The following is a 60981-nucleotide window of genomic DNA, read 5'->3' on the forward strand; positions in this document are numbered from 1 at the left end:
TGTGGTGTCACATCAGTGGGCTCCTTTCTCCCTACTACAGCTGTTTTCTGACCAGTTCTGGTGGCTTCCTCCACATTTTGTCTCTTCTGCACAGATTCTGGAACATATTGCTCCTTATTCTTTGGCACTGGGGCTACTTTCTTAGCTTGATCTTGAGGCTCTGCATGGGAAGGCATTGATGCTCGCTGCACCTGACATGTCAAGCAAAGCCACTCCTTTGCCTGCCAACAAATAAGAGAGTTTGAGAAACCCCAGACAAAATGGTTTCCACAAAGCTCTTAAACTCTAGGTTAAAATGAGATTATTGATGCAGGTTTGATCATACAAAAACTTACACAGCAATATTGCTGAATTAGCTGTGGAATTATAATACTGTCAAAAATATTTTATATTAAAGGTAAATACTGTAGAGCAGGGCTAGTCAACTCCGGTCCTGGAAGGCCAGTGATCTGCATAGTTTACTTCCAACCCTTATCCAACACACCTGTTCATCATTTTTAAATTAGTCCTAAATACTTTGATTAGCTTGATCACCTGTGTTTGATTAGGATTGGAACTAAACTCTGCATGACACCGGTCCTCCAGGAGCCGAGTTGAAGAGCCCTGCTGTAGAGCCCACAGCTCATTTTCCAAATACTGTATTATCTTACCTCGGTTTGATGAGGCATGGGATTAAACCCACAGAGGTTACATACAATGCTCTTGCATTTAGTGCAGGTGTTGAAGTTAGAAGGATCTTTCTTGAGCTCTACTTTGCAAAGTGGGCATTCTTTAGGCAGAGACTGAGAGGACATATCAGCTGCTTGAGGCTTTGATGGAGGTGTACTTATCCAACACACCTGTTCATAATTTTTTAGATAGTCCTAAATACTTTGATTAGCTTGATCACCTGTGTTTGATTAGGATTGGAACTAAACTCTGCATGACACCGGTCCTCCAGGAGCCGAGTTGAAGAGCCCTGCTGTAGAGCCCACAGCTCATTTTCCAAATACTGTATTATCTTACCTCGGTTTGATGAGGCATGGGATTAAACCCACAGAGGTTACATACAATGCTCTTGCATTTAGTGCAGGTGTTGAAGTTAGAAGGATCTTTCTTGAGCTCTACTTTGCAAAGTGGGCATTCTTTAGGCAGAGACTGAGAGGACATATCAGCTGCTTGAGGCTTTGATGGAGGTGTAGATGGTGCTTTGAAAGGTTGAGATTGCATGGACTTCTTGTCTGCCAACTGCTTTTGAGAAAGAGGCTTATTTTCCACAGCCTGCATTTTTGTTGAGTGTTGGGATGCTGTAGATCCCTTGCGGGATGTTGCTGCTGCTGCCACAGCAGATGTGGTTTTGAGAGATGTCTGTGAAACCGATGAACCCTTACGAGAGGCGGGCGGCGTTGTAGACTTCACAGAGGTCTGAGAAACTGTTGTTCCTTTACGAGGTTGTTGCGGTGTTGTGGAGGACTCATCTTGAACTACTGAAGATATGAGATTAGATGCTGAGCTGAGGAATGAGGAACCAAACCCTAGAACCTTCTCCGAGACAACAGGTTGAGGAGAAGGTGATCGAGATCGAGCACCACCAAAACCAAAGCCAAAGAAACCTGTATCTTCTTTGGAGGAATCTGATTGTGTTGTGGTTTCGGATTTGGCTGGGGCACTACTATCTTTTGGCTGTTGAGGTTTTATAGTTTCTTTCTGTGCAGGTTTTTTATTTGGGAGATTTTGTACTGTAGACGTAGTAGTGGGTTTTCCAAGTGCTGTTTTTGACTGGTCCTCAGTTCTACTGGCTCCTGGAGGAGGCTGATGTGGAGCTGTTTTGTCTTGTTGTGAGCCAGCATTAGTCTGTAGCTGGGGATTTAGACTTGAAGGTTCAGGTGCTCTCTTTATCTGGCAATTTAAACAGAGCCATTCCTTCACCTGCATGACCAAAATCACAACCACAAAACCACAAATCAACATTATTGTCCTTCAATACATCAATTATGACCAGTAGAGTAAAATAAACTTTCTCTTACCTCTTTTTGATGAGGCATGGGGTTAAATCCACAACGGGTACACACAATGTTTTTGCAATCGGTGCAGGTGCTAAAATTAGGAGGATCACTGGTAATATCTGCCTTGCAAAATGGACAGATTTTGGGAAGAGGGAGGGGAGTTTTGTCAACTTTTGCAGACAATGTTTGGTCTGTTTTTGCTTTCACAGAAGATTTACTGGATAGCTGAGGTGACTCAGAATTTTTTTTTTCTTGTTTTTGTGCGGTAGGTTGTTTATTATCCCCTGTGTTTGTGGTCTGTGGAACAGCAGAGCTCTTCCGAGACGTGGGTGGTGTTGAGCTCTGGGAAACTGTGGAAGCTTTGCGGGAGGCTGGTGGTGTTGTAGATGTCTCATCTTGCACAGCTGAGGATATTAAATTGGATGCTGAGCTGAGAAAGGAGGAACCAAAGCCAAGAACCTTTCCAGATACAGCAGACATAGCAGGCTGAGGAGATGGAGACCTTGACCTAGCACCACCAAAACCCAAAAATCCAGTTCCTTCCTTGGCTGTCTTGGCAGGAACTTCAGATTTGGCTTCATTTTCTTGCTGCTGGGCTTTTTGGATGGGCAGAGTACCATTTATAGCCTTGGTTTGTTGTTCTTGTAATTTCTGAGGAGGGTCAATTTCCTTGCCTAATTCAGAAACACCTTTCTTTTGAATTGAGTGTGAAGCTATTGGTTGAGTGGTAGGGGTTTTGTTGGGCTGCGCTGCTCCTGGTGGCTCCATTCCTCTTAGAGCTCTTTGAGTCTGACAGTTCAGACAAAGCCATTCTTTCAACTGAAAAGTAAGACAAAGTAGTTAACACGTTCACATATATCATTCAAAACTTGTAAAATGTATTAAAAGTCAACATAACACTACCTCTGTTTGATGTGGCGTTGGGTTGAACCCACAGAGATTGCACACAGTGTTTTTGCACTCAGTACAAGTGTTGTAGTTGGCAAGGTCCTTTTTTATTTCTACCTTACAGAGTGGGCAGGATTTGGGCAAGGTTTGAGGGCCTTTGTCTGCTTTTGGCATCTGTGAAGACGGTTCGCCTTTTTTAATTTGAGATATTGGTGCTTTGTTCTTTTGGTCTGCAGTTAGCGCTGTCGTTTTCTCTTCTTTCTGACCATCTGATTGATTAGCCTTTCCTGTAGACGCTGATAATGCAGCCCCTTGCGATGATGCGGACCCTTTGCGAGACATCGGTGGAGTAGAAGTCTTGAGGGAAGTTTGAGAGACTGAATGTGCTTGAGGGTTATTTGGAGGTGTCGTAGAAGGTTCATCTTGAACCGCTGATGAAATGAGATTAGATGCTGAGCTCAGGAAGGACGACTTAAATCCTAGGACCTTACCAGACATGGCCGAAACAGCAGGCTGAGGGGATGGGGATCGTGACCGGGCTCCACCGAAGCCCGAGAAGCCGAAAAATCTTGACTGTTCTTGCTCAGTCTCAGCCTGTGGTGCTGCTTTAGACACAGAAGGAGAGGGGGCATTTTTTACTGTTGGTTGCTGTAAAGGCTTAGGAGAGGGAGCTTGCTTTGCTCCTGCTGCACTAGTCTGTTCATGCATTTCCTTTTTCTGAGAAGCAGGTTGGTTGGCAGGATTAGTCTTTGTTGGCTGAGCTGTGGGCTGTTTCTCTAAAGGACCATGTGTAGATTCCATCTTTTGAGATTTGCTGGGCTGTGTTTGGTACTTTATCGTGGGTTGTCCCGGAGGCTCTATTCCTTTCAGCGCTCTCTGTGTCTGGCAGTTTAAGCAAAGCCACTCTTTTGCCTGCAAAAACATTACAAAAAATAAGTTGTTAGAAAAAGTTAATAAAAAAGTTAATAAAAAGTTAGTTCTCCACATTTATTTTACAACATGAATAACAAATGATAAAAAATATATATTTTGCAGGACGTATGTAAATTGACCTCACAAGCAGATATCACATAACATTACTACTTGTAGCTTTAAAGAAATATTTAGAAAACCCTCAGTGACCCAAGCATTGGTGATTCATTCTTTTTTTTGGTTATTAAAGATTTTGTGTGTGTGAAATATTTATCAATGGGTTAATGGGCTCTTTTGTGTTACAAACAACAACACAACCATAAAATGTGGATTACTAAGGCTAACTGTAGTATTTGTGCAACATTCAGAAAAATTGTCTTATTTACATAAGCTTATATATACACACATACTGTGCACATAAAAAAATTCACAACTGACATTACAAAAAGACTGCTTCTAAAATCAGATCAAAAACAGCTTACATTGGTGTCAGAAGGTAGTGACAGCACTGTTACTTTGGCATGCTGGGGGGGGAGGGATCTGTAAATGTTCCTGCCAATGTTTTTATGATACATTTCAGAGTTTGAGCTGGTGTTAAATATGTTTTAACTCTTTAAACATCTTTTGTTCACTTTTTGGTACAATGGATCTCTGAGGGTTAAATTAAATCCCCTCTGTATCTCAAAAGTTTTATTTATATTTGTGCTGCCTGCACAATTCTCAAGCACACGGCTCATCCTAAAGCCCAAATTTAATCTCTGGAGAAAGCCAGCAGCACTCTTTTTTTAGGCCTAAGGAAACAGACTAAATCATTTAGATAATTTTAGCATGGGAAAAAAATATACACAGATGTGTTGCATTTGCAAATTCTCTAGACATAAGGCAATTCTCAGGTTTGAATAGTTCATGATTAAACACCAACCACACAGTTGTGGCCATAAATGAAGGTGACCTTCATTTGGAGACATATTTTCCCACTATTATCTAATTTCAACAACACTGAGCACTTGACACTGAGCACAACCGAGTAGCAGATGCCACTGTAATCTACACCTCATCTCTGTGCTTTTGAATTATCTTGGAAAAGTCTTAGATGTTATCTCTGAGGACTACCCACTGATCCCCTGTCTGCTGAGTTTTCGTCACACAGCCGGCCCATGTGCCCCAATAGTCTTGGAGTCACCTTGCCCCAGGCTGCACATAAACTCTGAATGGTTAATTACAGAGTCAAGTGTCTTTTGTGCTCAACACATCTTAAAAGATGAAATGGCCATTTAGGGGCCAAAGTGGTATGCTCAGGACTTCCATATGATGACAATAGAGGTGGTAAGGGCTCTCTGGGGGACATACATTATTACAGAAACTTCACTGCTAAGACTAAGCACATGACACATTGCTTGCCTTGACTATACTAATCCCTAAATATCCCTAAAGTCCCTAAAACCTGATTGCCAAGATACACAAGTTAGTCTGTGTTTTGAAAAATATATAGTTGCAAACACAAACATTATTCACTTGCCCTCAAAAGATATATTGGCTAAATTTGTAATGGCATTGTAGCATATTATTCTAACTACAGAGAGTGTTTTGTAGTTTTATGATTGGTTTTACAAAAAATAAAACATAAAACAAATAAAGCACATTGTATCTTGATGGCTTTGGTGGGTCTGGAAAGTGGGTAAAGCCAACACACTGCATGGAAAGCTGGCAGGTAAAATAGACAAGCCACTAACTGCAATGTTTGACCCAGATAGATCATTAAACTTCATAACACAAGTCACTAAGCACAGAATGTCTATTCATTCATGACATCTATGTATCACCCAAAGCCCTAATGGATCTGTGAATCACTCTAATGCATGACTAAAAAAAGGAAGAAACAGTGTGAAACTGCACATTGATGTTTTCTTTTTTGCCTTGAGAGTCAAGCACTTTATTTTTGTAAGTTTAGGCAGGGAGTAGTCCGAGGTAATTGAGAATCAAGGCACATTTTGTCTCTCTCACAGCCATTTTCGGTCTGCCTTCCACAAGACTGCCTCCACACAAACCAAAGAGACTAGAAAATACATCCATCTTTTACAACAGAATCACTGGAATCACTGAGAACATGTTCTCTGAAATTGCTCTTGACATTTTCTGCCCACAGTTCATTGCACAAACCATAATGTGAACCTACTGCAAGAAAATGCATTCATCTGTTTCTTACCTCTGTTTGATGAGGCACAGGATTAAATCCGCACTGATTACACACGGTGGCCTTGCATTCAGTGCAGGTACTGTAGTTGGGAGGATCTCTTCTCAGGCTTGCCTTGCAGAGTGGACAGGCTTTGGGAGGAAGTTTTGGGCTTTGATCTAATTTAGTGGCCTGAGCAGATGTGGTTTCTTTTGTTGTCGTTGTTTTTTGAGTGTCTTGGGGTTTACTTTGTTGCTGTTGCATTTTTCCCTCCTGTGTCTGTGATTTAGGAACACTGGTGGAGCCCTTAGTGGCCTCTGAGCCTTTTCTTGAGGAAGGGGGTGTGGAAGTCTTGGCAGAGGTTTGGGAAATGGTGGAACCTTTTCGAGAGGGTGGTGGGGTTGTGGACGGCTCGTCCTGGACAGCTGAAATCAAATTGGACGCTGAGCTAGGAAATGAAGAACCAAAGCCTAGAACCTTTCCAGAAACAGAAGAGGCACCGGGATGTGGAGAAGGAGAGCGTGATCGAGCGCCACCAAAACCGAAACCAAAGAAACTGGACTCTTCTTCTTTTTTAGGGGGCTCAATCTTTGATGGTGTCTCAGTTTTGGCAGGAGGAGCACCTTTTGTCGTCTGTTGTGGAGGAGGTTTTTGTTGTGACGTTTGCTGCGATGGATGAGCTGACCTTGTGCTGGACTGGCTTGACAGTTTCTGACCCTCTGTTGGTTTGGTTGGCTGGCTGGCAGATGGGGGCATCTGCTTACTATTAGGAGTGTTTTTCTTTGCAGGGTACTGTGATGGTACGGAGTCCTTGGGCTGTGGCTGGGCTTTTAGCGTAGGAGGTCCGCTGTTCTCTGCCCCTCCCAGAGCCCTCTGCATCTGGCAATTCAGGCAAAGCCACTCCTTAGCCTGCGTACATGGAGGATACACATTTGTTATACAATTGCTAGTTTTTAACGTAAGAAGTTCAAATTAATCAGTTGTTTTGCATTGTTCCGCACAAAAAGACAATTTATACAGTGAAAAATGTCTTCTGAGGAATTAGGATTACTTATTCATGGTTGCATTGATGAAAAACTCTATTTACTTCTTTAGTGAACGGTGATAAATAATTGTGAAAAATATGAGCTTTTGGGGAAAAAACATTAAACATTTGTCAAGGAATTAAAACCATCACAGTCCAATAAAACGTGCTTCAGAGACTGTGGACTCTGGATTGAAACACATAATGGCGAACTTTCACCAGAGAGTAAAAAGTGACATATAAATCTAGAGCAGTCTATTCGGCAATGGATATAAAACAAGATCTAGTTTCTTTTCCTTTGAATCCCAAAAAAGAACAAAAAATACTTCAAATGAGACATGCATATTGTATACCACTGCTTTATGTATCACGCCAATACAGATTAAAAACTAAATGAGTTGTTAAATTAATTTTTACTCACAGTTGCATCCGGAGGACTGAACCCACACATGTTGCAGACCACTGATTTACATTGTGTGCAGGTGTTATGGTTGGGCGAATCCTTAGACTTAAGATTGAGTTCTGTATTTTTACAGACTGGACAGAGGGATTCCACCCCAGCTCCAGGTCCACCTTTCACTTGAGGCTCTGATGAAGGAGGCCTTGAGCCAACTGCACCTCCTGGATGAGTCGCAGGTCCACTTGGGCCTTGTTGTTGAGGTCCACCCTTCCCAACACCCTGCTTAGGAGATCTACCCCCACCTGCTCCTTGTTGCAATCCTCCCCTGCCTGCTCCCTGTTGTGGAGGACCTCCTCTCCCAGCTCTTTGCTGTATAGGACTTCCCCGTCCAGCTCCTTGTGGTTGAGATCCACCCCGTCCAGCTCCTTGTGGTTGAGATCCACCCCGTCCAGCTCCTTGGCCACCCCTTCCCACACCCTGTGTCTGCTGTCCACTTTGCCTCTGAGGCCCCTGTGAGGCTGGTTGGCCATTCCCCTGCTGTTGAGGATCCTTCTGCTTTGAGGGTCCTGGAGGCTGCTGTTGTTGCTTTTCCTCCTCATCCCCAAAAAGATTGAACTTGTTTACAGCAGAGGACATTGCATTTAGAGGATTCCCCCCACTCAGAAAGTTGGAGGAGAACATGTTGGCTGTTGGGAATGGGGCTCTGAAGACTGGTGTAGGAGAGGGCTGGGATGGGGGGAGCCCATAGGAGGGAGTCTCTCACCAGTTGAAGTTATCCCTCACATTTACCTCCAGTGTCCCTTAGGAAATAGAAAATGGACAATGAAAAGAGAGAGTTCATGCATCACTTGTGTTTTTATTGCACGCATATATATATGTGCATGCATTAAACATCAAGTAACACCATATACATAATAATATAAAAATATTTGTAGTTCCAGACTCCATAAACAAAAGGATTTAATACCATGTTACATTTTAAATATACGTCAGTTCTGCCTAAGACAAAATGGGGTGAAATGAGAATAGTATTTTTTGACTGACAGTGTTGTTATTTTCAGGCATAGTTTAGCCAAGTCATCTTCTTCAAAGCAAGTAAAAACCTCATTTAAGAAAGAGTGGTACATAAAATAAGCAAAACATTTTAAACAAACAGTCATCAACTTCATAAGTCATAATTGTTAACTGACATGTAGAGGTTGTAGATGGTAGATGATCAATCTCACCTAGTCACGATCTGCAGTACTCACACTGACATATAACATCCAGTCATATAGTAAATAAATTAGCTAACATTGAGGGATAGAGGCTCCCTTACTGCCCTGATCATCATGCATTCCCCCTTTACATAATCTAAAACTATTTTAATCAGCACTTTTTCATTATGTAGTTTGCATGATCTTATATTACCTGGTGTTCTGAATGACATTGCATTGGAATGCATACATTATAGACAACATGTCTGTTATAGACCATACTATGAAAATAATACGTTGATTAAAAAAAGTTCATGCCCATGGTATTTGACAACTACAATCCAAATTGTGAGTTAAGATTTTGCATTTACAGTGACAAAACAAATGACAGTTTGGCAAAGATAATTTTACTACGCATATTGTTTATCAACATGTGTAAAACACTTAAAAATTCAGCATGAATATGTAACAACGATGAAACACTTAAAATCTCGTGTAAAGCATGACTGCATTCGCCCTGTAATTGACTGAGCGTTTGGACGTTTCCCTTCAGCACCCTGGACAGCGCTCTACGATCAGCTCATGCATCACGTCTCACTGCCTTTCAGCGTGAAATACAACACGCCACACCATTCACAGCAGTAACTTTACACGGGCACATTTATGATGAGGAACTTTAAAGGGTCAGTGGGTTTTCTGCGTGTATTTATTCGCAAATGTAGAAATGTTTTTTAGTATACCGCGCGCTATAAAAATTAAAACCACATTGGCGATCATTAACCTGATATCAACTTTACACATTTATGATGAGGAACTTTAAAGGGTCAGTGGGTTTTCTGCGTGTATTTATTCGCAAATGTAGAAATGTTTTTTAGTATACCGCAGCGCTATAAAAATTAAAACCACATTGGCGATCATTAACCTGATATCAACTTTAACAGCCCACAAACATATATTGACGGATTGTTAAGTTTTTTTTCTGCTTCTGCTCCTTCAAAAGCAACATCTATAGTCCGTCGGCATATCCGGGTTGTAAAACCTCCGCTGCATGTGTAAAACACAAATGGGTTTACAACCTTATGTTAAAGAAAACGTAATGTTTCGTTATTTAAATGATTGGCAGTTTTAGTTACACGAAATCAGGATATGTTTTTGCTCCAATTTACCCCAAAACACTGTAATATTATATGTTGGTTATTTGATATGAGGTTGTAGATCGTAGATGATCAATCTCTGACAGTCACGATCTGCAGTAATCACACTGATCTCGCCACATAACATTCAAACGGGAAATAAAAGAGCAAACGGTGAGAAATGGAGGTTCCCTCACTGTCCAGATCATGATGCATTTGCCCTTGATCATACCGGTAGATGATCAATCTCTGACAGTCACGATCTGCAGTAATCACACTGATCTCGCCACATAACGGTGAGAAATGGAGGTTCCCTCACTGTCCAGATCATGATGCATTTGCCCTTGATCATACCCTGTCGGAGGATTTCCCAGCCTCATCACTAAAACCGCATCCGTCCGAAAGCATTTCCAGATTAGAAGTATTCCTCTACTACAACACACCATCGCAATCATCCTTCCTTAAAACTACCACTGCGATCAGATGGAAAAACATGCTTATTTTCATCAGAACGGCCAGCTGAAGTGGTAAAAACAGCATCCTACCTTACAGCGTGCGAGCATCCCTATTTATTCTCCCATTTCTGTATCACTAGTGCTGTTTGGTGATCGGCTGCTCGGCGTCTAGGATGGAGGTTACGAGGATCTGAGGGCATACCCACTTTCACAATCGCCTCCTCTGCGCATGCGTCGCACATGACAGGTGATCAGCATACATCACCTCGCGAAAATTGAATTTAAAGCGACATAATCATTCGTCTCTGACAAACTGTCCGCTAATAATCGGCTTCCGTTTGTTTGGGCATCTGTTAGGGGTTTGAGATCGTTTGGGGGGGGGGCGTTATTGTTTGCACATAAGAATGTTGACAGTGTATTAGTATAAATAAATAAACTAAATCTCCGAAATTACTGTTTTTATAAAATGTTGATAAAATGTTTAAACATTATTTTAATATTATTATGATAATAATGATTAATATTGTTGTCACCTAGTTAACCTTTTATATGTAAAAACATATAAAGATAAGGTGGATAAATTAACAATGGATAAAACAACAAAACAAAAAAATCTAAATAAAAAAATGGCAACTGCAATATTATCCACCCCTCTGTCAATACACAATGATACTACTAACCAATAAACAAGCAATTCTTCAGAAAAAATAAATAATTTATATGATTTCAAATGTTGAAGTCATATAAAAAATTTTTTATTTTTTTTTAAACAAAGTTCAATCACTAACAAATCGCCACCTTGGAATTATAAGGTTCTATCTGCATTCTGAGCAGTTTTGAGATATTGAGCTTCAAAGTTTTTGCATCCCATAGACTTCTGTAGATAGAGCCATTTTTGTTTTCTTAAAAAAGGCCCAAAATGTGCACAGCTTACAAAAGAAACATCACATAATGTAAATAAGTTGACACATAAGAATAAGTGAATAACTCCATTTTGACAAAAAATGTCAGATATAACCTTATAATTCCAAGGCGACTAAATTTCAATGATACTTTAGATACATGCTTTTTCTAAAGGAAACTATACAAAGCAAAAATATGTAACCTATATGTAAAATGTAAAAATATGTAAATTTTTGTGCCAGAAAACATAACCATGTCATTTACATCTTTTGTGCTTGAATGAAAATACATACATACATACATACATACAACCCTGAGGCGATAGTGTGCAACAGAAGGTTAAACAGCGACAATAATAACAACAACAACACAACAACACATATATATATATATATATAATTATTATTATTATAGCAGCTTCTAAGAACTGTGTCCACTGGATGCAAGCTGCTATGACATGCAATCTGGTTTATGTTTATTAATTTCAGGTCAGCTGTAGTCAGTATAAAAGAGAGAGCCTGTGGCAATGGCCTAAATCAGTTCACCTTCAAATTCATAGTAAAAATTGATGGGGTATGACAATTCATGTTCTCACTTGTCTCTTCTACTTTTTCTCTATTCCTGCTTGTCATTTGTCTGTGCATACTCACTCACATGCAGCATCATTCAATTCTAAGGCAGTGAGAGAAGCATGCTTTTCTCTGTCTGCATTATAGTTTTTTTTTTTTTGCCTGGCAGGATCAGATATGGTCCTGGGAGAATCTAATGTGCTCCACTCTACTGCTAATGGTCGATCCATAAAAGACCATCAGTGCCGCCATGCCAGCACCATTACCTGAGTCTTGCTGCCCCATCCTTCTTCCTGAATGGAGCTCTCAACAGTCATCAGACTTCAAATATTTCCATAACTGGCCAATATAAGATCTCCTCTTTCCTACTGTCTCTAAAGCAGTGGTTCCTATCTGGTGGGAATGCAACTGGTTGCATTGTAATTGTGCATAGTTAGCAAGTTTATTTTTGTGTAATATATAGTTATGGTTCTGCATTGGATCACCAATCTGCGACAGTATTTCTAAACTAAAAAGTTTTCAAACCACAAAGGAACCAAAGCACTATAAACATCTAATGAAGTGTTAATTTCTTCTTTACTGAACATAGATTTTTTTCCCATAATATCCACTGATTTTTTTTAAATCATTACATTTAAAAAGGCCTGTTAACTGCTTTCACTGAATTCAATGTTTGCAGATCACGAGTGGCCACTTATCACATCCACACTGTCAACGGCCAGACATTCCTTATACAGTAAGTGCTCATCTTTTATTTTTATTCAAGCTTTGAACTGAGCCAAACTTGTACCTGTTCAAATCAAATGATTTTATTGAATCCATATTCTCTCTCTATTTTTCCCCTTTTCTCTAAAATGTCTAGTTGCTAGTGGAACCCAATTGCTCACTCAAAAGCCAGACTGAAAACCATGTTTGGATCGAGGTCACATAAATCAGGAGCGCCTGGCTTACAGCCCAGGTGAGTTTTCTACAAGAAACATTTGATTCAAGACAGCAGACCAAGCCTGTCACCCTGCAATGCGCTGAACAAGAGCAGTCTAAACAATCTGCCAAGAAGCTACACCACAGATTGCATCTCTTCAGCATCTCTCTGGGGATTAAGTCCAAACCCATAATACTGCCATTTACTCCTTCCAATGCAAATTAATTCTCATCACTTTAGAAGAAGCCCTCAATCATTCTGAGCTATAGTCTAGCAATGGCTTATGGAATAATCATATATCACCTCACTATAATGTGCAGAGTAAGATGATATTGGGAAGAATGTCTCTTCCAGCAAAGTCAGCATGTCTCGAAACCATATCATTAAAGGATCTCACCTGCTTGCCCAAGTTTGAAGATACAAAATTAAAGATTTGTTCCCCCATAAACCAGAGTTCAAAACTGAACCGAGAATGCATTTTAAATTGTGATCCGATTAATGAATTTGATTTGAACTTGAATTGCAGTAGAAAACAGGATGCAGATTTGCAATTCAAATGTAAATATGGAAGTAGAATAACATTTGTTTTCATATTATATAAAAGTAATTGTTTAACTTCAAGTCTTTTTGACCTTTAACTTCGAATAAGGCTTTTTCAAGAGTTTTTGAAGTATGAAGGTACAGCAGATGGCTAGAACAAGAACAGTAGAACAATATGAGTAAACAATAAATAGCACAATAAAACAATACAATGACAGACAAAACAGATAGAATTACCGATAGAACGATTGACAGAATGATGTAATGATAGAATGATAGACATACAAATAGAGGGTTTTACACTTTATTGTAAGGTGTCCTTGTTACAATGTAATTATACATTAATTATACATTTAATAACATGTTATTATACATTAACTTCGTGTACTTACAATATGGGTAGGGTTAGGATTAGGGTTTGGCTTAGGGTTACTTGCATGTAATTATTCATAATTTATTGTTATTATAATAGTAGTAAGTACATGAAATGTGTAACAACGACACCTTAAAATAAAGTGTTACCAAATAGAATGATAGATGCAACAATAGAATGACAGATATAACAATAAATAGATAGAACCATAAATATGACAACACAATAGATTTAAGACAGATTTATAGACTTGGACAGAACGATAGTTAAAACAATAGAACGATAGAACGAACAATAGAATGGTAGAACAAACGATAGAACAATAGAATGAATGATTAAACGAACAAACGATAGATTGATTGATGTTTCGCTGAAGAAATAAAAATCATTGCAACAACATAGTGGTGAGTAAATGATGAATACGTTTTCTTACTTTCTATTTTTTTTTGTCTGAATTATTTCAGTTACTAATTATCGTAATTAATATGTAATTATCTCTGCATTAGCAGAAGGTTAGTGGTTTGTGTTGAAATAATGTCTTTTTATAAATTCTACCATCATACTGGAAAATGTTATAAAATTTAATGAGGAATGTAGTGAAATCCAGAATTCATCTGGAAACATATGCGTTGCCAAAAAAAAAAAATTAGGGCTCTGATGCAGTAATGTAAACATAAACATAAGAAGAACATAAGAAATTCACCCCATATCTCTATCCGTCACCGAAAAAAATTCTGCCATTAAAACACACAGTGTACGGTGAGGACGTGAGCGAGTCGTGCTTGGCTTCAACCTCCCACGCTTCACTCTCCCACTCGGCCTGCGCGTCATGTGTTGGGGGAGGGCCGCGTGTACGCGTGTGTGCTGCTGATTATGTGTTGCGTCATGCGTGGGGAAGTGTAAAGGAAGCTGGAATCATTTTTCCCCTCCCACCATTTTTCCGTGTGTGGGTGGGTGGGAGTGTGTTTGTAGACATGGCCAGATTGGATTAAATATTTCTCTAGACATTTACGGCTCTGATGCAGTAATGTAAACATAAACATAAGAAGAACATAAGAAATTCACCCCATATCTCTATCCGTCACCGAAAAAAATTCTGCCATTAAAACACACAGATCAAGACAGCCAGAGAGAGTCACATTTCCCCAGAGCCTGCTCCTTTGAGTGAGTGTGTGTACGGTGAGGACGTGAGCGAGTCGTGCTTGGCTTCAACCTCCCACGCTTCACTCTCCCACTCGGCCTGCGCGTCATGTGTTGGGGGAGGGCCGCGTGTACGCGTGTGTGCTGCTGATTATGTGTTGCGTCATGCGTGGGGAAGTGTAAAGGAAGCTGGAATCATTTTTCCTCTCCCACCATTTTTCCGTGTGTGGGTGGGTGGGAGTGTGTTTGTAGACATGGCCACTATAGTTGAGTTCTCACCTGAAACTCTAAAATTATAATGCCAATACCATGGTACTGAATAAAGACCATATTCACATTTTATATTTTTTACTGAACTCCAAGAAACTTCAAAATTTACCATAACTATACTTCTTCATAATATTATAAATTCATAATATTAATTTTCAAATGTTTGGGGTCGGTAAGATTATTTAAAGTCTTGCATATTCAGTAAAGTTGCGTTTATTTAAAAATACAGTAAAAACAGTAATTGTGAAATATTATTTTTAACATTTTAAAGAACTGTTTTCTATTTTATTTTTTTGTGATGCAAAGCTAAATTTTCAGCAGCAATTACTCCAGTGCTCAATGTCACATGATCTATCTATCTATCTATCTATCTATCTATCTATCTATCTATCTATCTATCTATCTATCTATCTATCTATCTATCTATCTATCTATCTATCTATCTATCTACGTATCTTAAAAGAAAAAAATCTAACTGACCCAAACTTTTGAATGGTAGTATATACATGCATACAGTATATACACACATCTATATATCTGCCTATCTATCTATCTATCTATCTATCTATCTATCTATCCATCCATCCATCCATCCATATTTCGTTTAATGAAAACATAAAAGCCAGTCACAGCCATTAATTTAGAACACGTCTTTATAATATCCAACTTAATATTTTTCTCATGTTTTAGATGATCATTAGAAAGTCCTTGCCATAGAAAGTTTGAAAACCCAGCTATAGTCATTTTATTGCTTTACTGTAGCTTGCCATAGGCCCATGAATAGATTAGCTGTTTGTTTGTTTGTTTGCATGTCTATGTGTGTGTGCATGTGTTTGAGTGATGTCTGGGGATGTAGGAGCATGTCTTCGCTTTCGGTAAGCTCTGCTGCTCCGCTGGCCCTGACATGTTATTCCATCAAGCATGCCTAAACCTTTTGACATTTGTCCTGAAACAAACTTTCTCTTTTTCTGTCTCTTCAAGTGTCTCAGCTTTTCATGCATAAACAAACGTAGACAGAAATCGATGCAAGCATGCATAAACACTGCTAAAAATATACACGTACCAAAGCATGAGGACACGAACAGATGGACAAGCCCAGATAAACAGAAGCGACATTGACAAATACACATTCACACGTGCACTCATCATGTTAGTCCTTGAATATTCTTGCTTTGACTCAGCAGTATTCATTCACGTAATAAGAGTATATTTGAAGCACACATGCTGATGTTATTAACTGGATGTTGTAATATACTTATACATACACACAAAGGCATGTGGAGTACAGCAGAGGGTCAGGCTGTAATTAATACTGTAACTTGATCACACACTGTTTGCCAGTTTCATTAAATTTAAATATCTGCCCTGGAGAGGAAAGAATGGACCGGGTTGTCCAGCAAGAAAAAAATAGCTTGACAGCTAGTTCACAGCAAACCTCCATCCCTCCATCATAAATTAATTTCATATCTGCAAGCCAAGCGTGATGTAAAGCTTGCATGTATGATAGTACGGTTACATTGTTGAATACAAAATCTTGGAGCCGATAACCTATCCAAATACTGTTTATTAAAAAAAAAAAATTAAATACACAATTGCAACCACTTACCTAATTTTAGCCCCAACAAATTAAGGTTGAACGCATGCAAATAACCCAAGTCCAGTGTGTTTAATGGCGTTAGGCTGAGTGAATTCCCTTAAAAAGCTGTTAAATCCACAGTACATCAGTGTTTCTCGTTGTCATCCATGTTCACAGGCTACCACTGCACTGCCGCCACTAACTCTGATTTTCCCCACCACTGACCATCATCAACTATCAGCCTAAAATATTCTTAAAGAGACAGCATCACTCTCGCTCCCCTCGTGCTCTTTGGACACCCTTCCAGCTGACTAGGGACTGCCCTAATCTCCTCCTGCTTGTACGAACCAATCAGAAGCAGGCAGGAAATCAGTAGTGATGTGTAGTGAGAGAGGAGGAAAGAGTGAGAAATAGACAGCTGCGGATAACAGATATGGAGTGAGCGTAGACAAGAATCAGCAGGAGATTATGTGCTTAAAAGATCCTGCCCGGTATATTATGGCTTGCAGGATGCTGTGGATGGGATTGTACCATTACCGGTTCAGTTTATGTTACAGAAATCACTATAAACTATATAGACCACAATAACTGGGGGGGGGGGACAGAGTTACAACTCTGCAAAACAGACAGAACACTAGCACGCTAAACAGATAGATGGATAGATAGAATGCTAGAGCAATAGAATGCTGCAAATTAGAATGCTAATTAGACAGACAGACCGACAGAAGGACATCTAAATGAAAAAGACAGATACATAGTTAGACCGATAGACAAGGCTAGAGAGACAGAACTCTACAACAACAATAGATAGAATACTTGAACACTAAATAGACCGACAGATATAAAGGACGACAGATGGATAGAAAGATAAATTATCTGGAAAAATATATATTTTTAATCATCTGGAAAGAAATCATGTGGAAACTTAATTGCAATTGTACCATAAGTAAGTAAGTAAATAATTTAAAGGGGTTATCGGATGCCCATTTTCCACAAGTTGTTATGATTCTTTAGGGTCTTAATGAAAAGTCTGAATGAATGAGTAATGAAAACATACTTTGGTTAAAATTTCTCAATGGTAGTGTAAAAACACCCTTTTTACCTTGTTAAAATCAGCTTTTTTCACAGCAACCCATTTTGTTGCATTTCCCTTTAAATGCAAATGAGCTCTGCTCACCCCGTCCCTCTCTTCTGTGGTGTGACCAGCCATCCTGTTTACGTTTGCCGAATTTAGCTGCATTTAGCCACGAAACTTGCTAACTAGCACATTATTAGGAAAGACAATTAGCAAAGATTCATAAAAAACCCTTATACTCCATGTAGGTGAAACTGGATCACGAATGATTCGTGCAAACATAGATGAATTTAGGTAGATCAGAGGGCGCATTCCCTTCAAAAACGAAAGTAACGTTAATCCTCTGCGTCTTCAGCGGCTCAAATGTCGGGAGTAAATGACAACTGCTATGTTCATTATTACATCCAACAACAACGTCACATTCAACATTCATTATTACATGTGTGACGTCACACAGCCAAGAAGCTGAGAATGGCTTGATTTGAAAAAGGGGATATTATTTATAGAGATTAAAAAAGACCACTGGATGGATTTTTATCATTATAGGGTGGTTGTGTACATACACTGCCAACACACATTTATGTTCAAACAACATGTAAAAGTGAGTTTTGCATCCGATGACCCCTTTAAAGATACATGCAGTAGATTATTAGAATGGACTCAAATGTTTTTATTATTGTTATTATTATTATTCATACATGCACCATCGACATATTCTCGTAGAATAAATGCATAGGATGAATCACAGAGAGAGCAAGAGGATGTTTAAACTGTAAAGGCTTAACTGACGTGGTTTGTTGATGAGATTTGAGGTGAGGTTCTTAGCCAAGCCGCATCCTCCTGCCACATGCCATCCTTGATGGAGTAACGCAATATCAAGGTCTAGACACTAAGCACTGTATAATTGACAAAGTGTAAAACAAGATGGGCATAAAACCTACCTCAGAAGTCTTGCCCTCGACTCTCAATGTTGTTTTAATGAGTCACACTCTCTCCAGACCTCAGGCATATCATTTTGTAAATGTTTGCTTTTGGGAACGAGGTGAATATAGAGCCCAGCATGTCTTCAAGCTGAAAGCAAACATTCAGAGACCATCTGTTGCATTGTGCACTTAACATCTGAATGATCCATTTTATGGTTACAAATTAAAAGTGATTGGGATTGCATTATTGCTATATAAAAAAAACTTTTTTACAATGATATGAGCAATTACAATGGTAGTCAAGTGAGTTACAGACATAGTGAGTTTTTTTTTTGCAACAAAATACATTTCCATAACCATCTACCCTCTCGCTGATCATTAGAATTAAATTTTGTAATTATTTTTTATATATATTTTTTGCGCTACTGTGTCCTTAAGACTATGTGAACACTCTCTTTGCATGTAAAATAAGTCATAATGCTTACTTGTCACAGAGTCCAGTGTAGCTGGTGCAATAGCAGTCTTTTTGAGTTGAAATGTGCCACAAAACTGTTAAAGCCAGACTGAAAGGATCAAGCAAGTTTATATAAGTTATAAACTTTAAATAATAAGGATAAACTTCATCCAAACCTACCTAATATTGATACTCGTATATATTACAAATTATAGACACTCTGAAATAATATCTACTACTTATAGTGTTTAGACATTTGCGAAACACTGGAATATGCTTTGTTGGAGTTAATGTGTATATGTGTTGATATGATATTCATTTAGCAGGTTTACTATAGCTAAACTATATTTCTGCACTGTAAAAAAATTCCATAAAATGTACAGTAAAAAAACGGCAGCTGTGGTTGCCGAAATTTTACCGTAAAACATATGGTAGCAACGTTTTAGGTTTTACGGTTTTAACTTAAATTTACAGTTAAATACTGTAATTTCATTAGCTGATTTAATGTTAATATGCCAACCTACTGAAGTACTGAAATCTGTTTTGTACCTTTGTAATACACTGATAACCACCAAATGCAGGTGGTGGTGAGAAAGTCACATGATTAACCAAAGCCCATCACAAGCAGCTTTTAAATAATAACATATATAGAAGGTGTACAGTGTTATTCACACAAACGCTAAACACCATCATAGTAACACACATGAAACTGAAATAATGCAATAAACATTCATTTAACAACATTAGGTGTAACACACAACCCTAACATACAAAACTGATAAGAAAAAACTAAGAAGAAACATAGTTATTTCAACAAAAAAACATCAAATTTGAAATGTAACGCAGGGATTTCTGGGAATGTCAATTTACGGTTATTCACTGTAAATTATATGGTCTTTTTCACTTCCAAAAATGGTATACTATCGTAAAGTTTATGTCCAGTACATGAAATGTCCAATACAGTTTTTCACCATATATAGTAGGGGAATTTACCGTTAACCATTTAACAGGTTTTTACTGTAGCATTTTTACAGTCTTTTACCGTTAAATTCACGGTCATTTTTTGCAGGAGGTAATTTCGTCAACTACTAAAATATTGCACATTGAACTTGTTTTTCCAGATGCAGCCCAATTAAAACACCGAAGGTGCAATTTAGCACATTTTAAGAGACTTCAAACTGCACATTTGATGTTCAGATAAAATCTCAAAGCATTTTCTGGTGGTGCAGTACTGAGACGTTGCTTAGAAGTTCATGATTGTTCCCTCTCTATGATTTGGACTAACAAAGCCAGGTGCATAATGACACTATTTCATATGGAGCACCAGGTTAACATCTGCACTGCTGAACGCTTTTATGTGACAGGACTAACAACTGCAGCCATCAATAAGAACAAACGGGTGAACTTATCGCCTTTACTAATGCTGGATTTAGAGTTAGAGTTATTTAACTTCAAAACTGTTAGACACACATATGGCTTTTTTAATGAGCAGCATTGCCAAAATGAATAGAAATTGCTTTGTTCACCAGAGTAAATACTTGCTTTTCCTTTTAATTAACCATAAAGTGGCATTTACAGTAGTGGTTAACACAGTAAGCTCTCACACATTTTAGCTGCGATGCAAACATGGCTTAAGTAATTCTCTATAATTTGAGAATTCTTTATAATATTAATAAAAAATGGTTTTTGGAACTTTTCTACCAATATTAAACCCCATACGAAAATTAACCATGGTTTTACAGCAGTAAAAGTGTAACTAACCATGTTTTTTTGCAATATTGATTACCATTTGTAAGCTGTAACCACAATTTCACTATAAATACCATGGTTAAGCAATTTGTAGGTACCAAGTTTTAACTATAGGAACCATGTTTTTTGGTTTTATTTGTAGTAAAACCATGGTTATTTTCGTAAGGGACAAGCGGTTTTAGCCCCCCAAAAAATATTTTTATTGACAAAAACAACATACCATCAGCCAGTTTCATTGAAAATGGGTGCCTGTAGTGACATTTCTGCTAAACGGTATTACTGTGGTAATGTCCAGTCAGGTGGCGATAAAAGGGGGTTTAGTTTTAACCAAAACAGACTGACTTGAATCTATTTACGCTGGCTGTTATGTCGCGGCAGTTCGTCCGTAAGTGGTGCTAAAGTGTTAATGTTCTATCGCGTTTGAAAATTACGTACCAACTACACTAAACCTTAGCTACCAATAATGTTAACAAACGCAAACGAGAGATAAAAACACGTTTGCTTAAGCAACATTCCCGAGCTTTCTGAGCTCTTTTACCATGACTCGTATACCGAGAAAGTCAGAACAGCCGGGCTATTTAGGCTATGTGATGCAAATGTCAAATGTGAGTTTTCAAGCGTTTTGTGGTCAGGATATAATATTGTGCAAAGAACCATGTGAAAATAAGTCTCTTTCTTAACTGATAATCTGCCCCTATAAACATAATTTGTGTGAACAGAAATAAAATAGTTAGCGTTTTGCTGCCTGGCTGGTTAGTGTTCATTTCAGCTGGAAACTGCTGTGAATTGTACTTGTGAAGGTACGTTTTTGAAGTTTTACAAAAATGTAGGTAAAGCATACTTTTCCAGTGTCGCCAATTAAAGTCCTTGGCCTTCTGGTAACATCTCAAACCAACTTAACTCGATGACCTTGAACTTCATGTCCAGGTTGTTGTGGAAGGGAACACGGAAGAAAAATAGCATCACTTTTCAGGTGTACCTTTCATGACCAGGGGAGAAGTTATACTTCAATATCACCTTCACTGGCTCTGCATGCCCACAGGGGTGTAAAGTTAGGGAGGTTACTGTACTCCAGTGCCACACTGGGAGATCGAGTCTCTTCTCAAATATTTATAGGCCGTCACTGCCACACAGCTGTTGCTGCTGCTACTGCTCAAACACACGCTAACTGGCCCGTGGTCAATGTGAGCATGCCTGTGAATCACCACACTGATGCTATCACATAATACAGCAATAAAAATACACATTACGTTCGTCACTTCAGCGAGTTTTTGTGGGATGAAGTCTGTATGAATAATGTTGGTTGGGTTAGCTGAAATTATAAGGGCTCGCCTGTTTGAAAGGAAGTGAATACAATGAGAATACTGCGAGTTCTACAGTATGATTCGACTGTCAGAAGACTTGATGTAAGACTGCAATGAACCATATTTTCTTACACAACACAGCCTCTCATGTTAGATGACTGAAGCAGAAGTAATGAGACACTCTGTCCCTGCGCAAACTCATTTTCCTCAGGCTGCACACATCTTGGCCAAACGCTTTTCATCACTTGTATCACTTGATATCCGACACTCACGGATTAAAGCTTTAGCGTTTGAGCTGACCAACTGGTGGGTTTGTAAGAGATGACGTAAAAACTGGGTCTCATCCACTAACTGTGAACACAAACATATTCATGCATAAAACTTGTGTGCAAACATTTCAATGCAGATCACATAAGTTTTTCTAAATTTAAGACCAATTTCAGAACAAATTTAAGTCACTCTTAGAAGCCTTCTGAAACATTGATAATAATTTAATATCATATACAACATTTTTGTATATTTTATATTTTCAATATATATATTTTTTACAGGCGTGTATGCAGTACTTTCTGGTTTCATATCTATATATACACCTATTTTTCACCTGTAAAATTTTGCATCAAAACCTTTCTGTACACCTAAGGACACTTGTCAACATTATTAAAGAATGAGATTCAATATCTTGGTGACAAAGTCCAATTTCAGCTGTAATTGTGATTTACGACATGATGTGTCGAGGTGTACATGCCATGCAAATCTACAAGTCAATGCTATTGATTTAAAAATAAATATTTCCTGCATTGTGTGTCTCCCTGTATATTTTTAAGCTGCAAACATGTGTTTGCAGTCCCAGTAACAGATGTTATATTTTTACAGAGCAAAGGTCATGAATATGTAATGTGCGTACATGAGTATGTGAGATTACAGAGCAGAACTGAAGACATGAATATTCACACGGCAGGTTATTACTCTTAGATTAAACACATTCCAGCCTGACAGCGGTTTGGTTAAGCTTCTCCTATTGTACAGAGCGTAACAGAACAGGGGTCATGTATAAAAACGAGGCATACAATGTGATATTCTAGAGGACGCCACTTAATCCTACAAGGGCAAAAGAGCTTGTCCTTCTGTTGAAGACCACTGGTTTTGTCCCATCATATTTTAAGATCTATATTTTAGACCACTGTTTCATAATTTCATTTTTGAGCCCTCTAATGTCAGAAATAACCTACAAATCTTCTTCAACCCTTTCAAATTAAAGGCCTGAAATGCTCTGGACTCATCACTTAATGTCTCTCACCAATCTAATGGCATCTGGGTTGCCAGATCTCCAGGACAAAGATCTTAAAATCAAATCAAACCTAGTCTAAAACCAAAACTCAAAACATACCACTTCCAAGCCAAATACAAAATATCCTACATTATGCATTTTCAGATTTCCTTTCATTTGTAGGCATGCTAAATAAGGTAGCAGTCTCAGAAAGTAGAAGGCATCAGTTAAAAGCTGAGCTGAAAAACCAACATCATCATTGCCAAATGTCAAATGCTCAAGCTTTGAGAAGAAAAATTAGGCCACAGAATAGTATAAAAGTAACCTAATTCTCCAGGAAAACCGCAGACATGGCAACACTGCGCTGCATGACCCACTAATCACATTGCATTACTCTTTCTTCAAGGATGTCCCACAGGACTCTGTTTTCGGCCATTTAATATTCTCCATTTCCACCAAATTACTCAGTTCTCACAGCTGCATGGCTTCATTTTTCTTTTATACGCTGACAAATCATCCAGTTTTTTTTCTCTGTGTTCTCTGTGATGTCAGTCTCTTTCTCAAAACATCTTGACCTGAATGAGAAAAATCCATGTCACCCCTAATCACAACCTCCTCAGATTAAACTCTCTTCACCTCACCTGAAGGTCACACAGGTCCCCTGGATATAGAAAAAAACATTGCATGACCACCTCACATTACAATCCTGCCGTTTCATGCTTCACAATTTAAAGAAAATGAGTCCCAGCTCCTCGGTCAGGCTTGAGGTATTTCATGACCACATAACTTGTTGGTTTACCTAAAATTGCAACCACCATCCATGTTAAAACTACAGAATACATTATACCTTTGCTCAGGTTCTCTCACTGACTAAATGAAGTGTCTTAAAATGAAATTTAAGGCAATTCCTCTATTCTAAAGCGCAGTCAACAATGTTGCTATATCCTTTCTGAAATCATACTGCAGACTCCAGCAGGACTGCTGCAATCAGTAACATATAGTCATCGAAAATATAAAAGACAATTTATAATATCATTTTTTTGGCTATATATATATATATATATATATATATATATATATATATAGTTATATAGTAAATGTATGAATATTTGCATTTATTATTGTATTATTATTATTTTAAAAATACAAACAATTTTTTTGGTAAATTCTAAGTTCATTGAAGGTCTGACAAATGTCTGAAACAAAAACACACAAACTTGCATGTAAATATATTTTGTAATATAAATTGAAAAATAAAGGTTTAAACAAATTCACAAAGTATATGTAACTGTGTTAAGTAACTGTGATTTTACAACATATATTTTGCTGCGTGGAGCACTTCTAATGTTGTGCAATTACATTAGCATTATTTTGATACTCTGAGGTTTGGTGGTACCGTACATGATTTGTATCCATAATAAACGCTCATGTGAATTTATAAGTCCTCTCTTTTCTTCTCTGCTGATGAATTCTCTACTGGTCCTCTGCTTTTCTTTTCTATCTCTTCTGTCTCGTTCGCTGCCAGTAGCTCTCCTCTCTATCTCTCTGAGTCAGTGTCTGCGTGCTCACGCTGAGTTGTAGTGGGTGAAGTGTCACACAGGCTGATGAATTGTGGGTATTACTTCCACTCCCTCGCTGTCCTCCTCCATAACTGTGCTCTAGGCAGTGTGAGTAAAGCGAAGCCTTGAGTGTGTGAGCGTGGAGTGTGTTTGCGTGTGTGTGCGTGATGTATTGTGCTCTGCAGCACAGGGACTGATGGCTATCCTATGTGACCTCTATTCTTAGCAACGACAACAGCGGCCACATTCTTAAAAATAAAGGTTCCAAAGGGGGATTTTTGCATTAGTAACCATTCGTAAAAGAACCATTGTTTTTTTTCTTAGTGTGAAGAACATTTTAATATTCTGAAGAAACTTTTTCCATTATAAAGAACCTTTTTGTGCAATGAAAAGGTTATATGGATGTTGTTCATGGGACCATATATGGCAATAAATAACCTTATTTGGGATTTATCCTGAACTGAACTGTAGTATTTGGAAAATCTGCTTCTTAAGGGACGCTGGGAAAATCAGGCTGGGGTTTTTGATAAACACATTTGCTCAGCCTCCTCTTGAGGAGAGACAAGCGTTTATTTGAGAGCTGATGAACTTTGATAAAGAACAGTGGGACTAAGCCTGCTCTGTGAGGATATCTGCAGCGCAGCATCACATGAATGCCTTTCAAAGGATTTAACATGTCTGAGAGCGCCAGGAAAGCTAAAAGCGAATGTCAGCAAAGATTACAAATAATTATTGGTACTTACATTGTGTTTGATGGATTATTAAAATGGTAGACAAACTCACCAGGTATAGTAATTGGATTTAGTTAAACTGCAGTCTGCTACCTTTATGAATGATGCATAGATTAATAATATTTACTATAAGCAGTGTTTGAAATTAACTTTTTCACTCACCAGCCAATCATAATTTCTACTAGCCAAAAAAATTTAATAAATAAACAATGAAAAAAAGGCCGGAGGTAATCCAACAGCTTGAGGCTGTCCACGGATGTGACAAAGGGACCATTGCAAATCATTTGTACTTTGTCAAACAGTAGGCCTTACGTCATAAATAGAACGAGGCATCAGTTTACTGTCGGGGATTTGTGTGGCCGCATCCAGTGTAGGCCGCATCACCGATTATAATGGGTTCTATAGTATTTTGTCGCATCTGGTGTAGACACGGATGTTCGTTATTGCTTCAATGCAAAGGAAACCAGTGCGCGCGCCACGCCATTATTTGTTGCGTAGTGACGGGTACAGGGCTGGACTGGGGTTAAAATTCGGCCCTGGACAAATCCAGCCTATCCGGCCCTCAAGTTCCCCTGTGAATGTTTTGCTGTGTTATAGGGCCTTCAATTGGAGTAAGTAAATAAATAAATAAATGAGGACAAAAACAAATAATGATATATTTCTGAATTCACAGCAAATGCAACAAACTAATAGCCTACTGCATTTTTGTCACATAGAAATGCACTTGACAGTATAAGCATTGATTTTGTGCTCGAACATAGGAAATTTACTGCTAATAAATGCTGTCATCCTTTCCTCACCCTCATGTCTTTCCAAACCTGTATGACTTACTTTCTTCTGTAAAACACAAAAGATATTTTATAGAATGTTACAAAACCATTTTGGTTACCCTTGATTTCTACTGTATGGACAAACATTTCTTGAATTTCTCAAAATATCTTCTTTTATGTTCCACAGAAGAAAGAAATTAGTACAGGTTTGGAATGACATGATGCTGAGTAGCCTAAATGAAGACAGTTTAAATTTTTGGGTGAACTACCCCTTTAAGAACTTTATAATATTTGTAAATGGAACACACCTCATTTATAAGTGTCTCTAAATTACAGAGACACTGATTTTTATCTTTAACCAGGCTCTTACTGAATTAACATTTTACTTAAATTAAAATGAATTAGAATGAAACATTTAAAGTTTGTTTACATTGCAGTTTGTTTGCATGCATTTACCTTGTCGTGGCTGTTTTCAGGCAGAACCTTTAATGTTGTCATATCACACAACTGTATAACACAATTCTGTGTAATTTCTGAATGGATCGAGCGATTTGTGCTGTTTATGTCTTATAGTTATAAATCGTGGTGGAAGTGCAGCGCTGTGCGGGAGACTCATCCCCCTCTGCTTTAACGCGTGGCTGGCGGATGCACCGGGTAGCGCTGCTTCACACTTTTGGAGTAGGCCTACTTGCTTTTTGCAGTTTCGCGTGGGCTGTAATTTAAAAACAGCGCCTAATATAAGGTCTCCCTCGCTTCGGCGATCGACCCACCGGGAATTTCCCGGTGCTCCCGATGGCCAGTACATCGCTGGGTATGTTCAAGTAAGCTAGATGCCCAGATGTTGCGCAATTAGGCTTATTTAATATATCATGATGAGTCTCGAGTTCACACTAAATCTGCGCAGATTTGGCTTACATGAACTTCCTCAAGAAATAAATTAGTAAACATAATTTACGAAAAGTAACCTGCCAAATTGACTAGTGATTTGACAGCGTTACCCGCCACAGCTGATTTTTACCCGCATTTGGCAGGTTAGCGGGTGTTAATTTCAAACCCTGACTATAAGGAATTCCTTATTAAGGATTAGTTCATCCAAAAACTCAATCATTATTTACTGACTTTTAAAATATGTGTAACAACCATTTGCGTGAGTAACCATATATATTATGGTTCATATGACCTCAAAAGGCTAAGAAGCCTGTTTACATGATGGAATTAAAAAGTAATTTTAATTGCAACTTTTTATCTCAGAGAAAAAAAAATTAAATATAAACTTAGGCTCATGAGATCCTAAACTTGCAATTTTGAGAAGAAAAGTCCTCACTGAAAGTCAAAATTTATACAAAGTTGCATATTAGACGAATAAAAAACTTAAAGGGGTCATATGATGCGATTTCAATTTTTCCTTTCTCTCCTTCGTCGAATCTGCCAGCCGCGCCGTTCTCAAGCCCGCCAGCCGTTCCTCACTCTAGCCCCCGGCCTCTGGTCACTCTAGGCCGCCGCCGCCGCTCACTCTCTAGGCCACCATGTGTGACGCTGTGTTTCGTTGTGAAAGCAAAGCTACTTTGTTTGGCCTTCCAAAAATGGACATGACTAGAAATCAGTGGTTTTTTGGGCAGTGTAGAGTAGCGCTTGTTGTTTGTCATTTCTCCGATCACAAATGCAGACATGGTTTTATGTTTACGCGGCACGATGCAAAGCACCGCATAAAAAGACAGAATAAGTCATTATAATCCATAATTATGTCCCCACTGGATGCAACGAATGCCTCGTTTATAATGGGTTTTCATGTTTTTGAATCATCACTCCGGCCTGACAGGGCATAATCACAATATGGTAAGGGGCGTAACATTTCCGTCACACGCTTGAGGTATTCGGCCAATCATAACGCACTGGATAGCTGGCCAATCACAGCACACCTTGCTTTTTAGACCGATGAGCTTTGCAAAAATCGACACATTTCAGAAAGGCTGAAGGGCATAGAGGAGAAACAATAATGTACAGTATGTGGAAAATAATGTGTTTTTTTTTACTTTAAACCGCATAAACACATTTCATTACACCAAATACACAAAATAAAGTTCTTTTTAGCAACATCATATGACCCCTTTAAATAAAAATTAACTTTGAATTTTAAGTTGAAGTACTAATATAACGAAATAAAATGGAAATGTAAAGCTATACAATAAAATGCAATAGAAAAAAAATCAAAACTATTAAAAATCCATTACTTTATGACGCCTTTTTTTCATCTGTTCAAAAACACATTCATGGAAAACAACAATGTGAACAATCTGCTAAACATCTCCTTTTGGGTTCCATTGAATAAGCAAAATCACGTTTAGTACAGCTTGACGGCGAGTAAACGATGACAGAGTTTTCATTTTTCAGGGTGAATTATTCCTTTAACTTCAACACAAAATGAAAACTGACCCTATTTACTTTCTTAATGCAAGTTGCTGCAGATTCATCTGGGCTAAATGGCTATTTAGGCATTGCTTTAGCGAACTCACACTCTATTACAGTATGCCAGGCCTACCTTTTACAATCCAATCAATTCCTGATGGATAAAAATCAAGTTTCACTATCATGAACATTGTAAAAAATATGTCAAATTGCAAAAGCAAAATAGGTTGAAAACAGCTATTCACATTGCCTTTAAAAGGCTTCATCACTCGTTACTGTCACAGGTGAAGAGTAAAAGGTCACAAGCTGAAATGAAAAGCGTTTGGTGACGATGCCGAATATTAGGAGGATATCTGTGTTAAGACGAGATAAGACACCTCCACAAAATGCTTTTGCACTGTCAACAGAAGCCTTTCATCCACAAGCATACCACGATCACACACTTTTTCAGGAATCCTTTATAAAAAGAAGTCTGTGGGCGAGGTGAGTAAAGCTAAAGACAGGAAGCTGGCTGTGAGAGGAATGAGTTCAATAAAACCGAGCAAACATCCCTGCTTATGAGAGTGTGACTCGTTTCCTTTCAAGAGGCTAAAATTAGCCTAAATCTACACCAACAGAATGAAAAGAAGTGCTCGGCAAGAAAAGAAGAAATTCTATGTATCTTCAGGAAATGATTCATAGATAACTTTCAGCTTCGGCGCCTCCTTTATATTTCCAATTTCCAGTGCCGTTTAAAGACTCAGTTTGCCAACTCACTAGGAACATTTTTAATGTAAAATAACTAATTTCAATAGTTTGACCACTTTTTTTTTCATGCTTTCCATGAACAAATCATTTAGACTGGCATAAATGTTTATGCCAGCTTCTGTGTCTATTTTAATGGCAAGAATGTTTTTAACAATCAATTTTACTAAAACCTCTAAAACGATATTTTTAAACTATATATCTAAACATTTCTTCAAAAGTGTTAACTGAGTAAAAAGGTTTCTCACAGAGTTAAAACCAGAACAATATAGTAAAACATAAGTTTATATATATATATATATATATATATATATATATAAAACCGAAATACTGGTTTTGTAAACTGGGTAAAATAATCATTAAATAGATTAAACTCAACACTCAACTATTAATGGATCAACTATCAACTATTATAGATCAGTGGGTGGGAATTATGATTTCTAGTGAATAATGATTTACATTTATTCTGTTGCTCAAAAAGCTTTCAAAAGATGAGTAAAATATTGTAAATGTCTACATTTATATTGCCTTTGTGTCCCTTTTAAAGCTTGAAAAAAAAATTGTTGCTATTGGTAACTAAAACGAATTAAAACAATTTATAGAAATATTAGATGAAAAACTTGAAAATGGAAATGGAAATGAAAATCAGAAATGTTGCCTTGGCAACTAATTCAATTATTTTTTTTAAGTTAAAGTACTAAAATGACTAAAACTAAACTAAAATTAAAACTATACAGATTCAAAACAAATAATAAAAATGACAAAAACACATAAATTACTTTAAAAAAACTAAAAATAAAATATTACATTAAAACCTAATAATCAAATTAATAAACTTAACAATATAAAAATAATACTAAAACAACAAACCCTCACACATCTGCCTGGAAAAGAAAGCATAGCAATAAAGTCCTATTTAAGAGGGTGAGAAAAATAATTAGAGAAATTTCATGCTGGGTGAACTACTGCTTAAAATGGATGGTACATTTTCTCCATTCATATCTAGCTAATACTTAGGATCTTGGCTAGATCTAGAAGAACTGACAGAAAACATAATAAAGTAGTTTAGCACAGACTGATACACACCAATCACAGTCATTTCAATGCAATAAAACATTAAGTGGAGAATTTGAACACGAGCAAAAGGTTCTTGAACACAGTGCTATGTTGAAATGTTTTAAATGTGAGAAAAATAAAAGACAGTGAAAGCAATCTCCATTATAATGAATCATCAGCACAGGGTCTGCTCCGCATGTTTATGGTGAGGCGTTATCAGCGACACACTCGGGCGACTGTCTCGCTCATAAATGAAATACATTATTTCCATTGCAGACCGGTGTACATATTGCTAATTAAGAGGCCCATCTACAATCAGCAGAGAGAAGAAGAAAGAGCAGGAGAACTGCTGTGGTGGAAAGTCACAAAGCTGAAGACAGACAGCAAGGACTGGAGGACCAGACTCTGAATATTAATACGCCATGTTACGGACCTCCATGAATACAAACTGCTTCCATCCATCATGTCAAAAACAGTATGGTTCTTCCCGTCATGCTCACCCTGAACTCCAAAGCTGGGTTTCAGCAAGACATTAGATATATTTCATATCAAACTAAAACAATATAATACACAGAAGTTGAATTAGTATAATAATTCAGAAGTTTGGGGTCAATAATATTTTTTTTTTGTTTTGGAAAGTAACTAATCATTTTATTCAGGAAGGACGCAAAAGCGACAGTAAAATGATCAAAAGTGACAATAAAGGCATTAATAATGGTACAAAAGATTTGTATTTCAAATACATTTTCTATTAATCAAAGAATCAAACAAAAATATTAAGCAGCATAACTGCTTTCAATAATAAGACACGTTTCTTGATCAGCAAATCAGCATATTTAAAATGATTTCTGAAGGATCATTTGACACTGAAGGCTTGAATAACGGTTGCTGAAAATTCAGCGTTGCCATCATAAGAATAAATTACTTTTTAAAAATGCATTCAAACAGAAAACACCTTTAAATTGTAATAATATTTTACAATACTACTGCTTTATTGTATATTTGATCAAATAAAGGCAGCTTTGGACATCTTTCAACATTACAGAAAAAAACATCTTTTCAATCCCAAACTTTTGAACAGCATGAGATCACGTTGGTATATTATAAGGAGGTCAATGACCTCAAAGAGAAAGTTGTCCGTTAGTATTCCTGTTCATCTCAACAGCAGCTGGTCAATGGTGTAGTTACAGCATCTACTAGCAGAGGTTAACAGGGCCACATTAACCAGCTAAACCTAGACCCTGTGTGGATTTATGGCATTTATTATACAACACAGCAATGAAAAGATTTAACACACTTTTGGACACCATGATAACGGGACTGTTGATCTCACTGAAATATCATAACAATTTGGTTTTAATTTTGCAGTTCACAGCAAAAAATATTGTTGCATGTCTTAAACACTAACAAAGGAAGTTGATGTTTTTTGAAATGCTAGAAATGCATTACGATCCACCTATATACACAGCTGAAATGCATTATCACATGTCCAGTCAAAACTACGAGAACAGGTAAAACCACTACAAAAACAATAACAAATCTTACACCAACTAGAATAATTTATAAAATAATGAAAATGCAGATATAGTCAGTATGTGCGTAAGTTCTGTCAGGAGGGTTTTTGAAGCCAAGTAACCGTTCACAGAAATGTTTTCTTCAGTTGAATGGAACTCTTGAATTGTGTGAACAGTGGAAAAGTCATTCTGTGAAATCTTCATAGGAAATCTCACATCGTTGTCAAGAGGACAGCTGGCCTCCGCCATGTGCCATTGTTCAGAGCAGTTTAAGAGAAAACGTTTCCTTTCACATCCTGAGAGGGTCTTTTAATGGCCCAGTGAGTCAGGTAGCACTGCATGTTTCCGTACAAATATTCAAATCGATGACACATATTCTTCCTTTTTTTCTATTTTAAAGGTACACCGAGTAATTCCATGCATTTGTAGTATGCATGCTGTATGTATATTCTTCTAATTTCCCATAAGATTGGAATAGCTGAATGACCCATTATATTTTCTAAAATGTGCTATATATGCCACTTTAAAGACTTATGCAATAATAATGCAATACTCAACCCAAAGTTCTATTTCCAGGGCTACACATTTTTACTTTTTAAATTATTTTTAAATCTCCTTATTAATTATTTGACCAAAGTACTAACAGTTAAAGTGTCCTAATACCAAATTGTACTAAACATGTAAAATAAACATTTTTATTTCCAATAACAGGATGTGACTCACTGAATTTAAACACAGAAATTCACTGCCATTCAAAATTTTGGAATTAGGAAGATGTAATGCTCATCAAGGCTAGATTTACTAGATCAGAAAAATCTGTAATATTGTCAACAGTAAAACTGTAATATTGTGAAATATTACCATTTAAAATAAGCATTTTCTATTTTAATATATTTTAAAATGTAATTTATTCCTGTGATGCAAAGCTGGATTTTCAGCATCATTACTCCAGTCTTCAGTGTCACATGGTCCTTCAGAAATCATTCTGATATACTGATTTGGTGCTCACGAAACAATTTTCTTATTATCAATGTAAAAACAAACAAAAAAAAAAACAGTTGAGCGGTTCAATATTTATGTGGAAACTGTGATTTAAAAAAATTCTGAATTACAGGATGCATAAAAAGTTCAAAATAACAGCATTTATTTGAATCAGATTTTTTTTTTGTAACACCGAAAAGTCTTTATTGTCAATTTTTTAATAATTTTAATGTGTCCTTGCTGAATAAAAGTATTTATTTATTCTTTTTTTTTATTTTAATGACCCCAAATTTTTGAATGGTAGTGTAAATCATCAAAAATGTCATTATTATTGCACAATGCATAATGTAAACGGTTTTATTTTGCTTTCACACATCTATGAAAAATGACCCAAAAATAAAGTGTACCTTTTCAAATCTGGCATATTGACTACAGATTAATGTTTTCAGGTAAAATGATGCAACTCTAAAGACTCTAAAAGAAATGCTTTAATGACTTACCAATCATTACTTTTTTAATAATAACAATAATAAAACTGTCTGTATGTAATCATCTGCACTGAGCATGAGTTTGAATGTTCTAACAGTCTTTACTGTCCCTGTGTGTGTCGAGGTGCCCGTGCTCTCGCCCGCTGCTCTGCCCCGGGTGTGTACCGCCATTTGGGTGCCATTCCCTTGAGTTTCTTCCTCTTCCTGTCAGACACGCACCACACCTTCTCACAGTACTGCTCCACCTGCTGGAAGTTGCTGTAGCCAATCAGCTGCATGAAATCCTTGTACCAGAGCTTTGAGGAGGATGGAGCGGAGGGCAGGCTGGGGAAGGGGCAGGGTGGAGGTCTGTGTGGAGAATCGCCTTCATCTTCCTCGCCTTTATGCAACAAACCCTCCACTTTCCCCTCATCCAACACCTCCAAATTGACATGCACCACCGTCTGGACAAAGCCGTGCTCTGTGGACTGGCACACGTAGACCCCTGCGTCTCCCTTCGCTATTTTAAGGAGCAACAGGCCGTGGGGGGTTTGAATCACACGATCATCGCCTTTTACCTGAAGGAGAGAAACAGCATGCAAAGGACACTATCAAATTTGTGTACTTCGCTTGATAGGCTGTTCTGGCTGGTTTCTAGACTGGTCCAAGTCAAATGAGTCCACTTCCAAGTCTTAGTTACATAATCAGATAACTTTTTTTCAAGTAACTAGTAAAGTAATGCATTACTTTCAAATTTACAACAAAATTTACAAGAGTTACTTTTTCAAATAAGTAATGCCAGTTACTTTGTTTTCCCATTTATTCACTAACATCTCTCCTGTCCCAGGTTGAGAGAAATTGAGAGTAAGTGCAGAGGCACTTCTTTCAGCCTGAGGCTTAGTAAATTAACTTTACAGTGTCAAAAACTTTTTTGTTACCAAAAACAAATAAGCAAGCCCAGCCCAGGTGACAAAAATTACTGCAAAAGTAATGTAATGGATTACTTACCGTAAAAAGTAACTAAATACCGCAAATAGTTAGATTTTATGGAGTAACCCAATATTGTAATGCATTACTTTTAAAAGTAACTTTCCACAACATTGTTAACCCACATGATTTAAGGTATAATTATGCACTATATATATGAAAAAAAAAATGCTTTTGGGGAATCGGTTCTAATCCCTAAACTCAAGTTAAAGCAATTGTAATAGTGATGCTCGGCTTAACTAATATTCCTGATACATGTGCCATTATTTAAAGTCTAATTTACCATGATTCTGCTGAGAGATGTCTTGGAGCACAGAGATGGTCAGAGTGACATTATTCTTTTCTATTTAAGACAAACTGAATCACTAGGGGCTATATTAATCCAGACTCCCTGTGGACAGAATAGTAAAATGAATCTTTCATCTATATTTAACAGCCCTCTACTTTCCACAACATTGTTAACCCACATGATTTAAGGTATAATTATGCACTATATATATGAAAAAAAAAATGCTTTTGGGGAATCGGTTCTAATCCCTAAACTCAAGTTAAAGCAATTGTAATAGTGATGCTCGGCTTAACTAATATTCCTGATACATGTGCCATTATTTAAAGTCTAATTTACCATGATTCTGCTGAGAGATGTCTTGGAGCACAGAGATGGTCAGAGTGACATTATTCTTTTCTATTTAAGACAAACTGAATCACTAGGGGCTATATTAATCCAGACTCCCTGTGGACAGAATAGTAAAATGAATCTTTCATCTATATTTAACAGCCCTCTCTCAGCAGGGGTTCAGACCATAGCTTGTGATGAAATAATTTCTGAGCCTGACCATATGAGCCATATGACCATATGTTATCCAAGTAAACTCTGCGCGCACACATACACACACGTGTGAATGTGTGTGTGTGTGTATATATATATATATATATATATATATATATATATATATATATGTATAAATGTATGTATGTATATATCGTAATAACAATTTTAAAAGTTATCAGGGTTAGGGAATAGGAAAGTATTATTTAATTTTAATATAATATAATATAATAAAAACACATTTTATTTAAAATGATAAAAGTCTGTTTTACAATTATATATTACTATGGATGGAAAATCATTTATTTTATATCAATTATTTATCCTTTTTTCCTTCTATAATTATAAAAATAAAAAGTTAGAGTTAGGTTAGTTATATAATATAGTAAATATAATATAATATAATTAATATAATATAATATATAATATAATATTAAACACATTTTATTTAAAATGATAAAAGTCTGTATATTCTGGATGCATGTGTTTGTACCTCCTCCATATCCACGCCATGTTGAATGTACCATGTTACAGACGCCTGCAGTGACCGTGGTCTGCACTCCAGCAGGGTACTATTGTTCTCCACACCATATACCAGCTTTTCTGAGATGATTTGTTCCTCTGTAACACAAAAATAGCCACATACTGAACAGCCTAGTCTAATATATTCATTTTAAGGTGATATTTTCAACACCAAACACAATCAACATCTTGCAACAGAATTCAAACTTGTGTCAACTGTTGACATTGTGTTTTCATTTGTATGTTCGCAGTAAACATTCTCAGTCTTACATTCAAGAAATCCATATACGGCGCTCATGGCGGAGACTCCTGCAGGTATCTAAGCCCACAATCTGAATGCATCTTGAGAACAGATACTGTCAGTATTCAAGGATTTTATTTATATTGCTTTGAAAGGAGCTCAGGGGTACAATTCTTCTACAGTTTTTTTTCTTTCTCTTCTGCTTCATTTTTAACTGTGTTTTCACTTTTGTCTGCCTTAGTTATTTTCAAATTTGACCCTGGACTACAAAACCAGTCTTAAGTCGCTGGGGTATATTTTGTAGCGTCTGCGTAGGATCATGCTGGAGTGTTGGACTGTTTATGGCTTAAAAGACCCTTTTAGCCTTTTGACATTTGCATATAAATTACAGTTCTGGTCAGAGATGTTACTTGTATAAAAAACATACATCAATGGAAGGCTTATTTATTCAGCTTTCAGATGGTGTATAAATCTCAATTTCAAAAAAGTGACCCTTATGACTGGTTTTGTGGTCCAGAGTCTCAAATGTGCTGTAAAAAAAAAAGATTGACAGATTAAAACGCACACTGACCCAAAACATTTGAATATTTTGTCACTAAATATACAACATCTATATCTATAGATATTATAGTTACATAATGCCTTAAAGTTTTTTCCACCATAATCAATCATTTAAAAAGTTTAGAATTTTTACTTTTTTCACATTATTAATATCTTTTAACTTCAAAATGAACGTTGTAATGAATAATGATATCAGAGCTTATATTTGAAGTAGATTTGATTTGAGATGAAATGGAGAAAAATAATTTCTGGAATAAAGTAACTGGGCAGTCACTGTCACATGATGTCTGTCTGCTAACGTAAAAGCACCATCTGTGCATAAAGTGCCAGAAACTCTCATTAACTGTACTCTGACCTCTTCAACTTTCACAGATCTCATCCGCCTCATTTTTCCCTATAAAGCTTCTAAGACTCTAATATCCTCCATTGATCAAGCTCTGGCCAGAACATACCGCTAAGCTGAAGCCCGTTGCACTGCTGAACCGCGTTGCCATGGCGGACGTCTTGCCGTCTGAAGCGCCTGTAGAATAAAAGAGAAAAATGAGACATTGATATAACCCAGACAGCCCGCATGTCTGCCTGCAATTGTCATAATATCATCCTGCCGCCCAAGGTGTGTAACAGCACAGGGAGGTGACAGAAATTCAATCAGACTCGCTCTGGTTTTTGTCTGTACTCTTTGAGCAATGACTCTGACAGGCATTTGGTGCCGATTGTGCACGACTTTTCTGGCTTTGCATACAAAGTGAGCATGTGATGAGTATTAATATGGGTGAGAGGTGTTAGCATCAGTCGCTAACAAGCTCAGACTGATGACCGCACTGAGACAGCTGACAGGCCTTTGAGTCAGGATTAGGGAAACACTCCCACTCACCCTTCGCTCCAATATGCTCGGCACACAAGCACACACGCACTACCCTGCGGCTAAGTGAAACATAAAAAGAGCTCTCACAAAAACAAACACTCTCCAAGTTCACTGAGCGCACTAATGGAAACACTGGGTTGGAAATCGAACGAGATTATGGTGCACATACACATTCTGACAAGCTAGAAACTGTGGACTAAAAAAAGTTGCTTAATCATGAAATGCATTAATAACCTAATTTTGCAATGCAAGACATGGAAATAAAACACATAATCTTTTCCAAATGTCAAGATCAGTGTACCAGACCAAGACTTATATTTACAGAGCAGTTTTATGCACAGACCTGCCAAATGAGCAAGTTATTTTAGTGTGTTTGTTTAAGATTAAAAGATTAAATGTTAAGAGGCATATGATGTAGTGACTTTAAGAGGTTTAAAAGGAAAAGATTGCCACCCTTGGTGAACATTAAAATCTACATTAATAACCTAAACAATTAAGAACAAATTATTTATTTGCTGTAAGCAATAAATCTATAAAATAACATGTAAATATTATTATAAATATGTACAAATAGTAGCTAATAAATTGACCTATTATTAATATTAACAACAACAACAATAATAATAATACATTTAAATTCAATGGCACTAAAGATTATTTAAACTTTAAATACATAAATAAATAATCAAATAAATATTAATATTATTACATTACGAGACAAAATCTCAAACCAGCAAATCTGCTTTTATTTCAACCAAAAATGACAAAATAGTTGCATTAGATTTCAAATAAAAGATACATGGTTCAAAATTTGCTAGTTGGACATTTTCTAGTTGTGCAATTTCAACTTTTTTCATATCTATGTAATGAGACGACGTTAAGTATAACTTAATCTGAATAATTCTAAAATAATTTTGAATTTAATTATCTACATTTTATATATATATGTGTGTGTGTGTGTGTGTGTGTGTGTGTGTGTGTGTGTGTGATTTATTACATTACGAGACAAAATCTCAAACCAGCAAATCTGCTTTTATTTCAACCAAAAATGACAAAATAGTTGCATTAGATTTCAAATAAAAGATACATGGTTCAAAATTTGCTAGTTGGACATTTTCTAGTTGTGCAATTTCAACTTTTTTCATATCTATGTAATGAGACGACGTTAAGTATAACTTAATCTGAATAATTCTAAAATAATTTTGAATTTAATTATCTACATTTTATATATATATGTGTGTGTGTGTGTGTGTGTGTGTGTGTGTGTGTGTGTGTGATCCTGGACCACAAAACCAGTCATAAGTCGCACAGGTATATTTGTAGCAATAGCCAATAATTTGGTCCAAAAATAAAAAGCCATTGTATGGATCAAAATTATAGATTTTTTTATGCCAAAAATCATTAGGATATTAAGTAAATGTGTTCAATTAAGTTTTTTGTAAATTTCCTACCATAAATATATCAAAACTTCCTTTTTGTGTGTACATTAATGAGGAAAAAAAATGAACTTAAATGATTTTAGCAAATGGCTGCAATATAACAGAGTGAAATATTTAAGGGGGTCTGAATACTTTCCGTACCCACTGTATATATATATATATGTGTGTGTGTGTGTGTGTGTGTGTGTGTGTGACCCTGGACCACAAAACCAGTCATAAGGGTCAAGTTTGTGAAATTGAGATTTATACACCATCTCAAAGCTGGACAAATAAGCTTTCCATTGATGTATGGTTTGTTAGGATAGGACAATATTTGGCCGAGATACAACTATATGACTATCTGGAATCTGAGCAAAAAAATCTAAATATTGAGAAAACCTCCTTTAAAGTTGTCCAAATGAAGTTCTTAGCAATGCATATTACTAATCAAAAATGAAGTTTTGATATATTTACAGTAGGAAATTTACAAAATATCTTCATGGAACATGATCTTTACTTAATGTCCTAATGATTTTTGGCATAAAAGAAAAATCTATAATTTTGACCCATACAATGTATTTTTGGCTATTGCAACAAATATACCCCAGCATCTTAAGACATATTTGGAAAAAAAATATATATATATTTGGAACACTTCAAAGTTGAGTAAATGATGACAATTTTTTTTTTTTTTTTTAGGTGAACTATCCCTTTAAGGTCTTCTTTCCTGAAAATTTGCTTTGGAACAATATGTAGAGTGAAAAGTGCTACACAAAGAAATATGACTTGACTTAATATATAAGCTATACATTTACTATATATCTTTATGAAATTGCTGGTACCTTTTTGTATACAGCCCAGCAGGGTAGTACCGGGAACATGTGAACCCGTCCCATGCACAGTAGGGGTCTCTGGCCAGGCAGCAGTCGGCGCAGGCTGAACCGTACAGCCCACACTGGTGCACACGGATCTGTGTTACACCCAGCTCAGAGCCCACGTACAGCTGTTGCTATGGAGACACAAACACTGCTGTCAACCGCTTTGTTACATGTGATGAATGCCATCACGTCCAAATCACCACGTTAGCATAATGATGCAGCTAAAATCATTCTACAATTATCTGTGTGCATTGAAAATATTACAGTAATAACACAGAAGAAAAGATGCTCATATTTGATTCATAATATTTACTAATGACTGCAAGAATTAATAATTAACTATGAAGCATCTGACTTGTTATAAAGGCTGGATTTGCCATAGGTAGCAAGAGGATCACTCATGCATGAAAAGTTTACTCAATTCCACCATCTCCAGGTGGAAAACTAGAGTGTCTGTGAGGACCAACTGAGGAAGTCTTACTCGCTTGGTAGAGATGAGGATCTCTGTAATAGGAACAGGGACCTAGAATGAGAAGGGAAAAAAAGGGTTTAGTATGAAGATTGTTTCGGAACGGAAATGAAATGGTTTCAATATAAAGATAAAAAGTCACCCAAAGGACCTCTGATGACCTTGAAAACTTGCAATTCCTCCAGAAGAACTTCTTCAACTGTGTCGGCTTCTTTGTTGTAGATTGTGATCATTTTTAATACTACAGAATTATCTGGGTTAAAGAGAGAGAGGACCAGAATTGTTTACTTATAAAATACATGTATTATTATTATTATTACTAGCACCCTATTTTAATCTGTTAATTTTTGTTCTGAAACGTGTTTGTTAAGCAGAGTCTTATGCTCACCAATGCTGCAATTATTTGATCAACAATAGAGTAAAGTGTAATATTGTGAAATATTTGTACTATTTAAAATGACTGTTTTCTGATGATTTAATATATTTTAAAATGTAATTCTTGTAATGGCTGCATTTTCAGCATCATTACTTCTCCAGTTTTCAGTGTCACATGATCCTTCAGAAATCATTCTAATATGTGTCTTAAGTCGCTGGGGTATATTTGTAGCAATAGCCAAATAAATAGTGTATGGGTCAAAATTATTGATTTTTCTTTTATGCCAAAAATCGTTAGGATATTAAGTAAAGATCATGTTCCATGAAGATATTTTGTAGATGTCTTACTGTAAATATATAAAAAACAAATTTTTGATTAGTAATATGCATTGCTAAGAACATAATTTGGTCAACTTTAAAGGCGATTTTCTCAATATTGATTTTTTTGCACCCTCAGATTCCAGATTTCCAAATAGTTGCATCTTGGTCAAAATATTGTCTTGTCCTAACCAACCATACATCAACAGAAAGCTTACTGATTCAAAAAATGGACTCTTATGACTGGTTTTGTGGTCCAGGGTCACATATGCTGATTTCATGCTGAAGTAATATTTCTTATTATTATCTGTTCAGTATAATAATTATTATGTTGGACAGTTGAGCTGTTTTTTTTGCTTTTGTTTTTTTGTGGCAACCACATTTTTCAGGATTCTTTGATGAACAAAGTTCAACAGAACAGCATTTATTGGAAAGAGAAATCTTTCGTAAAATTAAAAATGACTTTACTGTCACTTTTGATAAATCGAATGAATCCTTGCTGAACAAAAGTATTAATTTCTTTAAAAAAAATAAAAATAATAATAATCTTACAAACTCCAAACGTTAGTGTATATCTTCTAAAATAATTGTCAACTTTTTAGAAATGCACTAGCTTATAGTTGGCCTTAAAGCTACAAAACTCCAATTTTGATTTTAAGGATTTTGTACACTAGAGATCAAATAAAATAATAATAGTTTATTGTTATGTTCCTTTAAAAAGCAAAACATAAAAAAATAAGCTACTGCAAACATTTAGTATGACACAAGCAACAATTACATAAAGCCTATGACTGTGGCAAATCAGGTGTAAAAGAAAATACAGGTACTAAAATTGAATACCAGTTCCAATGAAGAGAACATTGTAGTGTCCGTCCTCAGCTTCCACCCGGTCCACTGCCAGCTGTGTGAGTTTACGTCCTCCTTCAGTGTCCAGCAGAATGGGCCGCCTGTGAACGGGCTGCACCGCCTGGAACATGAGGGGATGGGAACGCACAAAACGCAGGACCTCATCCGGATACTCCTTTGAACTGGAAAACTGGCCTCCGTTTATCTTACTGGCGCACTGTGAGAGACCAAAATCAGTAAATACGAGTACAACATGAACAGAGGTCTCCAAGTCACGAAAGCCTTTCAGGTCTTTAATTTTGTTGCTCCTGATCTGAGAATAGATCACCCGCTTCTCGCTGCTATAACCTTTTAGAACAAGAGACTAATCAGAAATCCCACGGCGCACGACTAAAGCTACCAAATTGCGTTTTAAAAGGTCAGCTGTCAGAGACGTACTTTTTTTCTCCATATGCTTTTCCCAAGAATAACCACACATGGAAAGTGAAGAATTGAGACAAATTCTGAAATGTGAACAATGGATGTACTCTGATTCTTCAATAACACACCAGAGAAAATGACTGTGAATTACATCTCATTACTAACTATTGGAAACCAATCTTACTCTTTTATCGGCTGGAGACAAATAGCCAGAGAAGGACATTAATCAGCACATATCAGATATAATTATAATTCAGACCATGCCTCGATTTCACAGTACCTCCGTAAGTGCTCGGTTTCAGGCATTAACGTTAAAGAATTGGAATGACACGCTTGAGGAGAATAGTGATGTGCACAGTCACGCTGAAAATAGACTCATCTGCCATGAGAGATTTTGTGTGTCTAAAGAAATAAGATCCAAAATTCAACATTCACTCAAGTGGGCCTCCAAATGAAGCCGTGTGTCAGAGGTGTAAGCATTTTGTACACTGGGATTTCTGATATAACAAAAAGATGACACAAAGCGACTGATGGAGCAAATATTACTCACCGATCCAGGTCGTGGGTAGGGGACCCTGCCATCGTACACCTTCCAGTGGTGATCAGTTCGTTCTCGGTATGCAAAAGGCCCGTTAAACGCCGCACGGATGTCTTCCATGTTATACATGCACACTGCATATCCTTTAAAGACGGCACTGAGTGAAAAAAAAGAGATGGAGATGAGCATCCAGTCTGCTGTTCGCCAAAATAAACTGAGAATATAAAAGTATACATTGCTCTGTTCAGTGACACATGTGACCTCACCCACCTGGTGGTGCTAAACAGACCAAAGATCTCTGGATTTTTCTCATCTTTCTTCCGTAGCACGAACACATCCTCTAAAATAACACATAGACACACACACAGTGTCAAATCCTCAAATAAACTTGCATTTGTGCTAAGCATGATTTTCAGGATCAACATCCTTTTTTTGGACCTGGAACAACATCATGAATCAGTACCCTCTGGTTTAGAGTAAGGGTTAGGGATTGTTTAATAGGAAAGGATGTTAATTCAGGTGAATGAGAGTTTGAAATTCATTTCCTGGAGATAAAAGATATTTCTCAACTTTTTCGGCAGCCGAAATTCTTTGAACTAAAATATTTATATGAGGTACTACCTGAGATTTTAAGTTAATATATTAGCTTAATATAAAACCATTCACATATCCAACAAATAAAATATTGAATATAAATACTGATTGGTTACTTGTTTTTTGTATATTAAATTATTTAAAGAAATATTTATTTGAATGTTCCATTTGTATGATTACATTATTAATTATTAGATTTTGTTTACATTTTTTAATTGTTCTTTTGTTTTGTGATTGTGAGAAGATATCAATAAGATAAAACACCAAGAGGGTTCAAGTCCTACGGAAAGCAAGTACTGATAAAAATTGAATGCAATGCATGTCGCTTTGCATACAATCATCTGCCAACTGCATAAAAAAATAAAGTTTCTTTACACAAAACCAAACAATACATCTGTAGTAACAAAATGATTGTATATTTATTAAAATAATATATACATTTTGTAAAATATAACTGAATAACAAAAATGACAATCAATGCCAAATAAATATAGAATCTAGCACTTTACATCTTTGGAACAGATGAGGTGTTTAATAGGATGTCAGTGCAGAAACAATTGAGCTTTCATCTGAAAGTCAAAGGGGCCCATCGGAGAGATCCTTCAAGAATACAAAGTTTGGTGACAGGTTTAGATTTTCAATTCACACAACTGGCTTATGCTGTGAGATCTATTGTAAATTCATCCGGATGGACAGATGGTTGGATAGATGGATACCTGATGAAATCTCTTTAGCGAAAGGCAAAATGTGAAGACCAAAAACGGATTTATCAGCAGTTTTGCTCTGAGGCATATGATGAATAAAATCACCGAGCTGGAAGAAATGGCTCATCTGAGGCTAAAACTGCAGTTTTTCTTCTTTTTGTGCAACTGTGGCCATTTCAGTCAAGCGGCCCTACGTTGATGGATTCCAGATACTGCTCTGGACAGTGACTTCCTCTGTATATTACCAACACAAGAGCTATATCAAAAGTTGCATACTATCTTCTCTATATACAGTAGTAAGCAATATTAGGGTATTGCATCACAAATATGTCAGAGCTAACGTCTCTAGGTTACGTATGTAACCATGGTTCCCCGAGGGAACGAGACGCTGCGTCGAGTCGCTTTTGGGAACGCCCTTGCGTGACCGCGTTCTGAAGCACGTGTCAAATCCGTCCAATGGAGCACCGAGACGTCACGAGCAGGGTGACGTAAGCACCAGAAAGCATAAAAGCACATCCGGCCGGGCGCAAACCAGCTTCGATGAAGTAGCGCCTGCAGGGATGTAGGGAGTATGGCAAAGAGACGCAGCGTCTCGTTCCCTCGGGGAACCATGGTCGAGTTCCTGAAGGGGAACCAGATGACATACTGTTCATGGTTCATTTTACAGCAGCTCAAACAGCAAGGCACTAGCAATGCCAAGAACTGAAAACCTTGAATGCAATGTATGTCGCTATGGATAAAAAATGCAAATGCTATTTTATTTGTATGTATTCCATGTATGTACTGTATTTGTGCAAGTTTTATGGGCTAATATTACACACAATCCCTTGCACTACAGAATAAGACGAGACTGAGATGTTCAAAATGCTTACAGTACACATCAAAAACACAATTTTAGACCTAGTACTGGTAATTCTCCATATCATAAGCTACGAAGTTTTCACGTGGAGAGAAAGTGCACAAATTAGGTTTCATAACATCTGGCATTATCTTTACAAATTGCAATTATCAGCAAAAATCCACCTCCCATGATGAAGTAGAAGGTGAAATACTTTCATGGTTTTAGACAGGCATGAAAAAGACCACTGGAGAGGAAGACAGAAAGTAGAATGTCCCCTACCGAGCTCATCAAAGTGTGTGTCAATGCCGTTGGGTCCAGCCACTGAGCAGATCAATCGAGTCTTCAGGAAAGAGCTCCATCTGTTTACCAGCATCCTCTGACCACCCTGGTCATTCTAACAGAAGGGAAGAGATAAAAAGACACTTCATTTCACCTGACCCATGGGTGCTTGCAGCACAAGATTTTGACAAAGACAAAAAGTAATTGGCCAGTACTTGGCCGGTTAGCTTCAGAAATGAATCCCCTGCTGGCTGATGTTGTTATGGAGCAAAATGTGCACCATTATGGGAGCAAAAACATGTTTTTTCATTGAAAACCATTCAAAAAAACATGTGTATTTAGACTACATTTTTGCAAGCATTTCAGTACATTATAATGTTTTGCCAGAAGTTGCTTAAACTGTAGTTTCCCTGTCTGTTGCTTTTGATTTCACTGGATAGCCATAATGAAGCCACACAATCAGTGTTGACATCTTTGACATTTATGGGAGGGAAAAAATGGTTTCCTATTAACCTTTCCTATGAGTATAGGGGGTCCTGCATATGCTATTGAGATGAAGAGGAAAGCTAAGTGAACGCTTTTGGTAAGCATTACAGATCATGCTTTTGAATGCTAAACAAGACTAATTTGATTCAAAGATCTAAACAAGCATGTGTTTGGTATCATACCGCACAGACTCTGGCCACTCTGGTGTAAACGGCTTTGTTTCCTCCTTCTATGTTGGTCACTCGTTCCGTGAAGAAGTAGTAGACCTTATCATCAGCAGGATCGTCATTGTCAGGGATCACTGTCGAACCCACGAACTTGGGCTCTAGGAAAAATATATCGGAATCACATGTGAGAAGTGTGAGAGAATGCCATATTTTTAACATCTGTCTGACACACTCAGGCTATCTTCAGAATGAATACAAAAGCTCAATTCATGCATCAGCCAATCAGAATTTAAGTCAAAACTATCTGTTCTTAAATGCACATTCTGGCAATTGTTGAAGATCATCTATGCATTCTATCCACATATACAGTTGGATTCTGTGCATACTGCAAAAATAGTAGTAGTACGCCATTGTGAATATATCTTCAGTCACACTTGGCGTGGAGCTGATGTGTTAACTGCACCTACAATGAGGCCACAAGCCTTGCTACAGTGATACGCACGGTAAAAGCATCACTCTTGCTGGTCTGGGCTGAAGGCCAGATCTCTCGTACGGCTGCCGGAGGAGATATACAGCAAAGGGAAGCATTAAAACGGCTCACAGACAAGCAGGATGTCGCAGGCCTCTCTAAATCACACACAGGATGAACTGTACATCAATCTTGAATTCTACTGTATTGCTCTATTTGATTCTATGTATGCACATTTATGTGTATGATCGTTTTATATCCAGTAGCTATACGCTGCCGTTCAAACGTTTGGGATCAGTAAGATTTTTAATGTCTCTTTATGCTTATCAAGGATGTATTTATTTGATCAAAAATACTAAAAAACAGTAATATTGTGAAATATTATTGCAATTTCTAATATTGGTTTCCTATTTTAATATACTTTAAAATATAATTTCTTTCTGTGACACGATTCTTCAGTGGCACATGATCCTTCAGAAATCATTCTGAAAATCTGATTTATTATCAGTGTTGAAACGGTTATGCTGCTTAATATTTTTTGGAACCAGTGATACTTTTTTCTTTGATTCTTTGATGAATAAAAAGTTAAAAAGAAAAGCATTTATTCAAAATGGAAATCTTTTCTAACAATAGAAGTTTTTAATATCACTTTTTTATCCATTTAACATATCCTTGTTAAATAAAATTATACATTTCTTAAAAAAAGAGAAATAAATAATTTACTGACCCCAAGCTTTTGAATAGTAGTGTATATTGTAACACAACATTTATATTTGAATAAACACTGTTCTTTTTAACTTTGTATTTATCAAAGAATCCTGATAAAAGAATCACAGGTCCCAAAAATATTAAGCAGCACAAATGTTTCCAATACTGATTATAAAACAGCATATTAGAATGATTTCTGAAGGATCATGTGACACTGAAGACTGGAGTAATGATGCTGAAAATTCAGCTTTGCTTCACAGGAATTAAATTATATTTTAAAGTATATTAAAACAGAACACTGTTATTTTAATTTGCAACAATATTTCACAATTTTTTCTGTATTTTTGATTAAATAGACACAGCCTTGTTGAGCAAAAGAAAATTCTTTAATTAGAATAAGAAAAAAAAGATAAGTCTTTAAAAACATAAAACATCGTACTGATCCCAAACTTTATCAAAAAAACAAACAAAAAAAAAACCTTCATGTAAATAACTACACTCCTAAAAATAAAGGTGCTTCAAAAGGTTCTTCAAGCGATGCCATAGAAGAACCATTTTTGGTTCCACAAAGAACCATTCAGTCAAAGGCTCTTTAAAGAACCATCTCTTTCTTACCTTTTTATAATCTGAAGAACCTTCTTTCGCCACAAAGAACCTTTTGTGAAACAGAACGGTTCTTTTTGGAACCATTTAGACAAAAAGGTTATTCTATGGCATCGTGAAGCACCTTTATTTTTAAGAGTGTTCACTGTAGTTCACATTTTGTGTGGTTTGTAGGTTGACAAGCTCAGTTTCAAAGCTTGCAAACCAGCATGGTCTTTTTGGTGAAGCCAGTTGACCAAATAAGTGTTGCTGGTTAAAGCTAGAAACAACAACTTCTTGAGGACACCAGGAAGCATTATCTGCAACACAAAGTGCTTGTATTTTCAACAGTTTTCTCTCACCATTCAACAGTTGACCAAATAAGTGTTGCTGGTTAAAGCTAGATTAAACAACAACTTCTTGAGGACACCAGGAAGCATTATCTGCAACACAAAGTGCTTGTATTTTCAACAGTTTTCTCTCACCATTCAGCTGCTGTCTGTCACCCACTTCAGTCCTAATGAAACTGCGGTTGCCTAGACGATATAGAGCGGCATCATTCTCCCAATAATCAGTGTACAAGCCAACAAACAACTCCCCACCTGTCAATCAAACATGATTTAGAGAGAGAGAGAGAGAGAGAGAGAGAGAGAGAGAGAGAGGGAAATTAAATCAGTATTATGGAATAAAATTGAGATGCTTATTGGATTTAATACTGTAAAGCTGAAGTGTTTTGTCAAGCGTTTAAATAATTTAAGCAGTTATTTATTTATTCAGTTTCAATATATTAACTTAAAGAAAAATCTCACTTAAAACTGGTAAGTTTTAAATCAGTTCAGTAATGTTATGATTTCGTATTTCACATGGCATTTAACAATAATATACATCAATATTTAATGACAAACGTTGCTTCCCTGAACACTGTCTTAAGGTAATGCATAACAGCTCTTGTAATGTGTTTGTCATATTATATTGAGATGCCACTAGGTGGCACCGCAGACACTATAAATAACTGCCTCTCTTTCACCAGTGAGTAATAAATCCTGCGGTATGTCACGATGTAATGATCTAAAGGGCAATATCAATTTAGCATCTAAACATTCTTTATTATGAACGATCCTGATGCTGGGCCGGCTGGGAGAGACTAAATTAATAACCCAGCTGAAAACAGTCTGCAGCTGCTGTCAGAGAGGAAGTCATCAAATTCATCTCTCAATTTCCCTTCAATCAAATCCCTGCTGCTGTGTGAATGAGCGCTCTGAAGGGCTGGAGCTGAAGTGTGTTATGAAGAGCTTTCGTGCTCGGTGGCCCCTGGCTCAAAATGCACTCGCTTCCTTTCAAAACTCAAGAACACACACATTCTGAACATCAAGATGAAAAGGAGAAGGGGGGGAGCTACAGAAAAATAAAGACATAATGGGATGAAATATATTTGGATGTCAACAAAAGGAGGAAAAGACTATTAAAGGATGGAGGACAGAAGAGAAAGATGCAGGAACGGATGAATGCTTACGGTACATAGTGGATGCTGAAGGGCTGTTGGGATGGAATGGACATCTTCCTCTGCCACTCTCTATGTGATCAGACTCCAACCTGAACTCTCCTTCCAGCTGGAACACAAACACACATTTAACAAGCTAAATACAATAATAATTAAATTATATATATATATACCAAATCATAAACGCAACACTTTTGTCTTTGCCCCCATTTTTCATGAGCTGAACTCAAAGATCTAAGACTTTTTCTATGTACACAAGAGGCCTATTTCTCTCAAATATTGTTGACAAATCTGTCTAAATCTGTGTTAGTGAGCACTTCTCCTTTGCCGAGATAATCCATCCACCTCACAGGAATTGAACTAGTGATGTGTGCAAAGGGCTGGTTCAAAACCAAGTGAACTGCAAACTGAGAGATGAAAAAGTGCACATTAATAATTTATAATATTATTTATTAGTGTGTAATAATGTATTAAATATTAATAATAAAATATTACATTGTATTTTACAATGTGTTTCTTTTCCAACAACAATATATTATTTTTTTAAGCATAGCTATATGAATACATAATTATTTCTGAGCTGTTACATGATGTCCAACAGGTCTGTTCAGACAGTTCAAGCAGAAGAAAAAGTTTGGGGTACTCATTACAGCAGAAAGATTTAAGCAATGTCTTAAACGCCCAATTATATGTACTTATAAGTTATAAACCAAAGATAGTAAACAATTATAAAACAATTATACACAGTTAACAAGCAAAAAATACACGGCACGCAAAAATACAAATCAAGCAATTTTAATTTGACTTAATTATATCTTTTTTTTTAATCATTTTTAAAATGGAAAGAAATTAATTTATATTAATAGTATTTCTTCTGCCTCATCTTGCATTACATTCCCTGTGAAAAAGAAGTGTGCTTAATTGTACTAAATGTGCACTTGTAGTGAATTTCAAATCTTAAATGTATATTTTAAAAACTGTACTTGCAGATAAAGTGCCCTAAAAATCTGTACTATTAAGTGCATTTTAAATCCGTTTTAATAATATGTTGCAGTGCTTTAAAGAAGTACACTTATTTTGATAGACTAACATATTAAAGCATATGTGAAGCACTTGATTACAGTGTTATTTGATATTACATTTAAAGTTGATATATTTTAAATGTATGAAACTGCAACATCATCAATACAGATGTATAGCTAAAATATATATTTAAATAAATGGCATACCATAAATGCTTGTAAGTACATTTGTCAGTACAGTTTTTCGGAGATAATAGAATTATGAAATAACAAATTAAGAAATATTTAAGAGGATAAAAAAAACTTTCAGCCTTCTTGTAGCTCAAAAAGTAGAGCATGACACAAGCAGCACAAAGGTCATGGGTTCGATTCCCAGGGAAAGCAAGAACTGATAAAACATACCTTGAATGCAATCAAAGTCAGTTTGAAAAAATAAAGCATCTGCCAAATGCACAAATGTTACATTTAAACTATAATACATTTTAGTTTCATTGTGATTAACATGCTTATTATTATATTATATTATATATTAGGATGCTCACTATGTTTCAGAACAGTATTTTATGTGTTTATTCTGTTAAGATGTGAGTGAGGTATGATGTGGGTGTATTAGTATATAAGTATGTGTAAAGCCCATGAGAAAAAGCAGGGTTTTGGTGAAAGAGGAGACAGTGAGAGGGAACGATGTGTTGTGATGTGTCAGGTGATGTGCGTATGGGCGCAAAGGGCCGGAACGGTGCTTATATTCCCGATATTAGAGAAGGAATGCATTCTAGGCCATTCGCTTATGGGTACGTGTGCACGCCTCTCACTCGCTCTCTCCGGTTCTGCTCTGTGTCTCCGTAACTTTATCAGTCTTTCCTGTCATCATAGCTACATCTGCAACATGTCATCCCAGCACTCCAGGGCCGAGTGTGTGTATAATTGTGCAGGTATGTGTATCCATCTTCGTCGCCGTGTGTATATCTGAATGCGAAGCCCATATCTTACGTGCACGGATGCATATGTGTCTCGTACGTGTCTCATTAATGTCTCTGAGTGTTTAGGGTGTAGCTGTTCCAGACTGAGGCATGTGCTGGAGGCCTGCAGCTCAGCACTGGAGTTATCAGGCACCCCGCTGAAACCTGTCTCCTCTAATTAAACCCTCTCTGATCTCCTGCCTATGGCTCCCATAACGCCCATGGCTCTCTCCTTCACCTCTGCCGGAGGGTCAGAGAGCCAGACGTGCTTCCTATTCCCAGCCATGAGTGCCGATTTCTGAACCTAGTTGGGATAAAAAGCGGGAATGAGGTGTAAAGGGAATTCTCCATCCTGAAACCTCCAAAATTGTGAAAGAAAGCCTGTAGGCCGCCTGCCACGATCCAGATTCTCGGTTTCCTTCAAATAAACGTCTTGTCTTTGCTCTTTTTTTCTTGCCTGTTCCTTCAAATAAAGCTCGCTTCTCTATGATTAGCCGCTCTGTAATTTGACTGGGGCTCTCCTGGGAGGATGGAGATGTTTGTTTTCGCTTGTCTGGATGTTTGGTTGGAGATTTTAACAGAGTGCGAATGATAAAACTTCCTGTCGCACACAGTAAAACAAACTCTGTCTGTCTCTCTGGAGACCAGGCTTTCACCACAGGCGGTTGAAGACTGTTAAAAGTTGCTTCAGAAAGAAAGTGCTGTCAGGAGTATTTTTTGTCACTTTTACATTATTATTGTTGGGGTTTTGCCTCTTTGTTAGAGAGAATGACAGGAAGATGTTTGGGTGAGAAAGGAGGTGGCAAGTGATCAAGATACGTTGCAGACTGGACTCAAACCTGCATCACCTACATAAGCAAAATGTCAGAATGTGAATGGTTAAAGGGGTCATATGATGCGATTTCAAGTTTTCCTTTCTCTTTGGAGTGTTACAAGCTGTTCGTGAATAGATAAGATGTCTAAAGTTGCAAAGACTAAAGTCTCAAACCAAAAGAGATATTCTTTATAAAAGTTAAGACTGGTCCACGCCCTCCTAAAACGCCTCGTTTAAACACGCCCCCACGTGTCTACGTCACGATGTGGGAAGATTTGAATGACACTGCCCAAATGTTCACGCAAAGAAAGAAGGCGTAACTTTATTGTTGCTGCCACCGCTGCCGCCATGTTGTGAAGATGCTGTGCGTTTGTTGCAAAAGCGAAAATACTTTGTTTGGCCTTCCAAAAGAGGACACGACTAGAAATCAGTGGTTAAGTTCTATTTACAACACTGTTCCTGGACAGTTCAACTCAAAATATTCAGATGTGTGCAGCACATTTTATGGAGGACTGTTTCCTGATCCTGCGAGAGTAGACTACAATGCCGGCTGTTCTGACTCACAGACTGTAAGTACGTTTTTATATATAAAGAATTTGCCACTGATGATTCAAACGCGAGTTTTGAGCAGTGTAGAGTAGCACTTGTTGTTTGTCATTTCTCCGATCACAAATGCAGACATGGTTTTATGTTTACGCGGCGCGATACAACGCGGCGCGATGCAACGCAGCGCGTAAAAATACAGTACAAGTCATTATAATCCGTAATTATGTCTCCACTGGATGCAACAAATGCCTCGTTTATAATGGGTTTTATTGGTTTTGTCTCGTCACTCCAGGACAAGCCATCACAGTATGGTAAGGGGTGTAACATTTCCGTCACACGCTTGAGGTATTCGGCCAATCACAACGCACTAGATAGCTGACCAATCAGAGCACACCTCGCTTTTCAGACCGATGAGCTTTGTAAAAATCGACGCGTTTCAGAAAGGCGGGGCATAGAGGAGAAACAATAATGTACATTATGTGGAAAATAGTGTTTTTTTAACCTTAAACCACATAAACATTTCATTACACCAAATGCGCAAAATAGTGTTCTTTTTAGCAACATCATATGACCCCTTTAACATACAAATTAGGATGAAAAAGTCTATAAATGCACCCCTTATGGAATATACACTATATATGATAAGTGGAGTATTTTCAGACATAAATGCAACTCAGTGCATCATACAATTTGATCAATGATTTGTGACAAATGACAATGACAAAATGTTAAGGTGGTTATTATGGCATTTAATCTACCTTTGCACTGAATCATTAACTCAGCAGTGTGAAACCGGCATCAACAAATTTCCAACAAACCTCCAAAAACAACAACAAGCTTTTTTTCCCCTATGCTTATGGCCTTAAATTTTGAAAAGCGAATAAGGCATTTTAATAAATTAAGAGTGTGTTGACCAGAGTTATTTTAGTATTATGTATATAATATTACAGTGTTCATTAATATTTTGGATTAGCTTTTAAAGTATATCTTCACTTTTAAATGAATTTGAGTACATTTATGTACTTTTGTCATTTTTATTAGTTGTGGAATCATCATTTCTATTCAGATTTAGTTTTATTAATTAATTTTTAAATTTTAGCACACATTTTTATTGAACTTTTTCATCTAATATTTATATTTTATTTGAGCTTTATTTCAATGAACAAAAACTTTTTTCAATTAAAAAAACAAAACAAAAAAAACAACAACAATTCAGTTTTAGTTAACAGTTACAACACTGCTGTGGACAACCTGTAAAATTGATCTAAATATGTGCTCTAAGTTCAAATTAAGTTGTGCAATGACATGCTGGAGCTTTAGTGCTCTTATGAGAGATGCAGGTTCGAGTCTATGCAGCAACCCCTATCCAGATCCCATTCCCATTAACTTACTGTACTTTTCAAAGTTCTAAGTAATAAAGAGGCAAAAAATAATAAATGAACAAAGCCTGATACTGATGCATTAATATTAGCATGCTAAGCATGAAAACCTTCAACTTTTCCACACAGCAGTGCAGATGTAGGTCACATTGTTCAGTCTCTGCCTCTCTAAACCACCAGATTTTTAACATTCCTTATAACGACGGAATACAATTCCATATGCTTTTAAATATGTCTTTCCTTCCAACTGCAAACGGCAAAGTTTTAGCAAGCTGAATACCAGCAACCATGTTATCAGACAGCCCTCCAAATCAAAAGAAATGCGCTCCTAAACCTCACGGTGACACACAGCATCTGGATCTTTTTTTTACAAATCAAAGATTTCAGAACTCAAAACACGACCAGTGTTTTAGTGTCTTGAGATGTTAAGCGCTTTAACTTGTTACCACTCTGACTGGTTTCAATTCAAGCAAGTCTCTCTGCACAACTCCAGCAGGTGTGGAATACAGTGAGAGTAACAGTCGCAGACTGCAGGGGTAGTTTCCAGTATGGTCTCTGATGACAAACAACAGCACAACACTGGACACAATTCATCCGTGAGTCACTACAACACATTCCTCAGAAGACAAACAGGACCTCCTCAAGACATGTTTTTCTGGAATATAAGACAGAAAGAGGACAGAAGGCGACACCGCAGCTACATGCGACCTCAGTCTGCTCCTATACAATAAAAAGCTTCAAAGACGTTGCGGTCACTGAGGCATCTCTGAAACTTTGTTGTCAACAACTGTGACTAACATTACGGTTTTAAAACATGCCAATTCCATCATGTTTGTTCACCTTAAAGCTTTTAACTTTGAAAAATAAGAGGGTTTCAATGATAAAATAGGCATTTTTTTCATGTTTTCCAATAAAAATCTAATCATCCTTCAAATAAGATGAATTTGCTTTTTATTTTTTTATTGTGAAATCTTATTACAATTTAAAAAATGTGTTTTCTATTTTAACACATTCTAAAATATAATTTATTCCAGTGATGGAAAGCTGAAGTTTCAGCATCATCACTCCTGTCTTTAGTGTCACATGATCCTTTAATCATGCTGATTTGCTGCTTAAGAAACATGTCTTATTATTTTCAACGTTCAAAACAGTTGTACAGCTTAATATTTTTTTTGTGGAAACCATGGTACACTACCATTCAAATGTCTTGGTTAAGTTTTACTTAAAAAATGTATTTCCCCTTTTTTAACTCTAAATTGATCAAAAGTGACAAGAGACATTTATAAATGTACAAATGTATAATGTATATTATTAATATTATAAATAAAATTTCACTGCTGTTCACTGAACTTATATTAAGTTTCCACTAAAACTATTTTCAACATTGATAATTAGAACAATTATGAATAACTTGGCAATATATTTAGATAAAAATGGAATTACACAATATGCCATTGTTTTCATATATCACTATTTGATAAGATTCAAAGACATGATTATGAATTGTTTTATTTAGAATCAAACTAAATTAATGTGTAGCTTACTGCCCTCTTATGATGTTATGTATTAAGTATATTATTTATAATATTTTATATATAAAAAAAATACATAAAACAAGGAAAAACAAACAAAACACTGATCTAAGATTATTTTCTTTGTCACAGCAGAAGATTTACCTCTGTTCCACGGCCCACTCTGATATAGGCACACACTGGGCTGAAGGCTCCAGTCCCACATGCTAACAGGTGGGTGCTGTTATAATGCTGCACCAGCTTAATGTAGTTTGCACACTCCGGCTGTGAGAGAGGGACAGAGAGAAAAATAGAGATAAAGAGATAAAGAAAAGAACGCTTTTAACACTTTTCAAGATAAACACTGTAGCCATGTAATAGGATATCACTGTGTCATATATACTGTACAGAATGTATAACAGATTTACCTTCTCTCTTCCCTGCATTAAACAATCCCCCACCTGCTCCTCAGAGCTCGGCCAGTGAATCTAAAACAGAGAAACAAGCACATGGGTTCTGGTCATGTTGTTCTGGCACAGAAATGTACTTGCTGTACTTGGCTGAATTGTTATATTTTTTGACCTGTGGTTGCATAAAAAAGACTGTCTGCATTTCTGTAGTTCAAACAATAGAGCATGTCTCCAACAAACGTCAGACCGGACGTCATTCATTTTCAGTGGAAAACAGTACAGCTGCGTGGATACAGATGGATGCATATAGAGAATTTCTTTATCCAATTTGAGCTTTAGTTGCATCAAAATATTTTGTAATACTGTATATATTTTTATGTGAATTTTTTTTGCGTGGATATATTCTTACATTCATTATTCATTCCTCTTACCATTGCAAAAATGCAGAGGATAATGACTGCTTCCAATCTGAAAGTTGTGTGGTGCGACTGTCATTAGGGGCCGAAATGTGGAAATCGTAAATAAATAAATGTCAGAGACAGTGGAATGGCTGCTTAATCCCCCACCCACCCTGTTATCAAATACTTTCTTTTGTACATGAATTAAGGGTGACATCTGTTAATAGGTATTTCTACAATGCAATCGAAAACCAAAAACGTCTGCTTTTGACGTTGATGCTGAATCCACAACAATAAGTGTAACATAGTAATAATTGCATACTTAATACAGAATACATATACAGAGTTCTGGCATGAAACTCTAGATGGCGCAGTCCGATAGGTCTAACTCAATCTGACCTAATGACATCATTATCACATGGCACAGCCGATTGGTTCTCTCATGTATCGGTAGCCAATGAGCTCGCTGCTCAACATTCAAATATATGACTAGTGCTTGCTGTAGCAGTTGCAGCTTGCTTCAGAAACCCTCCACCTTCCCCAGCTCCACCTGTATAGATCTGCTATGAGGTGATTCATGTATGTTATATGGGGGTTATTTCATGTATGTTATATTTGCAGCAGCAATATTTCTTACATGCTCACAGCAGCATGTTGTGGATGTATTGGCAGTAGCAAGTCTCGGCACTTGCTCTGCCGCACCCGCAGCAACAGCAACAGCAGAAGCGTAGCAGATCTATTCCGCCAAGACCAAATACATTAACATTGTCATGTACATTACCATGTCAATCCCTCCGAGAGTTGTCATGACAGAAATATAATTCAACTATATAATGACAGTTTCAGTGCAACAACCTAAAATGAGCACAAGGATTTGTGAATATTTGTAAGTTGTAGTTGAACAGATGGTTGCAATATAATCCCTGGGTTCTCTTTGTATGAGAGCTGTTTTTATTTATTTAATGAGTATGTGCGTAGTTGTCCTGAGATTTATTTAGCAACAGACGTAAATTGCTTTGCGCAACATACTGTCATGAGCCAAATGAGACGATAAACTGTATCCCCCCCCCCCCACACACACACACAGATGACAATTCTGGACAGACATGGTGTCCAAATCCTGAGAACAGCTATGTAAATGCATGTACCTCTTTGTGAGGGGCAATGATGCGCTCCAGATTGAGTGCGTACAGTATGCCTTTTCCTCCGATGATTAGCCTTTCCTGAGTCTCATCCAGTAACATACTGTAGTGTTGCAGACGCCCCTCTCCGGCCTGGAACACTCTCGTCCTGTTCAGCTCCCATAACGCTACAGACACAAATTAGAAAGTAATTTAATCATGTGATTGTTTAGAAAAGTATTAGTCTAACTCTGCTTATTACACATGATTTGAGGCACCATTCGTGGCCAAATTTAAATTCGTAGGGTTAGGGATTTGTTGATGAAGCTGGTTGACCAAGATGGTCAAGAAGTTCACTCAAAAATGAAAATTATGTCATTGTTTTCTTAAAACAAACACTAAAGCACCATAAAAGCAAAGCATCATGTACACTGCAATCCAAGTCTTCTGGAGTCATTTGATGGCTCTGTGTGAGAAAAAAAAAAGTTATTCAATATTATTCAATTTCTATTGAGAATTAAGTTCATAAGAGAATTAGCAATGGCCGATTTGTGAATGAATCTTTCAGATCTTTTCAAGACTGCATTTATTTGAGCAAAAATACAGTAAAAACAGTAATATTACTACCAGAGTACAGAGTACAAAATATTGTAGAAACTTAATTTGCTGTAAAGTTGCTTTGCAATGATTTGTATTTTGAAAAGTGCTATACAAATAAACTTGAATTGAATTGAATACTATTGTGCAATATTATTACAATAAAAAAAATATATATTTGAATATAATTTATATTTTTATTCCTGTAATGGTAAAGCTGAATTTTCAGCATCATTACTCCAGTCTTCAGTGTCACATGATCCATCAGAAATCATTTTAATATGCTGATTGGGCTCTTAAGAAACATTATCCATCATGAAAATAGTTGTGGTTCTTTTAGCATGTATTAGTAAACAAAAATCTTTTGTAATATTATGAATGTCTCTGCCATCACTTTTGATCAATTTAGCCTGTCCTTGCTGAATAAAAATGTATGACTTTTTCTGAACCCAAACTTTTGTACGGTAGTGTTCATGTATGTTGAACCATTATAAAGCCCATGACTCCCATCTCTACTCTGTTGCATTTCTTTCCTCCACAGAGTGAAGTCAGGCAGCTGGAACAGGATTAAACAGACCACATATATGAACAAAATCAGACAAAGATGCACTGCTTCACTGAATCATGATATGAGAGAAATTGGATTATATGATTAATCAAAGTATGGGGGATGTCGATGACTTACGACAGATTTCCTGAGTGTGTTTGCGTGTGTGCGTTGGGTTGCTCCATTGGGAGTTGCCCTCGTAATGATTTATTCAGCGTGTGTGAGTTGGCCCTCCAGTCATACACACCCAATGACAAAATGTGTTTTTCATTTTAAATGCTCTCTGGTTGCTTTAAGACTGAAAAATGGCAGCCTCCCAACACACACACACACACACACACACACACACACACAGATGCAGGCAGATAAGTGGATACACACACACATATCACTGGATGCTGGTTGAGTTCAGTGACACATGGAAAAAAAAGACAGTTATTAAAAGGAACAATTTAGCAAAAAATTAAAAATTCTGCCATTACTTACTTACTTTAAATGTAATTTCCATACCCGTATGACTTCCTCTTTTATTTAATGTGTATTTTTATGGAATTTCCAAACCACTTTTTTTTTTTTCAATTTAATGAAAGTGTACAAGGACTGAGGCTGTCAAGCTCCAAAAGAACAAAAAGCAACACAGAAATAATTTAAAGAAGCATACTCCGAAACAGACTGAAACTTAGAAAGCTATAGCTCTCTGGAAGGGAAGCTCATTATTGAATAATGACTTAAATTTCACTCTTTCAACACACATATCTGTCATATCACTTCAGGAGAGTTGCTTAAGTCGTACGCACCAAATGTTTGTGTCCTTTTAGAAGGTTGAAAGCTTCAGTCTCCATTCATCATAACGAAAATGAAAAAAAGAGAGACCAGAATTTCTCCTATTGTGTTTCAAAGAAGAAAGAATCTCATACAGGTTTGGAATTAAACGAGGGGGGTCAATTTTCAATTTTGCGTGAACTAATCCTTTAAAAGAGCCACTTAGAAAGTTGAAGGGCAAAAGCAAGTATGGAAAGGAGATAAGCGAAGCAGACAGACAGATAAGGGATAAAACTGGATTACTGAAATGATAGCGGTAGGGATAAACAGACATGAAGAAAGCGGAAAGAGAACGACAAGGTCAAAGACAGACATTTAAAGAGGCAGACTTTGATCACATTTTAGTGTCTGAGAGCAGCTCTTCTGAAAGACACTCAATGTGTCTTTAATTATGTTTATGAGTCTTGCGGTTAATATAAATGCCTTAGGATACTCAAAAACATGAAAACTACACTCACACACATCCACAATGTTCAAGTTCATTTGGAAGTCAATGTAATACCTCACTCTGGGAATCAAGATCTAAAAACAAGTTTTAGGACACTGAAAAAAAAAGATTCTGAAATGAACCAATATTTGGGAAATATTATATGACAGAAAAAGAACAAAATGACAACAACGATGCAGAAAACAGATGAATAAGAAAAAGCAGATGAAGACTATGATGACGAAAATGACAAAGTGGATGAAGACTACTACTATGACAAAGAATACAAGGAAGAAGACAAAGATGAATAATAAAGATAAGACGGCAACGAAGAAGAAATAATATTATTATTAAATCAGCTTAGAAAATGCTAAATAGAAGCATTTTACTAGTGGTTTCAAATGTTGGACCAAGTATGTGCTACATATAATATGTTTGTTTAGATGTCCATAGGGTGTCGTCATGTTGAAAGCCCATGAAGCAATTTCTTCAAGATGTTCAAGATTCAAGAGTGTGTTAAAGAGAAAAATTAAACGAATCATTGAATGCCTTCAGGAATAATTTCCAGTTCCCTGACCATATATACAGCAAAATAACAAACAGATTGGATGAAGAATTTCACATTTCATTCACTCTGATTAAACCAAGGTCTTTGCTCTATTGATGTTTATTGGACCTGTCATATAGTTTTATTTATGTTCAGTTCAATATATGAAATCAATTCCACTATGCCTCTTTCATTCATTTTGATTATGAGCATCTTTCTCATTTTAAATCTATGGGTTTGGCCTCTTGTTCGTGAAGATAAACGAGACGGATAAAGGAAAGAAAGAAAACCAGACTTAGCTCATGATTTGATGGGCCTCTATATGTGTTGTTTCACAGGGAGGGTTCATCCACCATAAATATTTATTTAATATACTCCATTTATCAGCAGAAACCACAATGAAAAGACATACAGGGTCATGATGTTTATAAAGAGACCTTAGTACAAACAGCAAATTGCGCATGTCCCAACGCAAGCCAAGAAAATTATCCTGAACTCCCAGAAAATAAAAAAAAATTAAAATTTAAAGTGGAAATAAATTAAATGCATATGTATATTTAAATATTAGCATTAACATGTATATACTAAACGTGCAGCCTGAACTTAATCCAATCCACCACCCTTGAAATATTTCTTCTCTAACAAACTCAACAGCTTGGTAAACACTTTTTGGTTTAGATATGAAGCCTAGAGGGGTTTGTTTCTTGTGGGCGGGCTGGAAGGGAGATGTTTCGGTGTGGCCTTGTAAAGGTGGTGCGAAAGGGTTCTTACCACACTGTGTATTATGTACATATGATTCGCACTGACGCATGTTATTTGTA

General features: G+C 36.8%; 2 protein-coding genes across 2 annotated transcripts in view; both read right to left on the reverse strand.

Annotated features, from left to right (window-relative positions):
• pclob (piccolo presynaptic cytomatrix protein b) overlaps positions 1 to 16632 on the reverse strand; it is a 76735-nt gene extending 60103 nt beyond the window's left edge. Inside the window, exons 1-7 of the mRNA XM_016243187.1 lie at positions 16490 to 16632; positions 7404 to 8182; positions 5992 to 6867; positions 2889 to 3785; positions 2007 to 2804; positions 1006 to 1908; positions 1 to 221 (exon numbers count right to left, since the gene is read on the reverse strand). The exon at positions 1 to 221 is cut by the window's left edge and continues 634 nt beyond it. Coding sequence (XP_016098673.1) covers positions 1 to 221; positions 1006 to 1908; positions 2007 to 2804; positions 2889 to 3785; positions 5992 to 6867; positions 7404 to 8063 — 4355 coding nt within the window. The 5' untranslated portion in view covers positions 8064 to 8182; positions 16490 to 16632. The remainder of the gene's footprint in view (positions 222 to 1005; positions 1909 to 2006; positions 2805 to 2888; positions 3786 to 5991; positions 6868 to 7403; positions 8183 to 16489) is intronic.
• A 16719-nt stretch (positions 16633 to 33351) lies between these two features.
• LOC107559846 (semaphorin-3E-like) lies at positions 33352 to 57486 on the reverse strand. The gene is made up of 17 exons (XM_016243859.1): positions 57471 to 57486; positions 57248 to 57408; positions 55720 to 55779; positions 55457 to 55576; positions 49073 to 49169; positions 48045 to 48161; positions 45816 to 45958; positions 45148 to 45262; positions 43000 to 43069; positions 42742 to 42886; positions 41766 to 41988; positions 40394 to 40485; positions 40245 to 40286; positions 39728 to 39894; positions 37055 to 37122; positions 35772 to 35899; positions 33352 to 34040 (listed from the first exon to the last, which is right to left on the reverse strand). Exons 1-17 carry the CDS (start codon positions 57484 to 57486, stop codon positions 33585 to 33587), a joined length of 2220 nt encoding a protein of 739 aa, XP_016099345.1. The 3' UTR covers positions 33352 to 33584.
• Between the last annotated feature and the right edge of the window lie 3495 nt (positions 57487 to 60981).

Source organism: Sinocyclocheilus grahami, unplaced genomic scaffold (assembly GCF_001515645.1).
Source record: "Sinocyclocheilus grahami isolate Dianchi unplaced genomic scaffold, SAMN03320097.WGS_v1.1 scaffold22.1, whole genome shotgun sequence".
Lineage (NCBI taxonomy): Eukaryota > Metazoa > Chordata > Actinopteri > Cypriniformes > Cyprinidae > Sinocyclocheilus > Sinocyclocheilus grahami.

What these genes read in the sequence shown, in the direction of transcription:
- LOC107559846 (XM_016243859.1), bottom strand. An exon ending in GAGTGGCCAGAGTCTGTGCG is followed by an intron (nt 45,263 to 45,815) that starts GTATGATACCAA and finishes CCCTTCTGTTAG; the next exon opens with AATGACCAGGGTGGTCAGAG. An exon ending in AGGAATTGCAAGTTTTCAAG is followed by an intron (nt 40,287 to 40,393) that starts GTCATCAGAGGT and finishes TTCTCATTCTAG; the next exon opens with GTCCCTGTTCCTATTACAGA.